General features: G+C 42.5%; 2 protein-coding genes across 7 annotated transcripts; both read left to right on the top strand.

Annotated features, from left to right (window-relative positions):
- Positions 1 to 15,980: 15,980 nt before the first annotated feature.
- Positions 15,981 to 25,960, top strand: tmf1 (TATA element modulatory factor 1). Of its 3 annotated transcripts, none has more exons than XM_029683622.2 (15): positions 15,981 to 16,723; positions 16,993 to 18,407; positions 18,751 to 18,854; positions 20,017 to 20,143; positions 20,322 to 20,567; positions 21,782 to 21,948; positions 22,335 to 22,584; positions 22,690 to 22,846; positions 22,985 to 23,177; positions 23,334 to 23,403; positions 23,491 to 23,601; positions 23,701 to 23,820; positions 24,024 to 24,176; positions 24,366 to 24,491; positions 24,798 to 25,960. In XM_029683622.2, exons 1-15 carry the CDS (start codon positions 16,591 to 16,593, stop codon positions 24,936 to 24,938), a joined length of 3,513 nt encoding a protein of 1,170 aa, XP_029539482.2. In that variant the 5' UTR covers positions 15,981 to 16,590; the 3' UTR covers positions 24,939 to 25,960. The 3 variants fall into 3 exon arrangements, with proteins under 3 accessions (XP_029539482.2, XP_029539480.2, XP_029539483.2); XM_029683620.2 differs by having other exon boundaries at positions 15,982 to 16,723; positions 20,319 to 20,567; XM_029683623.2 differs by having other exon boundaries at positions 15,983 to 16,723; positions 20,319 to 20,567; positions 23,491 to 23,583.
- A 100-nt stretch (positions 25,961 to 26,060) lies between these two features.
- On the top strand, positions 26,061 to 68,438 carry eogt (EGF domain-specific O-linked N-acetylglucosamine (GlcNAc) transferase). Of its 4 annotated transcripts, none has more exons than XM_029683624.2 (16): positions 26,061 to 26,119; positions 28,242 to 28,499; positions 30,014 to 30,114; positions 30,249 to 30,357; positions 30,461 to 30,555; positions 30,809 to 30,913; positions 31,077 to 31,183; positions 31,315 to 31,418; positions 59,420 to 59,512; positions 59,677 to 59,748; positions 62,017 to 62,103; positions 63,591 to 63,659; positions 63,882 to 63,943; positions 64,270 to 64,389; positions 65,318 to 65,420; positions 65,889 to 68,438. In XM_029683624.2, exons 2-16 carry the CDS (start codon positions 28,305 to 28,307, stop codon positions 66,033 to 66,035), a joined length of 1,569 nt encoding a protein of 522 aa, XP_029539484.2. In that variant the 5' UTR covers positions 26,061 to 26,119; positions 28,242 to 28,304; the 3' UTR covers positions 66,036 to 68,438. The 4 variants fall into 4 exon arrangements, with proteins under 4 accessions (XP_029539484.2, XP_064857982.1, XP_064857981.1 ...); XM_065001909.1 differs by lacking the exon at positions 26,061 to 26,119 and adding an exon at positions 27,577 to 28,194; XM_065001908.1 differs by lacking the exon at positions 26,061 to 26,119 and having other exon boundaries at positions 27,577 to 28,499.
- Positions 68,439 to 70,410: the final 1,972 nt, after the last annotated feature.

Genomic DNA, 70,410 nt, shown 5'->3' with positions numbered 1-70,410 from the left:
ACATTTTCCCGATGGATGCTTTCCTATCACATGTAAGGTCTTATTCAACTGGCTGTGTCCTACCCTTAATGTTGTAAATATAGCCTCCTCTCTTCTGTTCCTTCCTGCCGTTCTCCCCTCCCCAACTTTCCTCTGTATTTGAAATAAATGCCTGCCCTTAGTATCTCTATTCCACTGCTCCTGCCATTTCTCCACCATCACTGTCCATATCATGCTTTTTGCCACTACCTTGCTCATTGAAACTACCACATCAACATCCCCACTACTTAGTGCTTGTTTAGCCAGTACATCAACTGCCTCGTTCCCCTCCACTCCCACGTGAGCTGGGACCCATGTAAATATCATCTGTATACCCATTTGTTTACTCCTGCCGTGAGTTTGTAGCACCTCATAAAGCAGGTCTTGTCTGCTACGTGATATAAAGGACTGGAGACTCCTTAGCACTGCACATGAATCAGAGCAAATAACTACTCTTTTTGGCTTAACTTTCTCCACCCACTGCAAGGCCAACATCAACTCCACCGTTTAAAGAGCCAGATGATCTGTAACACGTTTCCTGACTCTCACCTCACATTCCTGCATTACACATACCGACCCAGTACGTCCTGTCCTTGGATCTTTTCAACCATCTGTGTATATGGCCATAAAATCCTGATACACAGTATCCAGACGTGTCTTAAACCAATCAGATGGATCAACACCCTCCCTATCTTCCCCTAGTCTCTTCAATACGTCTAGATCTACTACTGGAGGTGGGACTAGCCATGGTGGATTCACAGGGATAGCTAACTCCCTTCCATACAGTCATCTCCTTCGCCTGGGTATTACCCATCCACCCAAAGCTTGTGTTCCGTCTTCGCTCATGTTCCCAGCATGCCAGATACCCCATGTCCCTGTAGGCTGACCCAATAATTCATTGCCAGCTGCTGTCTCCTAATCTACAATGGCATTTTCTCCACCTCCACCATATTCTGAGTCCTTGCCCCTGTATGACATCTAGCCTTTCCAATGATGTCTGGGCTGCTGAACCATTCACTTTACTGCCACAGTCTATTACAGATCAGATCAATGCAACATATATTGTCTTCAATGAGGAAGATATTGGAAGTTGTGTCCTTTTCAGTACTCTAAATGCCCTGATCCTACTCCTCACCATTGCCCCACACTCCTCCATCCACCACGGGTCTGCTTTCCTCCTCCTCCCTGAACTCTTAGGTATCGCCTCCATAGCTGCCCACACTAAAGCTGCTCTTACCCAGTTATCAATACTATCCACTTCCCCTCACATCTAGTCATCATAACTTTGTAGCTAAAATGTACTCAAACTTTATGATGAAACGAACATGACTTACAGTACCATTTCATTTGTGATCTTGGTGACGATTTGAATAAGCAATTTCTTATTGGTCCATTCCGGTTTCTGTGCAATGCATTGTGAGTAGCTAGATTCTTCTTCTTTGGTGGAGTTTAATAAAGGTTGGCATCCAATATTAATGGCGCATTACCACCACCAACTGGACAGGGGTGAAAAGGGAAACTGGTGAAATGCCACCACCTACTGGACAGGGGTGAAAAGGGAAACTGGTGAAATGCCACCACCTACTGGACAGGGGTGAAAAGGGAAACTGGTGAAATGCCACCACCTACTGGACAGGGGTGAAAAGGGAAACTGGTGAAATGCCACAACCTACTGGACAGGCATTGAACGACAAAATAAAAAAAACCTTTGCGGGAAAGGGGGAAAAACGACATTATACAAAATACAAAAATAGATACATCAACAAACAAAACCTATTCCACTCCTTCAGTGACAAAATACATCCATACACAGGTTCAGGGACCTGTGAGGCGGAACATTGGTCGACAGGATTCCATGCAAGGCCTAGCTTTGTAATCACAAAAGACCCCAAAAACTTTTAGCTGCACTCACAATGATGCCAATTTCCTCCAACTTCTTCGCTGCTTGTGCTGTAAAGTGTATGACAATTGTAATAAAAAAAATTAAAAACCTTTTTAACACTTAATAGTGCATATCACGATCCCTCGGTTGGTGAGAAACCTACACTGGTGGTGGTGGCTCTACTACCATTGTTTCTTCACCGCCACTCGCTCCATCCACTCTTCTGATCGTCTCCAGACAGGAGACACGCTGGAAAGCCACTACTCTTGCCACCTCTGTCTCCTTCATCCTAAAAGGGCACTCCAGGATTTCGGGTGCATTTTAGCCTCCAGGAATTCGGGCAGCATTTCACCTCAGCTTGCATACAATACTGTTCCTGTCTGCTTACACTTGACACATACGACCAATTTTTTTTGCATTTGACACTGAAGGGGCTTATGCACAAAAGTTCTTACAGGGTGTCTCATGAACCCTAACTTGACATGAGAAGGAAGAGACTGCTAATCAAAGAACAATAGAATGGATTAAGTGAATTTATTTTTTCCATCCACAATATAGTCTCGTAAACCCAACCGTAGGCAAAAGTAGTGACGAGACTAGGGTCTGGTTTCAATGATGGACTATTTTGGCATAGAGGAACTATGTCACTGCCTACGTCAATGAAATACCGGGGACTCTCCCAACAAATCCCAAGGCAGACATACCAGAACCTTGCAATTCAAAACCAAAGTTTGCAGCGAAAACTTTGCAGTGGTTTAAGTTAAGGTAGTTGATGCAAACTATCCCCTTACTTAAATGCACTCATTAAAAATAACCTCCATCTTGCTAACTATTATTTTATTCAAGCAGATAGGCAGTGATGTTGTTCCTCTATGCCAAAGGATTCCATCATTGAAATCAGACCCTAGTCACTGCTTTTGCCTAGTGTCAGGTTTATGAGACTATCCAGAATATGGGTCAATTGACATGCACATCCCAATCCATCTAGGTCTTCAGTTATATCATCTGCTTCATGTTTTATTTAACAAGGCAAGTCAGTTAAGAACAAATTCTAATTTACAATGACAGCCTATGAACGGTGTGTTAACTGCCTTATTCAGAGGCAGAACCACAGATTTTTACCTTGTCAGCTCGGGGAATTGATCTAGCAACAGTTCAGTTACTGGCCCAAAGCTCTAAACACTAGGCTTCCTGCCACCCCTGAATAGGTGCCCTGCTAAGAAGGGTTAGACTAAATGTTTTGCAACAGAATCGGCATAATGAATACACCCCAGGGCATGGAAATATGCAATACACTCCTGCTGCAGACAGCTCAGGCCCCTCTCTATACTGCCACCTACTGGAGACCTTACCTCACCTACTGGCCCCTCCCTATACTCACACCTATTCTATTTTATTTAACCTGTATTTAACTTGGCAAGTCAGTTAAAAACTAATTTTTATTTACAATGACGGCCTACCAAAAAGCAAAAGGCCTCCTGCGGGGACGGGGGCCTGGGACTAAAAAAATGAAATACAATATAAATATAGGACAAAACACACATCACAACAAGAGAGACAACACAACACTACATAAAGAGAGACCTAAAGACAACAACATAGCAAGGCAGCAACACATGACAACACAGCATGGTAGCAACACAACATAACAAGATGGTAGCAACACAAAACATGGTACAAACATTATTGGGCACTGTCAACAGCACAAAGGTCAAGAAGGTAGAGAGAGCAATACGTCACACAAAGCAGCCACAACTGTCAGTAAGAGTGTCCATGATTGAATCTTTGAATGAAGAGATTGAGATAAAACTGTCCTGTTTGAGTGTTTGTTGCAGCTCGTTGCAGTCACTAGCTGCAGCTAACTGAAAAGAGGAGCGACCCAGGGATGTGTGTGCTTTGGGGCCCTTTAACAGGGGGGACCTTTGTTCCGTCCCTGAACAGGCAGTTAACCCACTGTTCCTAGGCCGTCATTGAAAATAAGAATTTGTTCTTAACCGACTTGCCTGGTTAAATAAAGGTAAAATAAAAATAAATAAAAACAGAATGTGACTGGCAGAACGGATGTTGTATGTGGAGGATGAGGGCTGCAGTAGATATCTCAGATAGGGGGAAGGTTTAAGCCTAAGAGGGTTTTATAAATAAGCATCAACCAGTGGGTCTTGCGACAGGTATACAGAGTTGAACAGTTTGCAGAGGAGTATAGAGTGCAGTGATGTGTCCTGTAAGGAGCATTGGTGTCAAATCTGATGGCCGAATGGTAAAGAACATCTAGCCGCTTGAGAGCACCCTTACCTGCTGATCTATAAATTATGTCTCCATAATCTAGCATGGGTAGTATGGTCTGAATATGATCTGAATCAGGGTTAGGTTGGCAGCTGGGGTGAAAGAGGAGCGATTACGATAGAGGAAACCATGTCTAGATTTAACTTTAGCCTACAGCTTTGATATGTGCTGAGAGAAGGAGGGTGTACTGTCTAGCCATACTCCCAAGAACTTATATGAGGTGACTACCTCAAGCTCTAAATCAGAGGTAGTAATAACATCTGTGGGAAGAGGGGCATTCTTCTAACCAAACCACATTACCTTTGTTTTGGAGGTGTTCAGAACAAGGTTTTATTTATTTATTTATTTCACCTTTATTTAACCAGGTAGGCAAGTTGAGAACAAGTTCTCATTTACAATTGCGACCTGACCAAGATAAAGCAAAGCAGTTCGACACATACAATGACACAGAGTTACACATGGAGTAAAACAGACATACAGTCAATAATACAGTATAAACAAGTCTATATACGATGTGAGCAAATGAGGTGAGATAAGGGAGGTAAAGGCAAAAAAAGGCCATGGTGGCAAAGTAAATACAATATAGCAAGTAAAACACTGGAATGGTAGATTTGCAGTGGAAGAATGTGCAAAGTAGAAATAAAAATAATGGAGTGCAAAGGAGCAAAATAAATAAATAAATAAAATAAATAAATACAGTAAGGAAAAAGGTAGTTGTTTGGGCTAAATTATAGGTGGGCTATGTACAGGTGCAGTAATCTGTGAGCTGCTCTGACAGTTGGTGCTTAAAGCTAGTGAGGGAGATAAGCGTTTCCAGTTTCAGAGATTTTTGTAGTTCGTTCCAGTCATTGGCAGCAGAGAACTGGAAGGAGAGGCGCCCAAAGAAAGAATTGGTTTTGGGGTGACTAGAGACATACCTGCTGGAGCGTGTGCTACAGGTGGGAGATGCTATGGTGACCAGTGAGCGGAGATAAGGGGGAACTTTACCTAGCAGGGTCTTGTAGATGACATGGAGCCAGTGGGTTTGGCGACGAGTATGAAGCGAGGGCCAGCCAACGAGAGCGTACAGGTCGCAATGGTGGGTAGTGTATGAGGCTTTGGTGACAAAACGGATTGCACTGTGATAGACTGCATCCAATTTGTTGAGTAGGGTATTGGAGGCTATTTTGTAAATGACATCGCCGAAGTCGAGGATTGGTAGGATGGTCAGTTTTACAAGGGTATGTTTGGCAGCATGAGTGAAGGATGCTTTGTTGCGAAATAGGAAGCCAATTCTAGATTTAACTTTGAATTGGAGATGTTTGATGTGGGTCTGGAAGGAGAGTTGACAGTCTAACCAGACACCTAGGTATTTGTAGTTGGCCACGTATTCTAAGTCAGAGTCGTCCAGAGTAGTGATGTTGGACAGGCGGGCAGGTGCAGGCAGTGAAGAAAATGCATTTAGTTTTACTTGTATTTAAGAGCAATTGGAGGCCACGGAAGGAGAGTTGTATGGCATTGAAGCTTGCCTGGAGGGTTGTTAACACAGTGTCCAAAGAAGGGCCAGAAGTATACAGAATGGTGTCGTCTGCGTAGAGGTGGATCAGAGACTCACCAGCAGCAAGAGCGACATCATTGATGTATACAGAGAAGAGAGTCGGTCCAAGAATTGAACCCTGTGGCACCCCCATAGAGACTGCCAGAGGTCCGGACAGCAGACCCTCCGATTTGACACACTGAACTCTATTTACATTGTCAATGTGGCTGGTGAAATAGGCAAAAATCTACCTGAATTTGGCAGGTGGCCAGTGTTCATTTTTGACCCTGGTACCTTGACCACCCAGCAGTCCAGACTTTAGTACAGCATACTACACCAACAACTCCAGCCCTGACCTGCTGAGGCTGATGATGAGCCAGCAGCTGATGTTGGGTTAGCAGTTGACAGGCCTGAGACCAAGCCTTCTCACCGAGGCCCACGACAGATGAGTGACCTTCCCAACACAGAACGACATCATGGCAGGTATGTATGTGAACAGTTATGGTAGAAGCTGGTTCTTTACTTTCCTTAATTCTTCTAATAACAAAAAGAGTGTTCCGTCCCCCATCCTTTTCCAAATACTGAACATGTTTACAATATATTTTCAACATAATTCACAACAGGTTTTAAATGAAGTCTTAAATTCTAATGTAATATGACGTAGTTATAATTTGAAGTTTGACTCTTATTAAGTGCTCTGTCTCCCCCTGTGACAGACACTCTGCTGCTCACCGCTACTATGTTGAACACTACAACCTCGCCCATAAGCACAGCACAGACGCCCAATAACGCAGTGTCCCCACCCTCCATGCATCCCTTCTACCCTTCTGTGGACATCGGTGCACATGTTCGTCACACGACATAGCTCTAGTTTTCTATTTATATGTCCATCTTTTCAGGGAACATGGTCAATTGTGTGTAGAGGTGGGAGTCTGCTCTCCAACACCATCAGACAGATACAATCTAACTATCCCAAGTTTCACTCCTCTAATTCTGATGGATCATGTTGAGGTGGAGATCCTGCTGGATAAAGGAGAGGAAATCGAGGACCCAGTCAGAGAGAACCAAAATCACAATAATGTTGCATGGGTGAGCTGGATGGATGGCACACACCACTAACTCAAGCTGAACTGCAATAGGTGGCTGCAGCTTAGGACCATGTTCTGTCTACAACCATCTCCACGCTGGCAGGAAAAGACACACTGCTGTGAAGGGTCCTGCCCAACCCAAATGCTTCAAATGGCACAATTACATAAGAGGCTGTCTATTTGACAGGTGTTAATCAAACAGAAACCAACAGAACACCATCACTCACAAGACATAATAAAAAAAGGTGAATAACGTTTGATTTAAACTGTTTTATCATAAAGTAATGATTAATTTTATGTGGACTACATATTTTGTTACACCTTCCAGATATGATTTTAGAAATCATGACTGCTGTCCCTAGGTTAGTATTGTCTAGCACTAACACTTGTAGCTGAATGCATTGCTAATACCACCCCTAAAATGTTGCCATTCCCATGTCGTTTCATTATGTGCATCTCATTAGTCATTTACATAAACATTTGTGTGTTACGCTGTGGTAATTGTTTCTGTGTTGACAGTTGCAATAGTCAAAATAACAAGCATTACAAATGTATTCATACATTTTCTTTCTTTAATTTGTCTAAATACCAGTTCCCACATCATACGTTTTCTACTCTGCAGGGTTCTCTCTCTATGTAATACTACTTGTTGATAAAAAGGAAATAATGATGTCAAATATATATATAATCTATCACACACACACAAAAGTATAAAGACACCCTTTCAAATTAGTGGATTTCAGCCACACCCGTTGCTGACAGGTGTATAAAATCGAGCACACAGCCATGCAATCTCCATAGACAAATATTGGCAGTAAAATGTCCTTACTGCCACCATCATAGGCTGGAAGCAACTTCAGCAGAATAACTGTTCGTCGGGAGCTTCATGAAATGGGTTTCCATGACCGAGCAGCCACACACAAGACCTCCATGCGCAATGCCAAACATCTTGAGTGGTGTAAAGCTGGTGGCAAGCTTGCTTTATCTGGATTGATGAATCACGCTTCACCATCTGGCAGTCCAACGCATGAATTTGGGTTTGCGGATGCCAGGAGAACGCTACCTGCCCAAATGCATAGTGCCAACGAAAGTTTGGTGAATAAAAAAAGGAAGACGAATAATGGTCTGGGGCTGTTTTTCGTGGTTCTGGCTAGGTCCCTAAGTTCCAGTGAAGGGAAATGTTAATGCTGCAGAATACAATTACATTCTAGACAAATCTGTGAATCCAACTTTGTGGTAACAGTTTGGGGAAGGTCCATTCCTGTAACTGTGCAGGATGTAACTCTGAGCCGGATGCTGGATGAAACTCTGAGATGGATTCTGGGATGTACAGTTGAAGTCGGAAGTTTACATACACCTTAGCCAAATACATTTAAACTCAGTTATTCACAAATTCTGACATTTAATCCAAATCCCCACATAAGAATGTGAAATGTCAGAATAATAGCAGAGACAATTATTTATTTCAGCATTATTTTATTTATTTCATCACATTCCCAGTGGGTCAGAAGTTTACATACACTCAATTAGTATTTGGTAGCCTTGCCCTTAAATTGTTTAACTTGGGTCAAACATTTCGGGTAGCCTTCCACAAGCTTCCCACAATAAGTTGGGTACATTTTGGCCCATTCCTCCTGACAGTGCTGGTGTAACGGAGTCAGGTTTGTAGGCCTCCTTGCTCGCACACACTTTTTCGGTTCTGCCCACAAATATTCTGTAGGATTGAGGTCGGGGCTTTGTGATGGCCACTCCGAAACCTTGACTATTGTCCTTAGGTCATTTTGCCACAACTTTGGATGTATGCTTGGGGTCATTGTCCATTTGGAAGACCCATTTGTGACCAAGCTTTAACTTCCTGACTGATGTCTTGAGATGTTGGTTCAATATATCCACATAATTTTCCATCCTCATGACGCCATCTATTTTGTGAAGTGCACCAGTCCCTCCTGCAGCAAAGCACCCCCACAACATGATGCTGCCACCCCCGTGCTTCAAGGTTGGGATGGTGTTCTTCGGCTTGCAAGCATCCCCCTTTTTCCTCCAAACATAATGATGGTCATTATAGCCAAACAGCTCTATTTTTGTTTCATCAGACCAGAGCAAATTTCTCCAAAAAGTACGCTCTTTGTCCCCATGTGCAGTTGAAAACCTTAGTCTGGCGTTTTTTTATGGCGGTTTTGGAGCAGTGGCTTCTTTCTTGCTGAGCGGCCTTTCAGATTATGTCGATATAGGACTTGTTTTACTGTGGATATAGATACTTTTGTACCTGTTTCCACCAGCATCTTCACAAGGTCCTTTGCTGTTGTTCTGGGTATGATTTGCACTTTTCACACCAAAGTACGTTCATCTCTAGAAGACAGAACACATCTCCTTCCTGAGCGGTATGATGGCTGGGTGGTCCCATGGTGTTTATACTTGCGTACTATTGTTTGTACAGATGAACGTGGTACCTTCAGGCATTTGGAAATAGCTCCCAATGATGAACCAGACTTGTGGAGGTCTATAATTTTTTTTCTGAGGTCTTGTAGGATTTCTTTTGATTTTTCCATAATGTCAAGCAAAGAGGCACTGAGTTTGAAGGTAGACCTTGAAATACATCCACAGGTAAACCTCCAATTGACTCAAATGATGTCAATTAGCAGAAGCTTCTAAAGCCATGACATCATTTTCTGGAATTTTCCAAGCTGTTTAAAGGCACAGTCAATTTAGTGTATGTAAAGTTCTGACCCACTGGAATTGTGATACAGTGAATTATAAGTGAAATAATCTGTCTGTAAACAATTGTTGGAAAAATGACGTGTGTCATGCACAAAGTAGATGTTCTAACAGACTTGCCAAAACTATAGTTTGTTAACAAGAAACTTGTGGAGTGGTTGAAACACTTATGCTGGAGTCATTTAAACTAGTTTATGTAAACTTCCGACTTCAACTGTAACTCTGTGCCGGATGCTGGATGTAACTCGGAGCTGGATTCTATACCGGATGTCACATATAGCATCTAGCTCAAAGTTACAGCCCCTACTGCACCCAGAATTCCACACAATAGTTTGTGGACTCTACTCCATAATTGCCAGGAGGTGAATAAACGGCATGTTGGTATGCTATTACAAAATGTATTCTAAATTAAACAATAGATCAATTCAAAAGCAAACTAGTCCTTGCTTGTTCAAGTACCCTTATGTCCTGCACAGATTTCCATTGATCACTGTAAAAAGCCAGTCTATTAGATATACAAACGATTGATTATACATTTGTGGAATAAATGAGTACAATATTGTTGAACGTATTTCTTTCATAGTCTGCTTTCTCTTGTATAATATTGAAAATATTAGATTCGTACATTTGTTTTCATTTTCAGCCAGAATGTAGTATTGTTACTGAGTTGTTTTTTTTTCTCCCACGCTGCATGTGTTGTAAAGAGAATTATCACGGCTGTGGCGTCCACAAATACAGTCTGTAACGAGGTCTCCATCCAATTGGTGACAAATTTCCTTGCGAATATTCTAAAATCGGCATAAAGAAAATATGCACATTTTCCCATCCAATTAATGTGTTGAGGATACAAATCAGTGCACGATGACGTAGTGGACACAAATGTACTTTTTGGCTTAAATGTTCATGTACCGAATAAAAATCTAAGATTCAATGGTGTTTCCATTGCATTTTAAACTATACCGATAGTTACTGTTGCATTGAATAGCAAATGTGCCTACTCTAGCCAACAACTCGTAGTGCGGGTGATGTGCTTTTAGGCTACTCTACTTCAATCTACATGATGAGATTATTTTGAATAAACGAGAATATTCTTATTTGTCAAACGGCAGTCAAGCATCAAGCCTCATGTCACCAGAGTGCATCTGTCGATATTTATTTATAATCTAGATCGCTTGTGCACTTTCACCACCATGTGAAGTTCATCATCATTTATTTAATATGTAGCCTAATAAACTGCATGGTCTCCCGAGACATAGTGGGAGGACCACACACCATATAATCGCGTGGCTCCCAATTGACTTTGGTATGATGTTATTTGTCAATATTTGTTCATAAAGGCGCTTAAACACAATTTCTTGCATAATTAATTTTATCGACACAAAAATATCCCACCATGTCGAATGAACAAATTATCTGTCTACATTTATACAATTTTACGGAAACTGTACCTGTTTCGATCACAGCTGTTATTATTTAAAAAAAAATACGATATGACTTCACTCGCATAAAACCTGTGGATGAAAACGTAGTTATTGCTGGTAATTGATTAGACACTAAAAGGAAATGTGAGCGTTTTATTTAGCTAGTTAAAATATAAATAAAGTGTTTTATGACCTGGTTTAAACAGACAGCATTACATGTGTATTCTGGAATTGAGACGCTCTGCAACCAGGTTGTGATAGGACCTTCTGTGTTTGCTTTCAATAAATAGATTTGATAACTGCTTTCCCCCTCCATTTTAGCTGCTTGTGCCACGGATGTCTTCAAAATAGCATCAATATGAGTTTTCAATGGCTGATTATCACTAGACAAGTCCATATGTACATGTAAGTGAATATGCATTTCACGACAACTTCACGACTTTCTGCTTTGTCTGAAGTGCCTACATTCCTCTGAACAACATGGTGTTTGTTTAATGACGTTGATGGTCTGTACACCACAGCGAAAGGTAGGTTCTGTTTACATCTTTCTGGTTAAGAATACTATGATGAAAGGTACCTGGTAATACATTTATCTAATTCCACTATTTATTTCAAATGTCAAGGGAACTGTTCAGCCTGCAGCCAAGTTAAGACAAGTCTATCTACACATTTGATTCTGGAAAGCCAAACTCCTCCACTGTCATATTTCATATCTGGAATTGTTAGTGATAGCTCTATGTTATATGCACTGCAACCTCACAAGCTCTCTTGCACTGGAGAAAAGAGAACAGGACCATACTTAAACAAACTTTCTTCTTTTACAGTTTTTTGTGAGTTCTTTAATGTTTTTGATTTCGTTACAGGAATTCCTTCATTGGGTTTCACACACCCAGACATAACAGGAATAAATGTTTTCCTACACAAAACATATCTGTGTGTCTACAAGTCTGTCAGAGAACTGGAGATGAAATGCATTGACTTACATATTTTCAATTAAATACACGGTAAAACTTCTAGTTTCGTTGTCATGTCAAATCCCCTGTATTCTGTTGGCAATGTAATGACAGCGACGTCTGGTGCTTGATGTTGGGGAGAACATGAGTTCTATGAGGTAAAGTGGAGTTTGAAGAGGAAAGTCTTGGGAAATGTATGACTGAGACTTCAGGCCTGAGTGGGTAAATGGTTTTCCTTGTTGCATATCCATCATGTTCAAATGTGTTCCTTACCTGCCACCCTAGACCCACTTCAGCTTACATACCGCCCCTAGAGGGGAATCGCCATCACACTGCACAATCCCATCTGGACAAGAGGAAAACCTATGTAAGAATGCTGTTCATTGACTCAGCATTTCACACCATAGTACCCTCCAATCTCATCATTAAGCTGGAGGCCTTGGGTCTCAACCCCACCCTGTGCAATTGGGTCCTGGACTTCCTAAAGGGCCACCCCCAGGTGGTGAAAGTAGGAAACTACATCTCCACTTCGCTGATCCTCAACACTGGGGCCACACAAGGGTGCGTGCTCAGCTCCCTCCTGTACTACCTGTTCACCCATGACTGCGTGGCCATGCACACCTCCAACTCAATCACCAAGTTTGCAGACGACAACAGTAGTGGGCTTGATTACCAACAACGACGAGACGGCCTACAAGGAGGAGATGAGAGCACTCAAGAGTGTGGTGTCAGGAAAACAACCTTCCACGTTAACAAAACAGAAGAGATGATCGTGGACTTCAGGAAACAGCAGAGGGAGCTCCCCCCATCCACATTGAAGGGACAGTAGTGGAGAAGGTGAACAGTTAAGTTCCTTGGCGTACACATCACAGACAAACTGAAACGGTCCACCCACACAGACAGTGTGGTGACGAAGGTGTAACAGCGCCTCAGGAGGTTGATGAAATTTGGCAAGTCACCGAAATCCCTAACAAGCTTTTATAGATGCACAATTGAGAGCATCTTGTTGCCCCCCACCGCCTGGTACAGCAACTGCACCACCCTCAACTGCAAGGCTCTCCAGAGGGGGGTGCAGTCTGCACAACGCATCACCCGGGGCAAACTACCTGCCCTCCAGGACACCTATAGCACCCAATGTCACAGGAAGGCCAAAAAGATCATCAAGGACAACAACCACCCGAGCCACTGCCTGTTCACCCCTTTACCATCCAGAAGGCGAGGTCAATACAAGTGCATCAAAGCTGGGACTGAGAGACTGAAAAACAGCTTCTATCTCAAGACCATCAGACTGTTAAACAGAAAATCAAATCAAATTTTATTTGTCACACACGCCGAATACAACAGGTGTAGATCTTACAGTGAAATGCTTACTTACAAGCCCTTAACAAGAATATCATTTTCTTAAAACTGCTTTATTGGTTAAGGGCTTGTAAGTAAGCATTTCACTGTAAGATCTACACCTGTTGTATTCGGTGTGTGTGACAAACAAAATTTGATTTGATTTTCTGTTTAGCAGTCTGATGGTCTTGAGATAGAAGCTGTTTTTTTTAGCAAGTAATTTTTAATTTAATTACTACAATTACATTTCAGTAAAAATTGATGACCTCCCAACTTATTAAACACATTATTTGGAATGAAATAACATATTGAATCAGTACTGATCAAACATCTTTTCAACCAGTTGATCTTGAAAGTGTTATTTATGTCAACAAAATCCAACACTTCCAGACCGCCTTCAGCTCTTTTGTTAGAAAGGACTGACTTTTTTAGTTTGTGAGATTTATTTTTCCAGATGAAGTCAAAAAAGGTCTTATTGATCTCTTTACAAGTAGATGGATCATTAACGATAATGAGAAGTACGCAAAACAAGACAAAACAAGACTCTGCCTTGGACAGAAGTACTCTCCAAGTGTAAATATATTTTTGGATTTCTTAATTTTAGGAGAGAAATTCAAATGTTGTCTGACTAAGTGTTTTATTGACAGATGTGTTCCTAAATATTTAACACAGTCCTTTACAGGAATATTTTCTATTTCTGTTGAATTTGACCCCTTTTTCTCCCCAATTTCGTGGTATCCAATTGTTTTTAGTAGCTACTATCTTGTCTCATCGCTACAACTCCCGTACGGGCTCGGGAGAGACGAAGGTTGAAAGTCATGCGTCCTGCGATACACAACCCAACCAAGCCGCACTGCTTCTTAACACAGTGCACATCCAACCCGGAAGCCAGCCGCACCAATGTGCCGGAGGAAACACTGTGCACCTGGAAACCTTGGTTAGCGCGCACTGCGCACAGCCCGCCACAGGAGTCACTGGTGCGCGATGAGAGAAGGATATCCCTACCGGCCAAACCCTCCCTGAATCTTTTGGAAGTATTCAAGTTTAGTAACATAGAACAATTTATATCTTTGTAAAACATGCAAATTACTTTGATAACATTTTCACCAAATCCAAAAAGTTTTAAGAGACCTAAAGAGAAATTCATGTTCAATTGTGTCAAAGGCTTTACAGAAATCCAAAAATAAGACAACCGCATCGGAGTCAATTATATCTGAATAATCTATAAGGTCCAAGACTAAACGAATGTTAGAGCTTATGTGACGGCCCTTCATAAATCCTGTTTGAGTCTCGCTTATAATGGTATCTATTCCTTTCTTTAATCTTCTGGCATAAAGCAGAGCAATCAATATTTAATAAAGTAATTGGTCTCCAATTGTCAATGAGACGCATGTCTTTATAGGGCTTCAGAATAAATTAAATAAAGCCCTGTTTCATAGTGGAGACCATTTCCCCACTTTTAATGCAATCTTGAAACATAAAAAAATCATGTCTTCTAGTAACTCCCAAAACTGTCTGTAGAATTCAACTGACAGGCCATCAGGGCCAGGCGATTTCCCCTTTTTCATTGAATTCAGAGCCTCTCTATTTCTTCAATTGCCACAGGTGAATCACAAACTGACATAATTCTGAATGTTCCACAACCATCTTCCTGAAATTGAGAGCTGTAAAGGTTTTCATAAAAGGAATTTACAAATTATGATATTTTAATGGGATCTTTGCATAAAAACTTTGTTAATTTTGAGTGTAGTTATATACTTTTTTGTAGTTTCTCTTTTCAAGTGCAAAAAAGTAACTAGTGTTTCTTTCCCCCTCTCCAATCAATTTTGCTCTTGACCTTACAAAGGCACCCTTTACCAGATCCGTGTAAAGCTGTTCTAATTCTAGTTGTAAAGACTTGAATACAGACTCTTCTTCAGAAAACTGTCAAGCTTGCTCATCATCTCTTTTTCTCTAAGGTTCTTTCAGTGCATCAGCTCTTTAGTGCGTTTAATGGCTACCACTGCCTTTATTTGAAAAATTCCCATCTACTTCCATGACCCAAGTCCAGGTATAACCCTTTGTATCCGGATTGAAATAATGCCAGGCATCCTCAACACAGAGATCCTTGTATAATGTGGTGATAATATTGCTATTTTGAGGGCTTCATTAAAATCCCCTAAAATAATTAGAAAATACTGAGTATTTGTTACTTAAATCCTGTACTTTCCTGTTAAGTTGGGTAAAAATGGTCTTATTTGGAGCACGTGAGTTATGTCCGTACACATTACAGATGATGAAAAAAGCATTGTCAAGTTGAACAGTTACTACGACCCAACTCCCATCTTGTGAAAATGTGGATTCTAGAACGTCACCTTTAAACTTGTGAATAAGTGTCAAAACACCGGCAGAATGATTTGATCCATGACTGAAATAGGAAATATCTCCCCGTTGTGATTTCCAAAATGTCAAATAATTTTCACCCGAATGAGTTTCCTGAAGGACAAAATCTGCGTTACTGCGTTTACAATATAAAAATAAAACGTTCCTTTTTGTAAGATTTCTCAAACCCCTAGCATTCAGACTAACGATATTGAGTGAATTGAAAACGAACTCCTGCATAAAAAAAAGAAAGAACACAAATTAGATAACACAAGTAGTAATGTGAAGAATAAAACAAACAGTGAACCTTGAAAGGATTACTCCGACGGAAAACTACCCTCAGCTGAGGTAGCGGTGGTTAACAGTATAACACATCTATTTACTTCCTTTTTTAGTTGGCAAGCGTTCATCAGTTGTAGTTCGAACGGTACATTTATTCGTGGCATTACATTAACTGTACTCTTGGTAGTACTCACAGTTCCAGTTTGGTTAATGTCAACAGAGTTACCCAGGAATCATTCTTCCTTCGAGAAACGCGTGTGGGCCTTTCAGACAAGAGCCTCCACTTCATCAGACTGTATCATGACGTCACGTGTGGGTGGTTGCTGCTACGTGGACTGGAAGTACCTAGCTCAGCTAGCCAGTCGCCAAAAATACCAAAACAAATCGACGGTGCAGGCAAAAGACGGTTCATGAAGCAGCATAACATTTAAACATGTCATGATTGAGGCAAGGCGTTTCATTGCACTTTATGGATTACCGAGCTTTCTCTATGGAGTATTCTTTGACGTGGATCGATGAAAGGTTTGCCTGATTGTTGTTAGCTAACGTTAGCTAGGTAGCCAAGTTAGACAACTCGCTGCTTAGTATTTCCTTTTTTGGAGAAACATAACTTAGCTATACTAGATCGAGATTGTCATAAGTCAACTATATTGTTAGCTAACCTCATTTGAAAGTGCATACTCCTAGCTAGCTAACCTGGTCACTAACGTTAGCTAGCTAGCAATAGACCGCTATGAGTTGGTTCAGTTCTACCCAACTGTCAAGCTTTGCCAAACAAGCTTTGACAACAGCTCAGAAGTCCATCGACCGAGTACTGGACATTAAAGAAGACGAATGGGGTGACACAGTGGTAATGCCTTATGACGGTAGGTAAAATAACGTTATCTAACTAGCTAGCTTAGCATGTCAGTGTACTGTTGTTTTGGGGTCAACATTATACAACCTTTTTCGTTTGAACATTACTTATGAATTGATGTGATTACCAATGGAAGCAAGACACTAGTCATATTGATAAGGAAGGTAGTCATAACGAGGTGTATAATGTACTCTACCCAATACAGCTAATATGTGATATGCTTTGGAGTTTATATGACCTTATCTTCTCGACATTAACCAACAAGGGTTTTCACGTTAGATCTACCAGGGAAGACTCCATTGAGTGGTGGATGGGGGATGACACAATGGGACTCTCCCCCGGAGGAATGCACCACGACTCTCCCCCCATCATCTGAGGCCATCACGACCCCTGTCACCCGCATGGTTGTGGATGAAACAGAGAACTTCTTCAGTGCTTTTCTGCCCTCAGGAGAGCTCCAGGGTGTCATGGACACTCAGGTCGTCTCTGTGCCGCCCACCAAGTCCCTCAGGCGACCACAGGAGAAGGATGAGGAGGACAAGGACCACGTGGACCCTCACAAGACAGGCCTGACAGAGACCAACAGACTGGAAGACCAGCAAGCTACTGAGAACCAGGCTGTCCTGACTGAGTCCTCAAGTCTATGGTCTTCCTCTGAAATTGTTCTCGTTCAGACACCAGAGCCTCCAGTCCTGGCTCAGGGTGATTCTCCTGATGACACTGACAGTCCACTAATCAGTGAGAGCTGGATAGAATCAACTGTGGATGATACAACTGCTGTTTCTGAGGATGCACGAACCGAACAACCATTTACTCCCTCAGAAACCCAACATGATTATGATGATCACATCTCTGAACCCACCGTCAACACTGAACTAGAGCCCCCCTTCAATCCATCTCCTCCCACACCCCCTAGGGAAATCTTATTGGAGGCCAAAGACCCCAAAGCGGGGGACAGGCAGAGTGACACACCCTCCCCTAAATCGGAGGACAGACAGAGCAACACCCCCTCCCCTCCTGTCAGCGCCTTCTCCTCAGGCACCTCCACCACCAGTGATATTGAGGTTTTGGACCATGAGAGTGTACAGAGTGAGAGTTCAGCCAGTTCCAGGCAGGAGATAGCAGAGGCCAAAGCAGGCCTCCACCTGATGCAGGGCTCCTTCCAGCTTCTCTCAGCCTCTGCCTGTGGGGACTTCCCCCGCTTGGAGGACTACCCCAAGCTGACCGAGAGCTGTGGATCCTCCTCAGATGCCTTTGAGCGCATCGACTCGTTCAGCATGCAGTCCCTGGACAGCCGCAGTGTCAGCGAAGTCAATTCTGATGATGAGATCCCAGGGAGCCGGACACTGGCATCTGTCACCGCAGGGCCCACGCCTTCTCCGCCTGTCAGAGTGGCAACCACTGCACAGGAACGGGAAGAGGAGGAGGAGAAGCAGCAGGAGGAGGAAGAAGAAGATGAAGAGGGGCTAACAGAAACAATGAAGGATCAGTCTCTGGATGAGAATGAGATGGAGGAGAGTGGTCGCAGTGCCACACCTGTTAACAGCGAGCAGCCTGAGGACCTAATAGAACAGGAATCAGAGGCGGACGTCACGCTGTCAGGTCCCACCCCTGACCATGAGGAACAGTTGCCCCCACCAATAACAGAAGAGAAAAGAGGGGTGTCAACATGTCAGATTCTGGAGCTTCAAAAGGTAACACACCTGTTCAGAACATGACCTTTGTGACTTGTAACAACACTTTTTAATGAACTGCTTGTGTGTGCATGAGTTGGTGTGTCCCCTTTTTTAAATACCAACGCCTGGAGAGCAGAATAGTAAAACACCTGGTTGGACAATCCTGTTCACATGCCAAAGTAAATAGTCACTGTGGATAAGATGCATTCTCCCAAACCATCATGAATTAAACAATGTGCACCTCAATTTGAACAACCCATTTGATGGAGACTGTGAGACATGATTTAAGTACTAATAATTTATTAAGGTGCCTTATCAGTGTTTTCAATGCGGTGGTTTGTGGAAAATCATTTCTTTGTAGGTAATTGATGAGCTGTCAAGCCGCCTTGAGAAGAGGGAGTTACAGCTGCTGTCAGTCAGCAAAGACAAAGCCAGGCTGGAGGAGGAGTGTGACAACCTTAAAGAGTGAGTATAAAGATCCTGACAATGTTTAAAACCCATTTCTTAAATGCATTGTAAGAGCAGAAAGAAGCAATCTCCAAACACACCTATGGAAATAGACTGAGTTTACAAAACATTAGGAAGACTTTCCTAATATTAAGTTACACCCCCTTTTGCCCTCAGAACAGCCTCGTGGGGGGGGCATGGACTCAATAAGGTGTCAAGCGTTCCACAGGGATGCTGGCCCATGTTGACTCTAATGCTTCCCACAGCTGTGTCATGTTGGCTGGACGTCCTTTGGGTGGTGGACCGTTGTTGATACACACAGGAAACTATTGAGCGTGAAAAACCCAGCAGCGTTGCAGTTCTTGACACACTCAAACCGTTGTGACTGTCACCTGCTACCATACCCTGTTCAAGGGCACTTAAATATTTTGTCTTGCCAATTCACCCTCTGAATGGCATACATACACAATCCATGTCTCAATTGTCTCAAGGTTTAAAAATCCTTATTTAACTTGTCTTCTCCTCTTCATCTACACTGATTTAAGTGGATTTAACAACTGACATCAGTAAGGGATCATAGCTTTCACCTGGTCAGTCTTTGTCATGGAAAAAGTAGGTGTTCCTAATGCTTTGTACACTCAGCATGCTCTATAGACGGGTTGGCTGACAAATTTACAAAAATGATGCACAAAGCCTGAAGCTGTGCTTTGTTATGATTCTGAACGGTCAGATAGCTAGCAATAATGACAAGAATCTGCCATGTGGGGAATCGCAGGTGTCTTGTTTCAGCTAGTTTTTATCTTGTCTTATTTTGACTGATTTTCATGTCAATGCTAATATGGCCAAAATGTACTAGCAAACTAACCAACAACTGTAATAATGTATGTGAGAGACTAGTGCTAATTGTGCAAATGTATTTGCTTTCAATTAACATTTGGAGATGAAATATAGGTTACATGTTGTCAACAATCTAAGCCAACCATGTCTGTTTTGCCCCATAGTTTCGCATGTGTCCGTTTTGTTTCTAAACAGCTAACCCATCTATACATGAATGGTAAAGTAAATAGCAAATAGTTTGTCGGCCAATTTGTCCTCTTGGTTGTGGTTGTGTCTATGGTGAAGTATAGTCTATAGATAAGGATGGTCCTTTAAGAGACTGAGAAGTCTCTGTGTGTTGCAGTGAGGTGATAGGTCTTAAGGAGGAGAGTTCCAGTGTGCAGTCTCTGAAGGAGGAGTTCACCCAGCGCATCGCAGACACAGAGAGGAAAGCCCAGCTAGCGTGCAAGGAGAGGGATATTGCCAAGAAGGTAAAACACAAACCGATATCTCTGTCTGTGTCATGTATTACTGTCCCTGGTTACTCTACCCCCATAAGAATTGATTTAAGATCATTGAGTCAAATAACTGAAAATTAGTGACCATGATAGTCACATTATGCACAAAGCCTCTCCAGCCTATTTTACTGTTATGTTTCCTCCGGAGGAGATAAAGGGGATGAGGGAAGAGCTGTCCACCAGACTGAACTCCAACGAGACTATGGAGATCATCAGAGAGAAGGAGGAGCAGATCCGCGAACTGCTGGAGGAGGGTGAGAAGCTGTCCAAGCAGCAGCTGCAGCACTCCAACATCATCAAGAAGCTGCGTGTGAAGGAGAAGGAGAGCGAGACCAAAATCACCAAACAGAACAAGAAGCTGAAAGATCAGGAGGAAGAGCTCAAACACCTACAGCAGGTCAGTGGAAATATACACTACTGTTGAAAAGTTTGGGGTCACTTAGAAATGTCCTTGTTTTTGGAAGAAAAGCACATTTTTGGCCATTTAAAATAACATCAAATTGATCAGAAATACAGTGTAGACATTGTTAATGTTGTAAATGTCTATAGCTGGAAACGGCAGATTTTTTGTATAGAATATCTACATAGGCCCGTTATCAGCAACCATCACTCCTGTGTTCCAATGACATGGTGTGTTAGCTAATCCAAGTTTATCATTTTAAAAGGCTAAATGATCATTAGAAAACCCTTTTGCAATTATGTTAGCGCAGCTGAAAATTGTTGTTCTGATTTAAAGAAGCAATAAAACTGGCCTTCTTTAGACTTGTTGAGTTCCTGGAGCATCAGCATTTGTGGGTTTAATTACAGGCTCAAAATGGCCAGAAACAAACAACTTTTGTCTGAAACTCATCAGTCTATTCTTGTTCTGAGAAATGAAGACTATTCCATGTGAGAAATTGCCAAGAAACTGAAGATATCGTACAACTCTGTGTACTACTCCCTTCACAGAACAGCGCAAACGGACTCTAACCAGAATAGAAAGAGGAGTGGGAGGACCCGGTGCTCAACTGAGCAAGAGAATATGTACATGAGTGTCTAGTTTGAGAAACAGACGCCTCACAAGTCCTCAACTGGCAGCTTCATTAAATAATACCCGCAAAACACCAGTCTCAACGTCAACAGTGAAGAGGTGACTCCGGGATGCTGGCCTTCTAGGCAGAGTGTCAAAGAAAAAGCCATATCTCAGACTGGACAATAAAAAGAGAAGATTAGATGGGCAAAAGAACACACACTGGACAGAGGAACTCTGCCTAGAAGGCCAGCATCCCGGAGTCGCCTCTTCACTGTTGATGTTGAGACTGGTGTTTTGCAGGTACTACTTAATGAAGCTGCCATTTGAGGACTTGTGAGGCGTCTGTTTACAACATGAGCAATGTTTACACTGTATTTCTGGTCAATTTGATGTTATGTTAATGGACATCAAAATGTGCTTTTTTTTCAAAAACAAGGACATTTCTAAGTGACCCCAACCTTTTGAACGGTAGTGTATATATTTTTAATTTTAAGGATTTTATTGAACAATCACATTACTTCAGTAGTCATCAGAAGTGTATCCTGATCCTGAAAGCCCATTTGGTATTTAACCCTGCCTGGCTGTATATGTGTCTGAAGGTTCTGGATGAGAAGGAGGAAGTGGAGAAGCAGCACAGGGACAACATTAAGAAGCTGAACGTGGTGGTGGAGCGCCAGGAGAAGGACATGACCAAACTCCAGAGTGACTCAGAGGAGCTCCTGGAAAACAACAGGAGCCTGCAGGCTGCCCTCGACAACTCCTACAAGTGAGGATACATTCTGTACTCCACTCTACTAGTATAACTCGCACTGGTGACATAATAACTCACTCCACCCTACTTTTCTTACTCCTGCTTCAGACGTGCAATGTGCTTGTCATTTTGAAAAGCCACAAAGACATAACGTTCTGCCGGGTAAAGACGGTCACAGAAGCACCAACTCATACAGTATATCCAAGTCAGTGTAATGTGGCGGAAGGTAGCCAGAAGTTAAGAGCGTTGGGCCAGTAATTGAAAGGTCGCTGGTTCGAATCCCCGAGCGCACTAGTGAAAAATCTATCGATTAGCAAGTCACCCGAATCGCTCCTTTAAGTCACTGTTGATAAGAGCGTCTGCTAAATGACTAAAATGTAAATGTGTGTCTGTGATCTCAGGGAACTGGCTACACTGCACAAAGCCAAGGCAAGCCATGCCAGCGAGGCCCAGGAGGCTGCTTTGAGCAGGGAGACCCAGGCCAAGGAGGAGCTGGCTCTGGCCCTGGTGAAGGCCCAGGAGGAGGCCCGCATGCAGCAGGATGCTCTGGTCAACCAGGTGGCTGATCTGCGGCTGGCTCTGCAGAGGGCTGAACAGCAGCAGGCCAGGAAAGAAGACTACCTGAGGGAGGAGATCAGTGACGTGCAGCAGGTAAGAGACACTCATGACTTCTTTGGAGTTGTCTGTAAGGGGAAGCTGTGCTTGTGTTAGGGGTCAAAGGTCACACACTGATGTGTTTGCTGGTTGTCTCCATAGAGACTGCAGGGGGCGGAGACCAGGAACCAAGAGCTGAGTCAGAGTGTTACCTCTGCAACGCGGCCGCTGCTCAGACAGATCGAGAACCTGCAGGCCTCGCTGGGGGGCCAGACGGCATCATGGGAGAAACTGGAGAAGAGCATCTCAGATCGACTAGGTTACTCTCAAAAGTTACTCTAGTTTGTAACAAGCTTTTTAAGAGTCTCCTCTGGACAACCGATTGTTCCTATTTAAAAAAATATATATATATGTTTTATATGTAATTCCTTTAACCTCCCACCCTTTAACTCAACAGTGGAAGCACAGGCCCAGCTGGCTGTTGCCGTGGAAAAGGAGCGTGCAGCAACTGAGGAGCTCATGGCTATTAAGGCCCAGCTGGTCTCACTGGAGTCCCAGAATTCCCTGCTTCGACAAGAGAAAGGGCGTCTCCACGGTCAGCTGGACGCAGAGAAGACCAGGCGGGAGAAACTGGAGGATGACAGCAGCAGGTACTGGGGGGCTTTTTTCATAGGTTTTGTGAGACTATAACTGTTGCATAGTAGTCAGTTGCCTTTACTTTCCTTAAGTTGGACCTAGCAGCTATCCATTACAAAGCTTTGGAGCCTTTCCATTAATGGCCATTTCCTGTCATCCTTATGGTGTAGGGAGCATGTGGAGCTGGAGAATCTGAGGGGAGAGCACACTCGAACACAGGAGGAGGCCAAGAAGGAGAAGGTATGTTCCCTCCCCTGCCCTACTCACCCTGCAGTAATGGCACAACACTTCTTACACAACTGTAACCTTCTCTGTTCCTCCCGCCAGCTCCTCCTGACCAATCAGCTGGAGATGGAGAAAATGAAGGTGGAGCAAGAGAAGAAGAAATGCTACCTAGCACAAGAGGCCCTGAAGGAAAAGGTAGATCTATTTATCAATGTAAGTTCTATATCAATGACCAGCCATGTGTGTCTGTACTTAAATCAATCTGTGTGGAGTGAGACTGGCCTGATGTATATGATGTTTCTCTGTCATTAGGAGCGGAAGGTATTGGTTCACTCTGTGGGTGAGCCCCCAGCCTCATCCACCCCCTCCCTGTCCCGTTCCAGCTCCATCAGTGGGGTAGACCACGCCGGCCTGCACTCCTCCTTCTCCCAGGTACTTACCACAGCCAGACTTCCATTTCTAGCCCTGTATTTGGGATGGTGACCTAGAAAGTTCTGTTTTTTTTGTTTATTACATGCAGCTAAATAAGATGAATAGGGAACATATGACAAAGGGCCAAATCCTAACTAGTTTGCATATTTGGTTCGTTTGAGGTTGGATGGTTAACAAGACAGACCTGTTTTGAATTTCGTCAGGAGGACTCTCTGGGTCACTCATTGGGGACGATGACGATGTCTATGAGTGGGACCAACCTGTATGAGGCGGCTCGGCTCAGTGGAGGCTCCAGCATCATAGAGAACCTGCAATCCCAGCTCAAACTCCGAGAGGGAGAGATAGCACAGCTACAGGTACCAGCTGCCTGTCTGACACCTTGCTTTGAGGACTGCCATTGGAAGTGTCCTACATGCATTTCTTTAAATGCCTTCTGGTTTTCAATGAAGTGATTTACAAATATACTGTTGTTGAAAAACAATGCTTGCCAGGATATTACCTCTTGCTTCTCGTCTCCCTCCCTCTCTCATCTCTTTCTGCCTTAGCTGGAGATCGCTAGTCTGGAGAGGACTCGCTCGTCCATGGCGGAGGAGATGGTCAGATTGACCAATCAGAATGAGGAGATGGAGGACAGTGTGAAGGAGATCCCCACACTGAAAGTACAACTTCAGGTGAGGAGAGGATCAGTTCACACAAGTGCCACTAAGCCAGTGAAATACAAGTGCCACTAAGCCAGTGAAATACAAGTGCCACTAAGCCATTGTAATCATATTAAGGTCAATCCTTGTTGTGATTCTTTAATTAAAAACCAAGATGTTATGTGAAAACTGACATCTCACAAGATGAGTTACTGGGCAGAGATGTGTGACCATCTAGGCACAGATAAAGGAAAGGTAAAGTCCATTAGTAAACCCTTTTGTGACTATATAGATCTAGTGTTGTCCTCTGAGCCTGTGTTGTGCGACTGACTATTGTAGGAGCTGGAGCAGAGACACAACACCATCCTCCAGATGTATGGAGAGAAGGCTGAGGAGGCAGAGGAGCTGAGACTCGACCTGGAGGACGTCAAGAACATGTTCAAAACCCAGATTGACGAACTGCTCAAGAACCAGAAGTAGACTGTTCCATCTAACATCCAGACCATACACAGATACAATAAACCGTTTTTTTGTAGAAGTGCATTTACTGTAAAGGATGGGAAAAGAAGAGTTAATGCACCTTTTTATTTCTGATTACAGAACAGTTATAGTTTTCTTTAGGTTTTCCATCACTGTCTCCAAAGGAAGGGACATTTGAAAATCTGTCATATTATTTTAACAATTAGAATCAAACTATTTAAGTGGGAAATGATGGGTAACAAATCAATATCTTAACATGTACAGATATGAAGGATAGTCACAATTAATATTCTACATTCATCATTTACTAGTTCCTTTGCATTGATTCATAACCCAACAGCCTGTTAAATAGATTGTTTTAGATGTCATTGTCCTTTATTGTGATCAACTGGCTTCCTTTTTCACTTTCTGTGTAGTGGGATGATTCAGAATGGACTATCAAGTTATATTGACAGTCTCAATCCCCTTGACCCCAGCATCCTAATTGTCATCAGTGTGTATGTTTCTGAAAACTGTACATCTTACTTTAGGATGAAAGAACAGAAAGAGTAAAGATTTTATATATTGCTTGTTTGCATTTGCTTCAGAGGTTGTCACGTGTAGACAACCAAACCTTGCCCTTGGTGTGTATCAGTGGACTAGGACATCTGTAGAATTGAAAGTGATGCTGTGTTGAGGCAAGGCAAGGGTAATCTGCAGATATCTGAGGCATTTTCTTTAATTTAAAAAGAAAGCTATTTAATCTCATGTTAACATAGATAATGGTATAAGATTGATGTTTACTCTAAAATGTTTGGTCTTTCCCTTGCTGTGTTTCTGTCCAAATTCAAACAATTAACTGTTATAACAAATGTATCAAAAAGAAAGAATATTGCACAGTGGTATGTAGTCAATAGTTTACAGGTTTCTTCACAAATCACACATGGGGCATAGACATGAAGTTAGAAACACTGTTGATTTACAAGATTCTCGGGTCTAAAATGTAGAGTCTGTAAATAAACATTTATTGGGGTGGGGATTTATTCTTGATGTGATTTTTAAAATGTATTGTTGCAGAATTGTTAGGCAAAAACAGCTCCCTACATCCTACAACTCCACCTTGTGACTAATAATATACTGCATGCCGGTGTAAGGTTTCCGGTGTTATGGCGACCTGGAGCATACACTTTTGTTTGCAGAAGGTAAGCGCCAGCTTTCATGTGTAGTTTAATTTACCGATCGACCACATAATGTTTCTATTTCCGATAAGTAGTTTTTCGAAGTTTTCTGGTTCTATACTTTCGCTGTCACCCTTTTTACTCGGATTGCAGTCAATTGTACGGTGTACCAGCAAAAGCGGTGCCACCAAGAAGGTTGCAAGCTGTCGATGTCTGCGTAGCGGGAGCACAGCGATGATGATTTGTCCAGCAATGCAAATAAATATTCTAGTCCAGACATTTTAGGGGCGTTTTGCAAAGTGAGTGTATTAATAATATCGGTGCAACTTGTTAACGAGCGGAGATATTCGTTCCCTTCCTGTAAACTACAGATAATTATATTGTAACTGGGTAACTAGTTAAAATCGGATACAATGTGTCACTGCGCCGTATAGTTTATGGTGTGGTTTACATTGTAGCATTCAACAAAACGATTGTGTTCTGGATGCGCAATGTATTACTTAGGTACAATAGACGGCCAGCGACACTCCCTAAGAGAAGTCTAGACGGTTAACTTAATAGCTTCAGAAACGGATGTCGTAGTTATGTTATCCCACATATAGCTTGTTGGTGTTATTATTCAAGGCTCTGAACTTACATATAGCCCACTAACAACTTGAGCATCTTTATGTTTTGAAGCCTTATGGCATTTTCCCACGGACTCAAAAGCATCTCAGACATTTGGCTCATTGTTCCACCAATAAAAGAAAAAGTCTCTCAGCGGGTGTGTAAAGCAGGCTAGGCAAGTGTATACTGTATTTAACGTTTTGCTTTGCTCAGCAGTTTATGGTTGTGTCAGCATATGCATCAACAAACACATTTTCCACCATTAAGTTTTTTTCTCCCCAGGGCAAGCACAGAAGCATGGGAATATAATATGATGATGTTATATGGATATTCTTCTAGTCTGACCTTTTTTGGTAGCTGTGTTCTCATGGGTCACATGTCATACAGGTCCCGCACTTGTTTTCTCAAACAATGGTAGGAAAAGGGTCACTAATGTTTCCTTCACTAGGACCTCTCCTATATGGAGTTCAGATCCGCCTCGGCAGGTTCCCACACTATGGTCTATACCCACACGCTTGTAAACTGCAGTATACATCTCTATCCTAGATTACAGTGTATCTGCCTCTATTGCACTTTCTTTCCCCATCTCTTTCTCTGTCTCTCTTTCCACAGAGTTTGGGTTGTGCTGTGAGGTAAGCCAAGGCAAATCTCCCATCTCTTTCTCTCTCTCTCTCCACAGAGTTTGGGTTGTGCTGTGAGGTAAGCCAAGGCAACTCTCCCATCTCTTTCTCTCTCTCTTTCCACAGAGTTTGGGTTGTGCTGTGAGGTAAGCCAAGGCAACTCTCCCATCTCTTTCTCTCTCTCTTTCCACAGAGTTTGGGTTGTGCTGTGAGGTAAGCCAAGGCAACTCTCCCATCTCTTTCTCTCTTTCCACAGAGTTTGGGTTGTGCTGTGAGGTAAGCCAAGGCAACTCTCCCATCTCTTTCTCTCTCTCTTTCCACAGAGTTTGGGTTGTGCTGTGAGGTAAGCCAAGGCAACTCTCCCATCTCTTTCTCTCTCTCTTTCCACAGAGTTTGGGTTGTGCTGTGAGGTAAGCCAAGGCGACTCTCCCATCTCTTTCTCTCTCTCTTTCCACAGAGTTTGGGTTGTGCTGTGAGGTAAGCCAAGGCGACTCTCCCATCTCTTTCTCTCTCTCTTTCCACAGAGTTTGGGTTGTGCTGTGAGGTAAGCCAAGGCGACTCTCCCATCTCTTTCTCTCTCTCTTTCCACAGAGTTTGGGTTGTGCTGTGAGGTAAGCCAAGGCGACTCTCCCATCTCTTTCTCTCTTTCCACATAGTTTGGGTTGTGCTGTGAGGTAAGCCAAGGCGACTCTCCCATCTCTTTCTCTCTCTTTCCACAGAGTTTGGGTTGTGCTGTGAGGTAAGCCAAGGCAACTCTCCCATCTCTTTCTCTCTCTCTTTCCACAGAGTTTGGGTTGTGCTGTGACGTAAGCCAAGGCAACTCTCCCATCTCTTTCTCTCTCTCTTTCCACAGAGTTTGGGTTGTGCTGTGAGGTAAGCCAAGGCAACTCTCCCATCTCTTTCTCTCTCTCTTTCCACAGAGTTTGGGTTGTGCTGTGAGGTAAGCCAAGGCAACTCTCCCATGTGTTTCTGTGGGACTGACTATGCTGCTGTTGGTAGCACTGGTCATGGTCTGTACTTACACTGTGGTAGCTGCCGAGGAGGCTGAGAACACCAGCCACAAACCACCACTCCACTACAGCAGCCTCGCGCTGCCACAGCACCATATCCCCTACTTCCTCCACACTAACAAGAGAGTGGCCAGGCTTTGTCGAGAGGACCCACTCTGCCCTTTTAAAGTAAGAACTGCACTTTCATTGTTTTTAATAGTACAGGGTGAGCTACTGTTTTATTATCACTGTTATTGTGTTATTATCACTGTTATTGTGTTATTATCACTGTTATTGTGTTATTATCACTGTTATTGTGTTATTATCACTGTGTTATTGTGTTATTATCACTGTTATTGTGTTATTATCACTGTGTTATTGTGTTATCACTGTGTTATTGTGTTATTATCACTGTGTTATTGTGTTATTATCACTGTGTTATTATCACTGTTTTATTATCACTGTTATTGTGTTATCACTGTTATTGTGTTATTATCACTGTTATTGTGTTATTATCACTGTGTTATTGTGTTATTATCACTATGTTATTGTGTTATTATCACTGTGTTATTGTGTTATTATCACTGTTGTTATTTCTGTTATTATCACTGTGTTATTATCACTGTGTTATTGTGTTATTATCACTGTGTTATTGTGTTATTATCACTGTGTTATTGTGTTATTATCAGTGTTATTGTGTTATTATCACTGTTATTATTTCTGTTATTATCACTGTGTTATTGTGTTATTATCACTGTTATTATTTCTGTTATTATCACTGTGTTATTGTGTTATTATCACTGTGTTGTTATCACTGTGTTATTGTGTTGTTATCACTGTGTTATTGTGTTATTATCACTGTTATTATTTCTGTTATTATCACTGTGTTATTATCACTGTGTTATTTCTGTTATTATCACTGTGTTATTGTGTTATTATCACTGTGTTATTGTGTTATCACTGTGTTATTGTGTTATCACTGTGTTATTGTGTTATTATCACTGTGTTATTGTGTTATTATCACTGTGTTATTGTGTTATCATCACTGTGTTATTGTGTTATTATCACTGTGTTATTGTGTTATTATCACTGTGTTATTGTGTTATCACTGTGTTATTGTGTTATCACTGTGTTATTGTGTTATTATCACTGTGTTATTGTGTTATTATCACTGTTATTATTTCTGTTATTATCACTGTGTTATTGTGTTATTATCACTGTTATTATTTCTGTTATTATCACTGTGTTATTGTGTTATTATCACTGTTATTATTTCTGTTATTATCACTGTGTTATTGTGTTGTTATCACTGTGTTATTGTGTTGTTATCACTGTGTTATTGTGTTGTTATCACTGTGTTATTATCACTGTGTTATTATGTTGGGTATCGTACCATGTTGGGTGTCGTCATTCAAACTGTGGAGTGGGATTAGCTCTTTTAAATTCTTGAACTGAGTTGAATTTTTGTCAAGGTGAATCTATTTTCAAAGCAGCCAGTCTTGTGGACAGAGAGTGACAAAATGTTAAGAACTTAAGTTTACGATTATTGCAAATTTAAAGCTTTGGACAGTGACCACACACATATTTTTATGTGTATCATGATGGTACAAGTAGCTGTTTAGTGTGGACTTTCATGGTCTATGCAAGTGTGTGTTAGCACATCTTTAGTGCGTCTCTCCCCCACCCTTCATGTTTTACGACAGGATGCTCTGCCGGATGTGTCGTCCTGCTGGGGGTATGAGAAGAACTGTGCCCCAGAGAACCGCTTTGGCTATCCTGTCTGCACCAAGATCGACTCTGGATGGTACAACACAATCCCCCTCTCTGCATTTCCTTTTATTCATTAGCATATTGTGCCAAGCTCCTGTCATACATGTGGATGTGCATAATGTATTTCTGCAGCTGGTTTGGCCTAACAGAGCTCTTTGTCCTCCCTAGGGCTAGCTCAGTGGAGGCAGCCCAGGAGCTGTTCTGGAAACAGGCAGACTTTGGTTATGTCATGGAGCGCCTCAGTGAGATGAAGACCCTCTGCAAGGCAACCAATCCTGTAAGACCCTGCCATCCCTCGGTGCAGCTGCACACAGAGGACTCGGGGATTCACAGGGATAAACAGAAAAGGCATTTGCTAAATGCTTACATTTTATTTCTAGGGAGATTCATCTCTGAAATGCTCCAGCCACACTCGCTTCTGCAGGGCGACCAATCTGTACCTGGACCTGAGGAACCCTCGCAGGGGTCATGAGAGGTCAGTGCACCTTGGTTGACACTTCCTGTCTAGCGACCCATCTGGTTTCCTTGTTTTCCTTTGTGGACCATGTCAGGGGAAGAATTCCCTAGCCGTGGTTTATTTTGGGTCTGTTTCTTCCATTTGCTTGTCCCTTCATCTTCATCGAACTAAAAGACAGGATAGGCAATATGGCAGACACTTTTCTTAGGCTAATGAAATAAATTATTATCAAATTAAAGAAGTGTGGGACACACCTGTGTTTTCTCTGCAGGTATAAGGAGGACTTTCTCCAGGAGGGGGAGATTGGGGGGCGTTGCAGTCTGAACAGCCGAGCGCTGGCCGCAGAAGGAGAGCACAAGAGCCCTCTGCAGTCCTGGTGAGACAACACAGAGAATCCTTATGCCCCTCCCTGAACTGTCAGATTCATATCAAGGTTTCTTCTTTCTAAATACATTTCACTTCGTAAAAAAAGTATTTGATTGATTGATGAATGACACATACATGAAACTCTCTGAAACACACTCTTTTTCCTTCCCAAGGTATGCTGAACTGCAGGCATACACAGAGCTGGACTTCAACCCCACAGATGAAGAGCATTGTGACATCATCATTGAGAAACCTACTGTATTCATGAAGCTTGACGCCGGTGGGAACAATCTTCATGCCTTTAGTACAATGTCAAATAACTTATTCTGTTTATGTACAGTGTAGAACTAGTGACACAGGAACAGATGTACTGAGATGTGATGGACAAACCTGAATGTGCCTTTTTCACAGGGGTGAACATGTACCATCATTTCTGTGACTTTGTCAACCTGTACATTTCCCAGCACATCAACAACTCCTTCAGCAGAAACATCAATATCCTCATGTGGGATACGGTAGGTACAACATTCTGCAGCCCGTATCCATTTCACTGATCTGAGAGGACTGGATAGGTGCAGGAAATCTGTTGAGGACTCCGCTGGGCCCTCCGTAGGCTAGTTGGACATTCCACCATGTTGCAAGGTGTTGTTTTGTTCAAAGCTGTATGTACTGTACAGAAAGAAGTATGGTTGTTGACCCCAGAGGGTTGTGTACAGAAAGAAGTATGGTTGTTGACCAGAGGGTTGTGTACAGAAAGAAGTATGGTTGTTGACCCCAGAGGGTTGTGTACAGAAAGAAGTATGGTTGTTGACCAGAGGGTTGTGTACAGAAAGAAGTATGGTTGTTGACCCCAGAGGGTTGTGTACAGAAAGAAGTATGGTTGTTGACCAGAGGGTTGTGTACAGAAAGAAGTATGGTTGTTGACCCCAGAGGGTTGTGTACAGAAAGAAGTATGGTTGTTGACCAGAGGGTTGTGTACAGAAAGAAGTATGGTTGTTGACCCCAGAGGGTTGTGTACAGAAAGAAGTATGGTTGTTGACCCCAGAGGGTTGTGTACAGAAAGAAGTATGGTTGTTGACCCCAGAGGGTTGTGTACAGAAAGAAGTATGGTTGTTGACCAGAGGGTTGTGTACAGAAAGAAGTATGGTTGTTGACCAGAGGGTTGTGTACAGAAAGAAGTATGGTTGTTGACCCCAGAGGGTTGTGTACAGAAAGAAGTATGGTTGTTGACCAGAGGGTTGTGTACAGAAAGAAGTATGGTTGTTGACCCCAGAGGGTTGTGTACAGAAAGAAGTATGGTTGTTGACCCCAGAGGGTTGTGTACCCCAGAAAAAGAAGTATGGTTGTTGACCCCAGAGGGTTGTGTACAGAAAGAAGTATGGTTGTTGACCCCAGAGGGTTGTGTACAGAAAGAAGTATGGTTGTTGACCCCAGAGGGTTGTGTACAGAAAGAAGTATGGTTGTTGACCAGAGGGTTGTGTACAGAAAGAAGTATGGTTGTTGACCCCAGAGGGTTGTGTACAGAAAGAAGTATGGTTGTTGACCCCAGAGGGTTGTGTACAGAAAGAAGTATGGTTGTTGACCCCAGAGGGTTGTGTACAGAAAGAAGTATGGTTGTTGACCCCAGAGGGTTGTGTACAGAAAGAAGTATGGTTGTTGACCCCAGAGGGTTGTGTACAGAAAGAAGTATGGTTGTTGACCCCAGAGGGTTGTGTACAGAAAGAAGTATGGTTGTTGACCCCAGAGGGTTGTGTACAGAAAGAAGTATGGTTGTTGACCAGAGGGTTGTACAGAAAGAAGTATGGTTGTTGACCCCAGAGGGTTGTGTACAGAAGAAGTATGGTTGTTGACCCCAGAGGGTTGTGTACAGAAAGAAGTATGGTTGTTGACCCCAGAGGGTTGTGTACAGAAAGAAGTATGGTTGTTGACCCCAGAGGGTTGTGTACAGAAAGAAGTATGGTTGTTGACCCCAGAGGGTTGTGTACAGAAAGAAGTATGGTTGTTGACCAGAGGGTTGTGTACAGAAAGAAGTATGGTTGTTGACCCCAGAGGGTTGTGTACAGAAAGAAGTATGGTTGTTGACCAGAGGGTTGTGTACAGAAAGAAGTATGGTTGTTGACCAGAGGGTTGTGTACAGAAAGAAGTATGGTTGTTGACCCCAGAGGGTTGTGTACAGAAAGAAGTATGGTTGTTGACCCCAGAGGGTTGTGTACAGAAAGAAGTATGGTTGTTGACCCCAGAGGGTTGTGTACAGAAAGAAGTATGGTTGTTGACCCCAGAGGGTTGTGTACAGAAAGAAGTATGGTTGTTGACCAGAGGGTTGTGTACAGAAAGAAGTATGGTTGTTGACCAGAGGGTTGTGTACAGAAAGAAGTATGGTTGTTGACCAGAGGGTTGTGTACAGAAAGAAGTATGGTTGTTGACCAGAGGGTTGTGTACAGAAAGAAGTATGGTTGTTGACCCCAGAGGGTTGTGTACAGAAAGAAGTATGGTTGTTGACCAGAGGGTTGTGTACAGAAAGAAGTATGGTTGTTGACCCCAGAGGGTTGTGTACAGAAAGAAGTATGGTTGTTGACCCCAGAGGGTTGTGTACAGAAAGAAGTATGGTTGTTGACCAGAGGGTTGTGTACAGAAAGAAGTATGGTTGTTGACCAGAGGGTTGTGTACAGAAAGAAGTATGGTTGTTGACCCCAGAGGGTTGTGTACAGAAAGAAGTATGGTTGTTGACCAGAGGGTTGTGTACAGAAAGAAGTATGGTTGTTGACCAGAGGGTTGTGTACAGAAAGAAGTATGGTTGTTGACCCCAGAGGGTTGTGTACAGAAAGAAGTATGGTTGTTGACCAGAGGGTTGTGTACAGAAAGAAGTATGGTTGTTGACCAGAGGGTTGTGTACAGAAAGAAGTATGGTTGTTGACCCCAGAGGGTTGTGTACAGAAAGAAGTATGGTTGTTGACCAGAGGGTTGTGTACAGAAAGAAGTATGGTTGTTGACCAGAGGGTTGTGTACAGAAAGAAGTATGGTTGTTGACCCCAGAGGGTTGTGTACAGAAAGAAGTATGGTTGTTGACCAGAGGGTTGTGTACAGAAAGAAGTATGGTTGTTGACCCCAGAGGGTTGTGTACAGAAAGAAGTATGGTTGTTGACCAGAGGGTTGTGTACAGAAAGAAGTATGGTTGTTGACCCCAGAGGGTTGTGTACAGAAAGAAGTATGGTTGTTGACCCCAGAGGGTTGTGTACAGAAAGAAGTATGGTTGTTGACCCCAGAGGGTTGTGTACAGAAAGAAGTATGGTTGTTGACCCCAGAGGGTTGTGTACAGAAAGAAGTATGGTTGTTGACCCCAGAGGGTTGTGTACAGAAAGAAGTATGGTTGTTGACCCCAGAGGGTTGTGTACAGAAAGAAGTATGGTTGTTGACCCCAGAGGGTTGTGTACAGAAAGAAGTATGGTTGTTGACCCCAGAGGGTTGTGTACAGAAAGAAGTATGGTTGTTGACCAGAGGGTTGTGTACAGAAAGAAGTATGGTTGTTGACCAGAGGGTTGTGTACAGAAAAGAAGTATGGTTGTTGACCCCAGAGGGTTGTGTACAGAAAGAAGTATGGTTGTTGACCAGAGGGTTGTGTACAGAAAGAAGTATGGTTGTTGACCAGAGGGTTGTGTACAGAAAGAAGTATGGTTGTTGACCCCAGAGGGTGTAAGAAGTGTAATATGGTTGTTGACCAGAGGGTTGTGTAAGAAGTAGTATGGTTGTTGACCAGAGGGTTGTGTACAGAAAGAAGTATGGTTGTTGACCAGAGGGTTGTGTACAGAAAGAAGTATGGTTGTTGACCCCAGAGGGTTGTGTACAGAAAGAAGTATGGTTGTTGACCAGAGGGTTGTGTACAGAAAGAAGTATGGTTGTTGACCAGAGGGTTGTGTACAGAAAGAAGTATGGTTGTTGACCCCAGAGGGTTGTGTACAGAAAGAAGTATGGTTGTTGACCAGAGGGTTGTGTACAGAAAGAAGTATGGTTGTTGACCAGAGGGTTGTGTACAGAAAGAAGTATGGTTGTTGACCAGAGGGTTGTGTACAGAAAGAAGTATGGTTGTTGACCAGAGGGTTGTGTACAGAAAGAAGTATGGTTGTTGACCCCAGAGGGTTGTGTACAGAAAGAAGTATGGTTGTTGACCAGAGGGTTGTGTACAGAAAGAAGTATGGTTGTTGACCAGAGGGTTGTGTACAGAAAGAAGTATGGTTGTTGACCAGAGGGTTGTGTACAGAAAGAAGTATGGTTGTTGACCAGAGGGTTGTGTACAGAAAGAAGTATGGTTGTTGACCAGAGGGTTGTGTACAGAAAGAAGTATGGTTGTTGACCAGAGGGTTGTGTACAGAAGAGTTAGTATGGTTGTTGACCAGAGGGTTGTGTACAGAAAGAAGTATGGTTGTTGACCAGAGGGTTGTGTACAGAAAGAAGTATGGTTGTTGACCAGAGGGTTGTGTACAGAAAGAAGTATGGTTGTTGACCAGAGGGTTGTGTACAGAAAGAATATGTTGTTGACCAGAGGGTTGTGTACAGAAAGAAGTATGGTTGTTGACCAGAGGGTTGTGTACAGAAAGAAGTATGGTTGTTGACCCCAGAGGGTTGTGAGGGTTGTTGACCAGAGGGTTGTGTAAAGAAAGAAGTATGGTTGTTGACCAGAGGGTTGTGTACAGAAAGAAGTATGGTTATTGACCCCAGAGGGTTGTGTAAAGAAAGAAGATGGTTGTTGACCAGAGGGTTGTGTACAGAAAGTTAGTATGGTTGTTGACCAGAGGGTTGTGTACAGAAGAAGTATGGTTGTTGACCAGAGGGTTGTGTACAGAAAGAAGTATGGTTGTTGACCAGAGGGTTGTGTAAAGAAAGAAGTGTTAATATAGTTGTTGACCAGAGGGTTGTGTACAGAAGTGAAGTATGGTTGTTGACCAGAGGGTTGTGTACAGAAAGAAGTGTTAGTATGGTTGTTGACCAGAGGGTTGTGTAAGAAAGAAGTATGTTGTTGACCAGAGGGTTGTGTACAGAAAGAAGTATGGTTGTTGACCAGAGGGTTGTGTACAGAAAGTGTTTATATAGTTGTTGACCAGAGGGTTGTGTACAGAAAGAAGTATGGTTGTTGACCAGAGGGTTGTGTACAGAAAGAAGTATGGTTGTTGACCAGAGGGTTGTGTAAAGAAAGAAGTATAGTTGTTGACCAGAGGGTTGTGTACAGAAAGAAGTATGGTTGTTGACCAGAGGGTTGTGTACAGAAAGAAGTATGGTTGTTGACCAGAGGGTTGTGTAAAGAAGTGTTAATGGTTGTTGACCAGAGGGTTGTGTAAATGTTAATATAGTTGTTGACCAGAGGGTTGTGTAAAGAAAGAAGTATGGTTGTTGACCAGAGGGTTGTGTAAAGAAGTATATGGTTGTTGACCAGAGGGTTGTGTAAAAGAAGTTAATATAGTTGTTGACCAGAGGGTTGTGTAAAGAAAGTGTAGTATGGTTGTTGACCAGAGGGTTGTGTACAGAAAGAAGTATGGTTGTTGACCAGAGGGTTGTGTACAGAAAGAATATAGTTGTTGACCAGAGGGTTGTGTACAGAAAGAAGTATGGTTGTTGACCAGAGGGTTGTGTACAGAAAGTTTATATAGTTGTTGACCAGAGGGTTGTGTACAGAAAGAAGTATGGTTGTTGACCAGAGGGTTGTGTACAGAAAGAAGTATGGTTGTTGACCAGAGGGTTGTGTAAAAAGAAGAAGTGTTAATATAGTTGTTGACCAGAGGGTTGTGTAAAGAAAGAAGTATGGTTGTTGACCAGAGGGTTGTGTACAGAAAGAAGTATGGTTATTGACCAGAGGGTTGTGTAAAGAAAGTTAATATGGTTGTTGACCAGAGGGTTGTGTAAAGAAGTGTTAATATAGTTGTTGACCAGAGGGTTGTGTAAAGAAGTGTTAGTATGGTTGTTGACCAGAGGGTTGTGTAAAGAAGTGTTAGTATGGTTGTTGACCAGAGGGTTGTGTAAAAAGAAGTGTTAATATAGTTGTTGACCAGAGGGTTGTGTAAAGAAGTGTTAGTATGGTTGTTGACCAGAGGGTTGTGTAAAGAAGTGTTAGTATGGTTGTTGACCAGAGGGTTGTACAGAAAAGAAGTGTTAATATGTTGTTGACCAGAGGGTTGTGTACAGAAAGAAGTATGGTTGTTGACCAGAGGGTTGTGTACAGAAGTGTTTATATAGTTGTTGACCAGAGGGTTGTGTACAGAAAGAAGTATGGTTGTTGACCAGAGGGTTGTGTACAGAAAGAAGTATGGTTGTTGACCAGAGGGTTGTGTAAAGAAGTGTAATATAGTTGTTGACCAGAGGGTTGTGTAAAGAAAGAAGTATGGTTGTTGACCAGAGGGTTGTGTACAGAAAGAAGTATGGTTATTGACCAGAGGGTTGTGTAAAGAAGTGTTAATATGGTTGTTGACCAGAGGGTTGTGTAAAGAAGTGTTAATATAGTTGTTGACCAGAGGGTTGTGTAAAAAGTGTTAGTATGGTTGTTGACCAGAGGGTTGTGTAAAGAAAGTATGGTTGTTGACCAGAGGGTTGTGTAAAGAAGTGTTAATATAGTTGTTGACCAGAGGGTTGTGTACAGAAAGAAGTATGGTTGTTGACCAGAGGGTTGTGTAAAGAAGTGTTAGTATGGTTGTTGACCAGAGGGTTGTGTAAAAAGAAGTGTTAATATAGTTGTTGACCAGAGGGTTGTGTACAGAAAGAAGTATGGTTGTTGACCAGAGGGTTGTGTACAGAAGTGTTTATATAGTTGTTGACCAGAGGGTTGTGTACAGAAAGAAGTATGGTTGTTGACCAGAGGGTTGTGTACAGAAAGAAGTATGGTTGTTGACCAGAGGGTTGTGTAAAGAAGTGTTAATATAGTTGTTGACCAGAGGGTTGTGTAAAGAAAGAAGTATGGTTGTTGACCAGAGGGTTGTGTACAGAAAGAAGTATGGTTATTGACCAGAGGGTTGTGTAAGAAAGAAGTATGGTTGTTGACCAGAGGGTTGTGTAAAGAAAGAAGTATGGTTGTTGACCCCAGAGGGTTGTGTACAGAAAGAAGTATGGTTGTTGACCAGAGGGTTGTGTAAAGAAAGAAGTATGGTTGTTGACCAGAGGGTTGTGTACAGAAAGAAGTATGGTTGTTGACCAGAGGGTTGTGTACAGAAAGAAGTATGGTTGTTGACCAGAGGGTTGTGTAAAGAAAGTGTTAATATAGTTGTTGACCAGAGGGTTGTGTACAGAAAGAAGTATGGTTGTTGACCAGAGGGTTGTGTACAGAAAGAAGTATGGTTGTTGACCAGAGGGTTGTGTACAGAAAGAAGTATGGTTGTTGACCAGAGGGTTGTGTAAAGAAAGAAGTATGGTTGTTGACCAGAGGGTTGTGTACAGAAAGAAGTATGGTTGTTGACCAGAGGGTTGTGTACAGAAAGAAGTATGGTTGTTGACCAGAGGGTTGTGTACAGAAAGAAGTATGGTTGTTGACCAGAGGGTTGTGTAAAGAAAATATGGTTGTTGACCAGAGGGTTGTGTACAGAAAGAAGTATGGTTGTTGACCAGAGGGTTGTGTAAAAGAAGTATAATATAGTTGTTGACCAGAGGGTTGTGTACATAAAGAAGTATGGTTGTTGACCAGAGGGTTGTGTACAGAAAGAAGTATGGTTGTTGACCAGAGGGTTGTGTAAAGAAAGTGTTAATATAGTTGTTGACCAGAGGGTTGTGTACAGAAAGAAGTATGGTTGTTGACCAGAGGGTTGTGTAAAGAAGTGTTAATATAGTTGTTGACCAGAGGGTTGTGTAAAGAAGTGTTAGTATGGTTGTTGACCAGAGGGTTGTGTAAAGAAGTGTTAATATAGTTGTTGACCAGAGGGTTGTGTACAGAAAGAAGTATGGTTGTTGACCAGAGGGTTGTGTACAGAAGTGTTTATATAGTTGTTGACCAGAGGGTTGTGTACAGAAAGAAGTATGGTTGTTGACCAGAGGGTTGTGTACAGAAAGAAGTATGGTTGTTGACCAGAGGGTTGTGTAAAGAAGTGTTAATATAGTTGTTGACCAGAGGGTTGTGTAAAGAAAGAAGTATGGTTGTTGACCAGAGGGTTGTGTACAGAAAGAAGTATGGTTATTGACCAGAGGGTTGTGTAAAGAAAGAAGTATGGTTGTTGACCAGAGGGTTGTGTACAGAAAGAAGTATGGTTGTTGACCAGAGGGTTGTGTAAAGAAAGTTAATATAGTTGTTGACCAGAGGGTTGTGTAAAGAAGTGTTAATATGGTTGTTGACCAGAGGGTTGTGTACAGAAAGAAGTATGGTTGTTGACCAGAGGGTTGTGTAAAGAAGTGTTAATATAGTTGTTGACCAGAGGGTTGTGTAAAGAAGTGTTAATATGGTTGTTGACCAGAGGGTTGTGTAAAGAAAGAAGTATGGTTGTTGACCAGAGGGTTGTGTAAAGAAGTGTTAATATGGTTGTTGACCAGAGGGTTGTGTAAAAAGAAGTGTTAATATGGTTGTTGACCAGAGGGTTGTGTAAAAAGTGTTAGTATGGTTGTTGACCAGAGGGTTGTGTACAGAAAGAAGTATGGTTGTTGACCAGAGGGTTGTGTACAGAAAGAAGTATGGTTGTTGACCAGAGGGTTGTGTAAAGAAGTGTTAATATAGTTGTTGACCAGAGGTTGTGTACAGAAAGAAGTATGGTTGTTGACCAGAGGGTTGTGTACAGAAAGAAGTATGGTTGTTGACCAGAGGTTGTGTAAAGAAAGAAGTATGGTTGTTGACCAGAGGGTTGTGTACAGAAGTGTTAATATAGTTGTTGACCAGAGGGTTGTGTAAAGAAGTGTTAGTATGGTTGTTGACCAGAGGGTTGTGTAAAGAAAGTTAATATAGTTGTTGACCAGAGGGTTGTGTACAGAAAGAAGTATGGTTGTTGACCAGAGGGTTGTGTACAGAAAGAAGTATGGTTGTTGACCCCAGAGGGTTGTGTACAGAAAGAAGTATGGTTGTTGACCAGAGGGTTGTGTAAAGAAGTGTTAATATAGTTGTTGACCAGAGGGTTGTGTAAAGAAGTGTTAGTATGGTTGTTGACCAGAGGGTTGTGTAAAGAAGTGTTAGTATGGTTGTTGACCAGAGGGTTGTGTAAAGAAGTGTTAATATGGTTGTTGACCAGAGGGTTGTGTACATAAAGAAGTATGGTTGTTGACCAGAGGGTTGTGTACAGAAAGAAGTATGGTTGTTGACCAGAGGGTTGTGTAAAGAAGTGTTAATATGGTTGTTGACCCCAGAGGGTTGTGTACAGAAAGAAGTATGGTTGTTGACCCCAGAGGGTTGTGTACAGAAAGAAGTATGGTTGTTGACCCCAGAGGGTTGTGTACAGAAAGAAGTATGGTTGTTGACCCCAGAGGGTTGTGTACAGAAAGAAGTATGGTTGTTGACCCCAGAGGGTTGTGTACAGAAAGAAGTATGGTTGTTGACCCCAGAGGGTTGTGTACAGAAAGAAGTATGGTTGTTGACCCCAGAGGGTTGTGTACAGAAAGAAGTATGGTTGTTGACCCCAGAGGGTTGTGTACAGAAAGAAGTATGGTTGTTGACCCCAGAGGGTTGTGTACAGAAAGAAGTATGGTTGTTGACCAGAGGGTTGTGTAAAGAAGTGTTAATATAGTTGTTGACCAGAGGGTTGTGTAAAGAAGTGTTAGTATGGTTGTTGACCAGAGGGTTGTGTAAAGAAGTGTTAATATAGTTGTTGACCAGAGGGTTGTGTAAAGAAGTGTTAGTATGGTTGTTGACCAGAGGGTTGTGTAAAGAAGTGTTAGTATGGTTGTTGACCAGAGGGTTGTGTAAAGAAGTGTTAATATAGTTGTTGACCAGAGGGTTGTGTAAAGAAAGTTAGTATGGTTGTTGACCAGAGGGTTGTGTAAAGAAGTGTTAGTATGGTTGTTGACCAGAGGGTTGTGTAAAGAAGTGTTAGTATGGTTGTTGACCAGAGGGGTTGTGTAAAGAAAGAATATGGTTGTTGACCAGAGGGTTGTGTAAAGAAGTGTTAGTATGGTTGTTGACCAGAGGGTTGTGTAAAGAAGTGTTAGTATGGTTGTTGACCAGAGGGTTGTGTAAAGAAGTGTTAATATAGTTGTTGACCAGAGGGTTGTGTACAGAAAGAAGTATGGTTGTTGACCAGAGGGTTGTGTACAGAAGTGTTTATATAGTTGTTGACCAGAGGGTTGTGTACAGAAAGAAGTATGGTTGTTGACCAGAGGGTTGTGTACAGAAAGAAGTATGGTTGTTGACCAGAGGGTTGTGTAAAGAAGTGTTAATATAGTTGTTGACCAGAGGGTTGTGTAAAGAAAGAAGTATGGTTGTTGACCAGAGGGTTGTGTACAGAAAGAAGTATGGTTATTGACCAGAGGGTTGTGTAAAGAAGTGTTAATATGGTTGTTGACCAGAGGGTTGTGTAAAGAAGTGTTAATATAGTTGTTGACCAGAGGGTTGTGTAAAGAAGTGTTAGTATGGTTGTTGACCAGAGGGTTGTGTAAAGAAGTGTTAGTATGGTTGTTGACCAGAGGGTTGTGTAAAGAAGTGTTAATATAGTTGTTGACCAGAGGGTTGTGTAAAGAAGTGTTAGTATGGTTGTTGACCAGAGGGTTGTGTAAAGAAGTGTTAGTATGGTTGTTGACCAGAGGGTTGTGTAAAGAAGTGTTAATATAGTTGTTGACCAGAGGGTTGTGTACAGAAAGAAGTATGGTTGTTGACCAGAGGGTTGTGTACAGAAGTGTTTATATAGTTGTTGACCAGAGGGTTGTGTACAGAAAGAAGTATGGTTGTTGACCAGAGGGTTGTGTACAGAAAGAAGTATGGTTGTTGACCAGAGGGTTGTGTAAAGAAGTGTTAATATAGTTGTTGACCAGAGGGTTGTGTAAAGAAAGAAGTATGGTTGTTGACCAGAGGGTTGTGTACAGAAAGAAGTATGGTTATTGACCAGAGGGTTGTGTAAAAAGAAGTAATATGGTTGTTGACCAGAGGGTTGTGTAAAGAAGTGTTAATATAGTTGTTGACCAGAGGGTTGTGTAAAGAAGTGTTAGTATGGTTGTTGACCAGAGGGTTGTGTAAAGAAGTGTTAGTATGGTTGTTGACCAGAGGGTTGTGTAAAGAAGTGTTAATATAGTTGTTGACCAGAGGGTTGTGTAAAGAAGTGTTAGTATGGTTGTTGACCAGAGGGTTGTGTAAAGAAGTGTTAGTATGGTTGTTGACCAGAGGGTTGTGTAAAGAAGTGTTAATATAGTTGTTGACCAGAGGGTTGTGTACAGAAAGAAGTATGGTTGTTGACCAGAGGGTTGTGTACAGAAGTGTTTATATAGTTGTTGACCAGAGGGTTGTGTACAGAAAGAAGTATGGTTGTTGACCAGAGGGTTGTGTACAGAAAGAAGTATGGTTGTTGACCAGAGGGTTGTGTAAAGAAAAAAGTATGGTTGTTGACCAGAGGGTTGTGTAAAGAAAGAAGTATGGTTGTTGACCAGAGGGTTGTGTACAGAAAGAAGTATGGTTATTGACCAGAGGGTTGTGTAAAGAAAGAAGTATGGTTGTTGACCAGAGGGTTGTGTAAAGAAAGAAGTATGGTTGTTGACCAGAGGGTTGTGTACAGAAAGAAGTATGGTTGTTGACCAGAGGGTTGTGTAAAGAAAGAAGTATGGTTGTTGACCAGAGGGTTGTGTACAGAAAGAAGTATGGTTGTTGACCAGAGGGTTGTGTACAGAAAGAAGTATGGTTGTTGACCAGAGGGTTGTGTAAAGAAGTGTTAATATAGTTGTTGACCAGAGGGTTGTGTAAAGAAAGAAGTATGGTTGTTGACCAGAGGGTTGTGTACAGAAAGAAGTATGGTTGTTGACCAGAGGGTTGTGTACAGAAAGAAGTATGGTTGTTGACCAGAGGGTTGTGTAAAGAAAGAAGTATGGTTGTTGACCAGAGGGTTGTGTACAGAAAGAAGTATGGTTGTTGACCAGAGGGTTGTGTACAGAAAGAAGTACGGTTGTTGACCAGAGGGTTGTGTACAGAAAGAAGTATGGTTGTTGACCAGAGGGTTGTGTAAAGAAGTGTTAATATGGTTGTTGACCAGAGGGTTGTGTACAGAAAGAAGTATGGTTGTTGACCAGAGGGTTGTGTAAAGAAGTGTTAATATAGTTGTTGACCAGAGGGTTGTGTACATAAAGAAGTATGGTTGTTGACCAGAGGGTTGTGTACAGAAAGAAGTATGGTTGTTGACCAGAGGGTTGTGTAAAGAAGTGTTAATATAGTTGTTGACCAGAGGGTTGTGTACAGAAAGAAGTATGGTTGTTGACCAGAGGGTTGTGTAAAGAAGTGTTAATATAGTTGTTGACCAGAGGGTTGTGTAAAGAAGTGTTAGTATGGTTGTTGACCAGAGGGTTGTGTAAAGAAGTGTTAATATAGTTGTTGACCAGAGGGTTGTGTACAGAAAGAAGTATGGTTGTTGACCAGAGGGTTGTGTACAGAAGTGTTTATATAGTTGTTGACCAGAGGGTTGTGTACAGAAAGAAGTATGGTTGTTGACCAGAGGGTTGTGTACAGAAAGAAGTATGGTTGTTGACCAGAGGGTTGTGTAAAGAAGTGTTAATATAGTTGTTGACCAGAGGGTTGTGTAAAGAAAGAAGTATGGTTGTTGACCAGAGGGTTGTGTACAGAAAGAAGTATGGTTATTGACCAGAGGGTTGTGTAAAGAAAGAAGTATGGTTGTTGACCAGAGGGTTGTGTACAGAAAGAAGTATGGTTGTTGACCAGAGGGTTGTGTAAAGAAGTGTTAATATAGTTGTTGACCAGAGGGTTGTGTAAAGAAGTGTTAATATGGTTGTTGACCAGAGGGTTGTGTACAGAAAGAAGTATGGTTGTTGACCAGAGGGTTGTGTAAAGAAGTGTTAATATAGTTGTTGACCAGAGGGTTGTGTAAAGAAGTGTTAATATGGTTGTTGACCAGAGGGTTGTGTAAAGAAGTGTTAGTATGGTTGTTGACCAGAGGGTTGTGTAAAGAAGTGTTAATATGGTTGTTGACCAGAGGGTTGTGTAAAGAAGTGTTAATATGGTTGTTGACCAGAGGGTTGTGTAAAGAAGTGTTAGTATGGTTGTTGACCAGAGGGTTGTGTACAGAAAGAAGTATGGTTGTTGACCAGAGGGTTGTGTACAGAAAGAAGTATGGTTGTTGACCAGAGGGTTGTGTAAAGAAGTGTTAATATAGTTGTTGACCAGAGGGTTGTGTACAGAAAGAAGTATGGTTGTTGACCAGAGGGTTGTGTACAGAAAGAAGTATGGTTGTTGACCAGAGGGTTGTGTAAAGAAAGAAGTATGGTTGTTGACCAGAGGGTTGTGTACAGAAGTGTTAATATAGTTGTTGACCAGAGGGTTGTGTAAAGAAGTGTTAGTATGGTTGTTGACCAGAGGGTTGTGTAAAGAAGTGTTAATATAGTTGTTGACCAGAGGGTTGTGTACAGAAAGAAGTATGGTTGTTGACCAGAGGGTTGTGTACAGAAAGAAGTATGGTTGTTGACCCCAGAGGGTTGTGTACAGAAAGAAGTATGGTTGTTGACCAGAGGGTTGTGTAAAGAAGTGTTAATATAGTTGTTGACCAGAGGGTTGTGTAAAGAAGTGTTAGTATGGTTGTTGACCAGAGGGTTGTGTAAAGAAGTGTTAGTATGGTTGTTGACCAGAGGGTTGTGTAAAGAAAGTTAATATGGTTGTTGACCAGAGGGTTGTGTACATAAAGAAGTATGGTTGTTGACCAGAGGGTTGTGTAAAGAAGTATGGTTGTTGACCAGAGGGTTGTGTAAAGAAGTGTTAATATGGTTGTTGACCCCAGAGGGTTGTGTACAGAAAGAAGTATGGTTGTTGACCCCAGAGGGTTGTGTACAGAAAGAAGTATGGTTGTTGACCCCAGAGGGTTGTGTACAGAAAGAAGTATGGTTGTTGACCCCAGAGGGTTGTGTACAGAAAGAAGTATGGTTGTTGACCCCAGAGGGTTGTGTACAGAAAGAAGTATGGTTGTTGACCAGAGGGTTGTGTACAGAAAGAAGTATGGTTGTTGACCCCAGAGGGTTGTGTACAGAAAGAAGTATGGTTGTTGACCAGAGGGTTGTGTACAGAAAGAAGTATGGTTGTTGACCCCAGAGGGTTGTGTACAGAAAGAAGTATGGTTGTTGACCAGAGGGTTGTGTAAAGAAGTGTTAATATAGTTGTTGACCAGAGGGTTGTGTAAAGAAGTGTTAGTATGGTTGTTGACCAGAGGGTTGTGTAAAGAAGTGTTAGTATGGTTGTTGACCAGAGGGTTGTGTAAAGAAGTGTTAATATGGTTGTTGACCAGAGGGTTGTGTACATAAAGAAGTATGGTTGTTGACCAGAGGGTTGTGTACAGAAAGAAGTATGGTTGTTGACCAGAGGGTTGTGTAAAGAAGTGTTAATATAGTTGTTGACCAGAGGGTTGTGTACAGAAAGAAGTATGGTTGTTGACCAGAGGGTTGTGTAAAGAAGTGTTAATATAGTTGTTGACCAGAGGGTTGTGTAAAGAAGTGTTAGTATGGTTGTTGACCAGAGGGTTGTGTAAAGAAGTGTTAATATAGTTGTTGACCAGAGGGTTGTGTACAGAAAGAAGTATGGTTGTTGACCAGAGGGTTGTGTACAGAAGTGTTTATATAGTTGTTGACCAGAGGGTTGTGTACAGAAAGAAGTATGGTTGTTGACCAGAGGGTTGTGTACAGAAAGAAGTATGGTTGTTGACCAGAGGGTTGTGTAAAGAAGTGTTAATATAGTTGTTGACCAGAGGGTTGTGTAAAGAAAGAAGTATGGTTGTTGACCAGAGGGTTGTGTACAGAAAGAAGTATGGTTATTGACCAGAGGGTTGTGTAAAGAAAGAAGTATGGTTGTTGACCAGAGGGTTGTGTACAGAAAGAAGTATGGTTGTTGACCAGAGGGTTGTGTAAAGAAGTGTTAATATAGTTGTTGACCAGAGGGTTGTGTAAAGAAGTGTTAATATGGTTGTTGACCAGAGGGTTGTGTACAGAAAGAAGTATGGTTGTTGACCAGAGGGTTGTGTAAAGAAGTGTTAATATAGTTGTTGACCAGAGGGTTGTGTAAAGAAGTGTTAATATGGTTGTTGACCAGAGGGTTGTGTAAAGAAGTGTTAGTATGGTTGTTGACCAGAGGGTTGTGTAAAGAAGTGTTAATATGGTTGTTGACCAGAGGGTTGTGTAAAGAAGTGTTAATATGGTTGTTGACCAGAGGGTTGTGTAAAGAAGTGTTAGTATGGTTGTTGACCAGAGGGTTGTGTACAGAAAGAAGTATGGTTGTTGACCAGAGGGTTGTGTACAGAAAGAAGTATGGTTGTTGACCAGAGGGTTGTGTAAAGAAGTGTTAATATAGTTGTTGACCAGAGGGTTGTGTACAGAAAGAAGTATGGTTGTTGACCAGAGGGTTGTGTACAGAAAGAAGTATGGTTGTTGACCAGAGGGTTGTGTAAAGAAAGAAGTATGGTTGTTGACCAGAGGGTTGTGTACAGAAGTGTTAATATAGTTGTTGACCAGAGGGTTGTGTAAAGAAGTGTTAGTATGGTTGTTGACCAGAGGGTTGTGTAAAGAAGTGTTAATATAGTTGTTGACCAGAGGGTTGTGTACAGAAAGAAGTATGGTTGTTGACCAGAGGGTTGTGTACAGAAAGAAGTATGGTTGTTGACCCCAGAGGGTTGTGTACAGAAAGAAGTATGGTTGTTGACCAGAGGGTTGTGTAAAGAAGTGTTAATATAGTTGTTGACCAGAGGGTTGTGTAAAGAAGTGTTAGTATGGTTGTTGACCAGAGGGTTGTGTAAAGAAGTGTTAGTATGGTTGTTGACCAGAGGGTTGTGTAAAGAAGTTTAATATGGTTGTTGACCAGAGGGTTGTGTACATAAAGAAGTATGGTTGTTGACCAGAGGGTTGTGTACAGAAAGAAGTATGGTTGTTGACCAGAGGGTTGTGTAAAGAAGTGTTAATATGGTTGTTGACCCCAGAGGGTTGTGTACAGAAAGAAGTATGGTTGTTGACCCCAGAGGGTTGTGTACAGAAAGAAGTATGGTTGTTGACCCCAGAGGGTTGTGTACAGAAAGAAGTATGGTTGTTGACCCCAGAGGGTTGTGTACAGAAAGAAGTATGGTTGTTGACCCCAGAGGGTTGTGTACAGAAAGAAGTATGGTTGTTGACCAGAGGGTTGTGTACAGAAAGAAGTATGGTTGTTGACCCCAGAGGGTTGTGTACAGAAAGAAGTATGGTTGTTGACCAGAGGGTTGTGTACAGAAAGAAGTATGGTTGTTGACCCCAGAGGGTTGTGTACAGAAAGAAGTATGGTTGTTGACCAGAGGGTTGTGTAAAGAAGTGTTAATATAGTTGTTGACCAGAGGGTTGTGTAAAGAAGTGTTAGTATGGTTGTTGACCAGAGGGTTGTGTAAAGAAGTGTTAGTATGGTTGTTGACCAGAGGGTTGTGTAAAGAAGTGTTAATATGGTTGTTGACCAGAGGGTTGTGTACATAAAGAAGTATGGTTGTTGACCAGAGGGTTGTGTACAGAAAGAAGTATGGTTGTTGACCAGAGGGTTGTGTAAAGAAGTGTTAATATAGTTGTTGACCAGAGGGTTGTGTACAGAAAGAAGTATGGTTGTTGACCAGAGGGTTGTGTAAAGAAGTGTTAATATAGTTGTTGACCAGAGGGTTGTGTAAAGAAGTGTTAGTATGGTTGTTGACCAGAGGGTTGTGTAAAGAAGTGTTAATATAGTTGTTGACCAGAGGGTTGTGTACAGAAAGAAGTATGGTTGTTGACCAGAGGGTTGTGTACAGAAGTGTTTATATAGTTGTTGACCAGAGGGTTGTGTACAGAAAGAAGTATGGTTGTTGACCAGAGGGTTGTGTACAGAAAGAAGTATGGTTGTTGACCAGAGGGTTGTGTAAAGAAGTGTTAATATAGTTGTTGACCAGAGGGTTGTGTAAAGAAAGAAGTATGGTTGTTGACCAGAGGGTTGTGTACAGAAAGAAGTATGGTTATTGACCAGAGGGTTGTGTAAAGAAAGAAGTATGGTTGTTGACCAGAGGGTTGTGTACAGAAAGAAGTATGGTTGTTGACCAGAGGGTTGTGTAAAGAAGTGTTAATATAGTTGTTGACCAGAGGGTTGTGTAAAGAAGTGTTAATATGGTTGTTGACCAGAGGGTTGTGTACAGAAAGAAGTATGGTTGTTGACCAGAGGGTTGTGTAAAGAAGTGTTAATATAGTTGCTGACCAGAGAGGGTTGTGTAAAGAAGTGTTAATATGGTTGTTGACCAGAGGGTTGTGTAAAGAAGTGTTAGTATGGTTGTTGACCAGAGGGTTGTGTAAAGAAGTGTTAATATGGTTGTTGACCAGAGGGTTGTGTAAAGAAGTGTTAATATGGTTGTTGACCAGAGGGTTGTGTAAAGAAGTGTTAGTATGGTTGTTGACCAGAGGGTTGTGTACAGAAAGAAGTATGGTTGTTGACCAGAGGGTTGTGTACAGAAAGAAGTATGGTTGTTGACCAGAGGGTTGTGTAAAGAAGTGTTAATATAGTTGTTGACCAGAGGGTTGTGTACAGAAAGAAGTATGGTTGTTGACCAGAGGGTTGTGTACAGAAAGAAGTATGGTTGTTGACCAGAGGGTTGTGTAAAGAAAGAAGTATGGTTGTTGACCAGAGGGTTGTGTACAGAAGTGTTAATATAGTTGTTGACCAGAGGGTTGTGTAAAGAAGTGTTAGTATGGTTGTTGACCAGAGGGTTGTGTAAAGAAGTGTTAATATAGTTGTTGACCAGAGGGTTGTGTACAGAAAGAAGTATGGTTGTTGACCAGAGGGTTGTGTACAGAAAGAAGTATGGTTGTTGACCCCAGAGGGTTGTGTACAGAAAGAAGTATGGTTGTTGACCAGAGGGTTGTGTAAAGAAGTGTTAATATAGTTGTTGACCAGAGGGTTGTGTAAAGAAGTGTTAGTATGGTTGTTGACCAGAGGGTTGTGTAAAGAAGTGTTAGTATGGTTGTTGACCAGAGGGTTGTGTAAAGAAGTGTTAATATGGTTGTTGACCAGAGGGTTGTGTACATAAAGAAGTATGGTTGTTGACCAGAGGGTTGTGTACAGAAAGAAGTATGGTTGTTGACCAGAGGGTTGTGTAAAGAAGTGTTAATATGGTTGTTGACCCCAGAGGGTTGTGTACAGAAAGAAGTATGGTTGTTGACCCCAGAGGGTTGTGTACAGAAAGAAGTATGGTTGTTGACCCCAGAGGGTTGTGTACAGAAAGAAGTATGGTTGTTGACCCCAGAGGGTTGTGTACAGAAAGAAGTATGGTTGTTGACCCCAGAGGGTTGTGTACAGAAAGAAGTATGGTTGTTGACCAGAGGGTTGTGTACAGAAAGAAGTATGGTTGTTGACCCCAGAGGGTTGTGTACAGAAAGAAGTATGGTTGTTGACCAGAGGGTTGTGTACAGAAAGAAGTATGGTTGTTGACCCCAGAGGGTTGTGTACAGAAAGAAGTATGGTTGTTGACCAGAGGGTTGTGTAAAGAAGTGTTAATATAGTTGTTGACCAGAGGGTTGTGTAAAGAAGTGTTAGTATGGTTGTTGACCAGAGGGTTGTGTAAAGAAGTGTTAGTATGGTTGTTGACCAGAGGGTTGTGTAAAGAAGTGTTAATATGGTTGTTGACCAGAGGGTTGTGTACATAAAGAAGTATGGTTGTTGACCAGAGGGTTGTGTACAGAAAGAAGTATGGTTGTTGACCAGAGGGTTGTGTAAAGAAGTGTTAATATAGTTGTTGACCAGAGGGTTGTGTACAGAAAGAAGTATGGTTGTTGACCAGAGGGTTGTGTAAAGAAGTGTTAATATAGTTGTTGACCAGAGGGTTGTGTAAAGAAGTGTTAGTATGGTTGTTGACCAGAGGGTTGTGTAAAGAAGTGTTAATATAGTTGTTGACCAGAGGGTTGTGTACAGAAAGAAGTATGGTTGTTGACCAGAGGGTTGTGTACAGAAGTGTTTATATAGTTGTTGACCAGAGGGTTGTGTACAGAAAGAAGTATGGTTGTTGACCAGAGGGTTGTGTACAGAAAGAAGTATGGTTGTTGACCAGAGGGTTGTGTAAAGAAGTGTTAATATAGTTGTTGACCAGAGGGTTGTGTAAAGAAAGAAGTATGGTTGTTGACCAGAGGGTTGTGTACAGAAAGAAGTATGGTTATTGACCAGAGGGTTGTGTAAAGAAAGAAGTATGGTTGTTGACCAGAGGGTTGTGTACAGAAAGAAGTATGGTTGTTGACCAGAGGGTTGTGTAAAGAAGTGTTAATATAGTTGTTGACCAGAGGGTTGTGTAAAGAAGTGTTAATATGGTTGTTGACCAGAGGGTTGTGTACAGAAAGAAGTATGGTTGTTGACCAGAGGGTTGTGTAAAGAAGTGTTAATATAGTTGTTGACCAGAGGGTTGTGTAAAGAAGTGTTAATATGGTTGTTGACCAGAGGGTTGTGTAAAGAAGTGTTAGTATGGTTGTTGACCAGAGGGTTGTGTAAAGAAGTGTTAATATGGTTGTTGACCAGAGGGTTGTGTAAAGAAGTGTTAATATGGTTGTTGACCAGAGGGTTGTGTAAAGAAGTGTTAGTATGGTTGTTGACCAGAGGGTTGTGTACAGAAAGAAGTATGGTTGTTGACCAGAGGGTTGTGTACAGAAAGAAGTATGGTTGTTGACCAGAGGGTTGTGTAAAGAAGTGTTAATATAGTTGTTGACCAGAGGGTTGTGTACAGAAAGAAGTATGGTTGTTGACCAGAGGGTTGTGTACAGAAAGAAGTATGGTTGTTGACCAGAGGGTTGTGTAAAGAAAGAAGTATGGTTGTTGACCAGAGGGTTGTGTACAGAAGTGTTATATAGTTGTTGACCAGAGGGTTGTGTAAAGAAGTGTTAGTATGGTTGTTGACCAGAGGGTTGTGTAAAGAAGTGTTAATATAGTTGTTGACCAGAGGGTTGTGTACAGAAAGAAGTATGGTTGTTGACCAGAGGGTTGTGTACAGAAAGAAGTATGGTTGTTGACCCCAGAGGGTTGTGTACAGAAAGAAGTATGGTTGTTGACCAGAGGGTTGTGTAAAGAAGTGTTAATATAGTTGTTGACCAGAGGGTTGTGTAAAGAAGTGTTAGTATGGTTGTTGACCAGAGGGTTGTGTAAAGAAGTGTTAGTATGGTTGTTGACCAGAGGGTTGTGTAAAGAAGTGTTAATATGGTTGTTGACCAGAGGGTTGTGTACATAAAGAAGTATGGTTGTTGACCAGAGGGTTGTGTACAGAAAGAAGTATGGTTGTTGACCAGAGGGTTGTGTAAAGAAGTGTTAATATAGTTGTTGACCAGAGGGTTGTGTACAGAAAGAAGTATGGTTGTTGACCAGAGGGTTGTGTAAAGAAGTGTTAATATAGTTGTTGACCAGAGGGTTGTGTAAAGAAGTGTTAGTATGGTTGTTGACCAGAGGGTTGTGTAAAGAAGTGTTAATATAGTTGTTGACCAGAGGGTTGTGTACAGAAAGAAGTATGGTTGTTGACCAGAGGGTTGTGTACAGAAGTGTTTATATAGTTGTTGACCAGAGGGTTGTGTACAGAAAGAAGTATGGTTGTTGACCAGAGGGTTGTGTACAGAAAGAAGTATGGTTGTTGACCAGAGGGTTGTGTAAAGAAGTGTTAATATAGTTGTTGACCAGAGGGTTGTGTAAAGAAAGAAGTATGGTTGTTGACCAGAGGGTTGTGTACAGAAAGAAGTATGGTTATTGACCAGAGGGTTGTGTAAAGAAAGAAGTATGGTTGTTGACCAGAGGGTTGTGTACAGAAAGAAGTATGGTTGTTGACCAGAGGGTTGTGTAAAGAAGTGTTAATATAGTTGTTGACCAGAGGGTTGTGTAAAGAAGTGTTAATATGGTTGTTGACCAGAGGGTTGTGTACAGAAAGAAGTATGGTTGTTGACCAGAGGGTTGTGTAAAGAAGTGTTAATATAGTTGTTGACCAGAGGGTTGTGTAAAGAAGTGTTAATATGGTTGTTGACCAGAGGGTTGTGTAAAGAAGTGTTAGTATGGTTGTTGACCAGAGGGTTGTGTAAAGAAGTGTTAATATGGTTGTTGACCAGAGGGTTGTGTAAAGAAGTGTTAATATGGTTGTTGACCAGAGGGTTGTGTAAAGAAGTGTTAGTATGGTTGTTGACCAGAGGGTTGTGTACAGAAAGAAGTATGGTTGTTGACCAGAGGGTTGTGTACAGAAAGAAGTATGGTTGTTGACCAGAGGGTTGTGTAAAGAAGTGTTAATATAGTTGTTGACCAGAGGGTTGTGTACAGAAAGAAGTATGGTTGTTGACCAGAGGGTTGTGTACAGAAAGAAGTATGGTTGTTGACCAGAGGGTTGTGTAAAGAAAGAAGTATGGTTGTTGACCAGAGGGTTGTGTACAGAAGTGTTAATATAGTTGTTGACCAGAGGGTTGTGTAAAGAAGTGTTAGTATGGTTGTTGACCAGAGGGTTGTGTAAAGAAGTGTTAATATAGTTGTTGACCAGAGGGTTGTGTACAGAAAGAAGTATGGTTGTTGACCAGAGGGTTGTGTACAGAAAGAAGTATGGTTGTTGACCAGAGGGTTGTGTAAAGAAGTGTTAATATAGTTGTTGACCAGAGGGTTGTGTACAGAAAGAAGTATGGTTGTTGACCAGAGGGTTGTGTAAAGAAGTGTTAATATAGTTGTTGACCAGAGGGTTGTGTACAGAAAGAAGTATGGTTGTTGACCAGAGGGTTGTGTACAGAAGTGTTTATATAGTTGTTGACCAGAGGGTTGTGTACAGAAAGAAGTATGGTTGTTGACCAGAGGGTTGTGTACAGAAAGAAGTATGGTTGTTGACCAGAGGGTTGTGTAAAGAAGTGTTAATATAGTTGTTGACCAGAGGGTTGTGTAAAGAAGTGTTAATATGGTTGTTGACCAGAGGGTTGTGTACAGAAAGAAGTATGGTTGTTGACCAGAGGGTTGTGTAAAGAAGTGTTAATATAGTTGTTGACCAGAGGGTTGTGTAAAGAAGTGTTAATATGGTTGTTGACCAGAGGGTTGTGTAAAGAAGTGTTAGTATGGTTGTTGACCAGAGGGTTGTGTAAAGAAGTGTTAATATGGTTGTTGACCAGAGGGTTGTGTAAAGAAGTGTTAATATGGTTGTTGACCAGAGGGTTGTGTACAGAAAGAAGTATGGTTGTTGACCAGAGGGTTGTGTACAGAAAGAAGTATGGTTGTTGACCAGAGGGTTGTGTAAAGAAGTGTTAATATAGTTGTTGACCAGAGGGTTGTGTACAGAAAGAAGTATGGTTGTTGACCAGAGGGTTGTGTACAGAAAGAAGTATGGTTGTTGACCAGAGGGTTGTGTAAAGAAGTGTTAATATAGTTGTTGACCAGAGGGTTGTGTAAAGAAAGAAGTATGGTTGTTGACCAGAGGGTTGTGTACAGAAAGAAGTATGGTTGTTGACCAGAGGGTTGTGTAAAGAAAGAAGTATGGTTGTTGACCAGAGGGTTGTGTACAGAAAGAAGTATGGTTGTTGACCAGAGGGTTGTGTACAGAAAGAAGTACGGTTGTTGACCAGAGGGTTGTGTACAGAAAGAAGTATGGTTGTTGACCAGAGGGTTGTGTACAGAAAGAAGTATGGTTGTTGACCAGAGGGTTGTGTAAAGAAGTGTTAATATAGTTGTTGACCAGAGGGTTGTGTAAAGAAAGAAGTATGGTTGTTGACCAGAGGGTTGTGTACAGAAAGAAGTATGGTTGTTGACCAGAGGGTTGTGTAAAGAAAGAAGTATGGTTGTTGACCAGAGGGTTGTGTACAGAAAGAAGTATGGTTGTTGACCAGAGGGTTGTGTACAGAAAGAAGTATGGTTGTTGACCAGAGGGTTGTGTAAAGAAGTGTTAATATAGTTGTTGACCAGAGGGTTGTGTAAAGAAAGAAGTATGGTTGTTGACCAGAGGGTTGTGTACAGAAAGAAGTATGGTTGTTGACCAGAGGGTTGTGTAAAGAAAGAAGTATGGTTGTTGACCAGAGGGTTGTGTACAGAAAGAAGTATGGTTGTTGACCAGAGGGTTGTGTACAGAAAGAAGTATGGTTGTTGACCAGAGGGTTGTGTACAGAAAGAAGTATGGTTGTTGACCAGAGGGTTGTGTACAGAAAGAAGTATGGTTGTTGACCAGAGGGTTGTGTAAAGAAGTGTTAATATAGTTGTTGACCAGAGGGTTGTGTAAAGAAAGAAGTATGGTTGTTGACCAGAGGGTTGTGTACAGAAAGAAGTATGGTTGTTGACCAGAGGGTTGTGTAAAGAAAGAAGTATGGTTGTTGACCAGAGGGTTGTGTACAGAAAGAAGTATGGTTGTTGACCAGAGGGTTGTGTACAGAAAGAAGTGTTGTTGACCAGAGGGTTGTTGACAGAAAGAAGTATGGTTGTTGACCAGAGGGTTGTGTAAAGAAGTGTTAATATGGTTGTTGACCAGAGGGTTGTGTACAGAAAGAAGTATGGTTGTTGACCAGAGGGTTGTGTAAAGAAGTGTTAATATAGTTGTTGACCAGAGGGTTGTGTACAGAAAGAAGTATGGTTAATTGACCAGAGGGTTGTGTAAAGAAAGAAGTGTTACCAGAGGGTTGTGTTGTTGACCAGAGGGTTGTGTAAAGTATGGTTGTTGAGAGGGTTGTTAAGAAAGAAGTATGGTTGTTGACCAGAGGGTTGTGTAAAGAAGTGTTAATATAGTTGTTGACCAGAGGGTTGTGTAAAGAAGTGTTAGTATGGTTGTTGACCAGAGGGTTGTGTACAGAAAGAAGTATGGTTGTTGACCAGAGGGTTGTGTAAAGAAGTGTTAATATGGTTGTTGACCAGAGGGTTGTGTAAAGAAGTGTTAATATGGTTGTTGACCAGAGGGTTGTGTGACAGAAAGAAGTATGGTTGTTGACCAGAGGGTTGTGTAAAGAAGTGTTAATATGGTTGTTGACCAGAGGGTTGTGTAAAGAAAGAAGGTATGGTTGTTGAAAGAAGTATGGTTGTTGACCAGAGGGTTGTGTACAGAAAGAAGTATGGTTGTTGACCAGAGGGTTGTGTAAAGAAAGAAATATGGTTGTTGACCAGAGGGTTGTGTAAAGAAAGTTAAGTATGGTTGTTGACCAGAGGGTTGTGTAAAGAAAGAAGTATGGTTGTTGACCAGAGGGTTGTGTAAGAAAGAAGTATGGTTGTTGAAGAGGGTTGTGTATGGTTGTTGACCAGAGGGTTGTGTACAGAAAGAAGTATGGTTGTTGACCAGAGGGTTGTGTAAAGAAAGAAGTATGGTTGTTGACCAGAGGGTTGTGTAAAGAAAGTTAATATAGTTGTTGACCAGAGGGTTGTGTACAGAAAGAAGTATGGTTGTTGACCAGAGGGTTGTGTAAAGAAAGAAGTATGGTTGTTGACCAGAGGGTTGTGTAAAGAAGTGTTAATATAGTTGTTGACCAGAGGGTTGTGTAAAGAAGTGTTAGTATGGTTGTTGACCAGAGGGTTGTGTAAAGAAAGTTAATATAGTTGTTGACCAGAGGGTTGTGTACAGAAAGAAGTATGGTTGTTGACCAGAGGGTTGTGTACAGAAAGAAGTATGGTTGTTGACCAGAGGGTTGTGTAAAGAAGTGTTAATATGGTTGTTGACCAGAGGGTTGTGTACAGAAAGAAGTATGGTTGTTGACCAGAGGGTTGTGTAAAGAAGTGTTAATATAGTTGTTGACCAGAGGGTTGTGTACAGAAAGAAGTATGGTTGTTGACCAGAGGGTTGTGTACAGAAGTGTTTATATAGTTGTTGACCAGAGGGTTGTGTACAGAAAGAAGTATGGTTGTTGACCAGAGGGTTGTGTACAGAAAGAAGTATGGTTGTTGACCAGAGGGTTGTGTAAAGAAGTGTTAATATAGTTGTTGACCAGAGGGTTGTGTAAAGAAGTGTTAATATGGTTGTTGACCAGAGGGTTGTGTACAGAAAGAAGTATGGTTGTTGACCAGAGGGTTGTGTAAAGAAGTGTTAATATAGTTGTTGACCAGAGGGTTGTGTAAAGAAGTGTTAATATGGTTGTTGACCAGAGGGTTGTGTAAAGAAGTGTTAGTATGGTTGTTGACCAGAGGGTTGTGTAAAGAAGTGTTAATATGGTTGTTGACCAGAGGGTTGTGTAAAGAAGTGTTAATATGGTTGTTGACCAGAGGGTTGTGTACAGAAAGAAGTATGGTTGTTGACCAGAGGGTTGTGTACAGAAAGAAGTATGGTTGTTGACCAGAGGGTTGTGTAAAGAAGTGTTAATATAGTTGTTGACCAGAGGGTTGTGTACAGAAAGAAGTATGGTTGTTGACCAGAGGGTTGTGTACAGAAAGAAGTATGGTTGTTGACCAGAGGGTTGTGTAAAGAAGTGTTAATATAGTTGTTGACCAGAGGGTTGTGTAAAGAAAGAAGTATGGTTGTTGACCAGAGGGTTGTGTACAGAAAGAAGTATGGTTGTTGACCAGAGGGTTGTGTAAAGAAAGAAGTATGGTTGTTGACCAGAGGGTTGTGTACAGAAAGAAGTATGGTTGTTGACCAGAGGGTTGTGTACAGAAAGAAGTATGGTTGTTGACCAGAGGGTTGTGTACAGAAAGAAGTATGGTTGTTGACCAGAGGGTTGTGTACAGAAAGAAGTATGGTTGTTGACCAGAGGGTTGTGTAAAGAAGTGTTAATATAGTTGTTGACCAGAGGGTTGTGTAAAGAAAGAAGTATGGTTGTTGACCAGAGGGTTGTGTACAGAAAGAAGTATGGTTGTTGACCAGAGGGTTGTGTAAAGAAAGAAGTATGGTTGTTGACCAGAGGGTTGTGTACAGAAAGAAGTATGGTTGTTGACCAGAGGGTTGTGTACAGAAAGAAGTATGGTTGTTGACCAGAGGGTTGTGTAAAGAAGTGTTAATATAGTTGTTGACCAGAGGGTTGTGTAAAGAAAGAAGTATGGTTGTTGACCAGAGGGTTGTGTACAGAAAGAAGTATGGTTGTTGACCAGAGGGTTGTGTAAAGAAAGAAGTATGGTTGTTGACCAGAGGGTTGTGTACAGAAAGAAGTATGGTTGTTGACCAGAGGGTTGTGTACAGAAAGAAGTACGGTTGTTGACCAGAGGGTTGTGTACAGAAAGAAGTATGGTTGTTGACCAGAGGGTTGTGTACAGAAAGAAGTATGGTTGTTGACCAGAGGGTTGTGTAAAGAAGTGTTAATATAGTTGTTGACCAGAGGGTTGTGTAAAGAAAGAAGTATGGTTGTTGACCAGAGGGTTGTGTACAGAAAGAAGTATGGTTGTTGACCAGAGGGTTGTGTAAAGAAAGAAGTATGGTTGTTGACCAGAGGGTTGTGTACAGAAAGAAGTATGGTTGTTGACCAGAGGGTTGTGTACAGAAAGAAGTACGGTTGTTGACCAGAGGGTTGTGTACAGAAAGAAGTATGGTTGTTGACCAGAGGGTTGTGTAAAGAAGTGTTAATATGGTTGTTGACCAGAGGGTTGTGTACAGAAAGAAGTATGGTTGTTGACCAGAGGGTTGTGTAAAGAAGTGTTAATATAGTTGTTGACCAGAGGGTTGTGTACAGAAAGAAGTATGGTTGTTGACCAGAGGGTTGTGTAAAGAAGTGTTAATATAGTTGTTGACCAGAGGGTTGTGTACAGAAAGAAGTATGGTTGTTGACCAGAGGGTTGTGTAAAGAAGTGTTAATATAGTTGTTGACCAGAGGGTTGTGTAAAGAAGTGTTAATATGGTTGTTGACCAGAGGGTTGTGTAAAGAAGTGTTAGTATGGTTGTTGACCAGAGGGTTGTGTAAAGAAGTGTTAATATGGTTGTTGACCAGAGGGTTGTGTACAGAAAGAAGTATGGTTATTGACCAGAGGGTTGTGTAAAGAAAGAAGTATGGTTGTTGACCAGAGGGTTGTGTACAGAAAGAAGTATGGTTGTTGACCAGAGGGTTGTGTAAAGAAAGAAGTATGGTTGTTGACCAGAGGGTTGTGTACAGAAAGAAGTATGGTTGTTGACCAGAGGGTTGTGTACAGAAAGAAGTACGGTTGTTGACCAGAGGGTTGTGTACAGAAAGAAGTATGGTTGTTGACCAGAGGGTTGTGTAAAGAAGTGTTAATATGGTTGATGACCAGAGGGTTGTGTAAAGAAGTGTTAATATGGTTGATGACCAGAGGGTTGTGTAAAGAAGTGTTAATATGGTTGATGACCAGAGGGTTGTGTAAAGAAGTGTTAATATAGTTGTTGACCAGAGGGTTGTGTAAAGAAGTGTTAGTATGGTTGTTGACCAGAGGGTTGTGTAAAGAAGTGTTCGTATGGTTGGTGACCAGAGGGTTGTGTAAAGAAGTGTTGATATGGTTGTTGACCAGAGGGTTGTGTAAAGAAGTGTTAGTATGGTTGTTGACCAGAGGGTTGTGTAAAGAAGTGTTAGTATGGTTGTTGACCAGAGGGTTGTGTAAAGAAGTGTTAATATGGTTGTTGACCAGAGGGTTGTGTAAAGAAGTGTTAATATGGTTGTTGACCAGAGGGTTGTGTAAAGAAGTGTTAATATAGTTGTTGACCAGAGGGTTGTGTAAAGAAGTGTTAGTATGGTTGTTGACCAGAGGGTTGTGTAAAGAAGTGTTAATATGGTTGTTGACCAGAGGGTTGTGTAAAGAAGTGTTAATATGGTTGTTGACCAGAGGGTTGTGTAAAGAAGTGTTAATATGGTTGTTGACCAGAGGGTTGTGTAAAGAAGTGTTAATATGGTTGTTGACCAGAGGGTTGTGTAAAGAAGTGTTAATATGGTTGTTGACCAGAGGGTTGTGTAAAGAAGTGTTAATATGGTTGTTGACCAGAGGGTTGTGTAAAGAAGTGTTAATATGGTTGTTGACCAGAGGGTTGTGTAAAGAAGTGTTAGTATGGTTGTTGACCAGAGGGTTGTGTAAAGAAGTGTTAGTATGGTTGTTGACCAGAGGGTTGTGTTATGAAGTGTTAATATAGTTGTTGACCAGAGGGTTGTGTAAAGAAGTGTTAGTATTGTTGTTGACCAGAGGGTTGTGTAAAGAAGTGTTAGTGTGGTTGTTGACCAGAGGGTTGTGTATGGCGGTGCTATGTTTTACATGTGACTACTTGCGTGCGGAGGGGGTCAACAGGAAGTAGTAGGTGAAAAACAGAATGATTTATGGGAAACCTTATCCTGTCCATTGTTCCCCCCTCTGGCTGTGGAAGTGAAGGATGAGGGTAGAGAAAATGACAGCGAGAAGGAAAGGAAGGGCCTTTCATCTGACAAACAAACACAAGTTGTAAGGTAAACTGGTGACTGACTGCTGGGAAAGGTTCTAATGAAACATACACCATAATACCAACCACTGTTTCCTAATGGTCTCCATGTAATCTGGAATTGAGTTTAGCCAGTTTGATGAAGCAACTGAATTTCGAAGTCTGCTTTCTTATGTATGTTTCTTCCTTTTCAGAGTTTTAGTGGATATGGGGATCTGTTCAGTGAGACATGGAAGGCTTTCTCTGACTATGACATCATCCATCTGAAAACATTTGACACTAAAAGGGTAAAATAATCAAAGCTCGGTTGTGTGTGTGCGTGCATGTGCGTGTGCGTGTCTGTGTGTGTGTGTGTGTGTCTGTGTGTGTGTGTCTGTGTGTGTGTGTGTGTGCTCGCGCATTCGAGTGTGGTCGTACATGGTTGTTTAACGTGTCCATTACCTTGAAACAGGTGTGCTTCAAAGATTCCGTGTTCTCCCTGCTCCCCAGGATGAGATATGGGCTGTTCTATAACACACCTTTGGTACGTATTCTGTCTGTATCTCCTATGTAGTAAAAATATAGAGATAGAATTGCGCCGCCTTTGAGGAAATCTGAATCCCTTGAACTTCTTGGGATGTCCCTGCCTTTCTGACTCCATGCGTTTGCCTATTTTTATCACGCAGACTTTATCTCCGTGCTTTTTTTTGTTCATGCTTCTCGCCTCCTCATTCCGTTTTCCTACATCTTCTGATATCCAGTTTGGTAATAACATGCAATTTAGGTCAAATATTTATGTTTTGTATTCATCGTGTCCAGCTCTTATGTAATTTAAATGATAATTTCAAGGAGATTTGTGTACACATGGTAACATGTAAATACGTACAGTATCAGTCAAAAGTTTGAACACACCTACTCATTCCAGGGTTTTTCTTTATTTTTACTATTTTCTACATTGTAGAATAATAGTGAAGACATAAAAACTATGAAATAACACATATGGAATCATGCAGTAACCAAAAATGTGTTAAAATATATTTTATATTTGAGTTTCTTCAAAGTAGCCACCCTTTGCATTGATGACAGCTTTGCATACTTTTGGTATTCTCTCAACCAGCTTAATGGGGTAGTCACCTGGTATGCATTTCAATTAACAGGCGTGCCTTGTTAAAAGTTCATTTGTGGATTTTTTTCCCTTAATGCGTTTGAGCCAATCAGTTGTGTTGTGACAAGGTAGGGGTGGTATACAGAAGATAGCCCTATTTGGTCAAAGACCAAGTCCATATTATGTAAAAAAAAAACAGCTTAAATAGCAAAGAAAAACAACAGTCCATCATCACTTTAAGACATGAAGGTCAGTCAATTTGGAACATTTAAAAAAACATGTTGAAAGTTTCTTCAAGTGCAGTCGCAAAAACCATCAAGCGCTGTGATGAAACTGGCTCTCATGAGGACCGCCACAGGAAAGGAAGACCCAGAGTTACCTTTGCTGCAGAGGATAAGTTCATTAAAGTTACCAGCTTCAGAAATTGCAGTCTAAATAAATGCTTCACAGAGTTCAAGTAACAGACACATCTCAACATAAATTGTTCAGAGGAGACTGCGTGAATTAGGCCTTCATGGTCAAATTGCTGTAAAGGAAACCACTACTAAAGGTCAGTAATAAGAAGAAGGGACTTGCTTGGGCCAAGAAACACGATCAATGGACATGTCTTTTTGTCCAAATTGGAGATTTTTGGTTCCAACCGCCATGTCTTTGTGAGAGGCAGAGTAGGTGAATGGATGATCTCTGCATGTGTGGTTCCCACCGTGAAGCATGGAGGAGGAGGTGTGATGGTGTGGGGATGCTTTGCTGGTGACATTGTCTTTGATTTATTTAGAATTCACGGCACACTTAACCAGCATGGCTACCACAGCATTCTGCAGCGATACACCATCCCATCTGGTTTGGGTTTAGTGGAACTATAATTTATTTTTCAACCGGACAATGACCCAACACAACTCCAGGCTGTTTAAGGGCTATTTGAGCATGAAGGAGAGTGATGGAGTGCTGCATATGACCTCCACAATCACCGACCTCAACCCAATTGAGATGGTTTGGGATGAGTTTGTCCGCAGAGTGAAAGATAAGCAGACAACATGTGCTCAGCATATGTGGGAACTCCTTCAAGTCTGATGGAAAAGCATTCCAGGTGAAGCTGGTTGAGAGAATGCCCCGAGTGTGCAAGCTGTCATCAAGGCAAAGGGTGGCTACTTTGAAGAATTTAACACTATTTTGGTTACTACATGATTCCAGATGTGTTATTTCATAGTTTTGATGTCTTCACGATTATTCTACAATGTAGAAAATAGTACAAATTAAGAAAAACCCTTGAATGAATAAGTGTGTCCAAACCTTTGACTGGTACTGTAGGTTTAGGGGGCAGCCTTGAGGTGTGAAATATTGATCATGTTAAAATTCAGCTGTTTAAATGTATGACTGATGTGCTCTGGCATGTAGGAGTGAATAACAGACCTGTGCTCTGGCCTGTAGGAGTGAATAACAGATCTGTGCTCTGGCCTGTAGGAGTGAATAACAGATCTGCGCTCTGCATGAATTTTAAATGTGTCTTTTCATGTGTATGGAATTATGTTTGGATTTGGCAGATATCTATCAAATTACACATGTCACTGTGTGTGTGTTCTCTCTGTGCATGTGTGTGTGTGTGTGTGTGTGTGTGTGTGTGTGTGTGTGTGTGTGTGTGTGTGTATGTGCGTGTGAGGGACACATACAAATGGATTGGATGTTTTCTTCTTGGCATGTTAATGGCAGATATCTGACTGCTACAGTGAAGGGATGTTCAGGGCCTTCTCCCAGCATGTTCTATATCGACTCAGCGTTCCACAGGTTGGACCCATGGTAAGGAATACTGACCACACACACACACCCACATACGACTACGCAGACACACACTGAAACACACACACATACACACACCCACATATGACTATGCAGACACACTGAAACACACACACCCACATACGACTACGCAGACACACACTGAAACACACACACACACCCACATACGACTACACACACACACACACACTGAAACACACACACACCCACACATAGCACGGGTCACTTTGTTGGCGCACACACACCTTTTATTCACTGGTCTGTAACTCCCCGATACAGGCTTCACTGGTCTGTAACTCCCCGATACAGGCTTCACTGGTCTGTAACTCCCCGATACAGGCTTCACTGGTCTGGAACTCCCCGATACAGGCTTCACTGGTCTGGAACTCCCCGATACAGGCTTCACTGGTCTGGAACTCCCCGATACAGGCTTCACTGGTCTGGAACTCCCCGATACAGGCTTCACTGGTCTGGAACTCCCCGATACAGGCTTCACTGGTCTTTACGACAACAGACTGAATGCATTTGACTGTATCTTTATGACCCTGACGTTTGCGAGGATGCAGCTCATTGTGTATTCTCGGCTGATGCTAAGAATATGTTAACAGGCTTCCTGTGAGATGACGGTGCTTGCGATAGCGTCTCCCAGCTGAATGAGAGGTGTGCCTGGCCCTGACCCCCCTCTCAGCCCCTTTCAGCCCCTCCTTTTATTCCTCGGATTAATGGCTAAGGGAGACACCAGACCATTGTGCTCTTCTCAGCATCATATCAGCTCTCCTTATGCACACACTGCTGTTTCATCTCCTCCATCTAATATGTTTTATAGTTTGGTAAAGGCATGTTTTTAGCACTATGCGGTGTTGGTGTACTCCCTCTGGGGTTCTCCTGGCAGTCTTTGTGGTTTGTGGCTGATCACTTTCACAGTTTCTCTGTTTTTAGCATCAGGAGTTGTCTTCCTCAGGCTATTTTCACCTCAGCAGCCACTAGGAGATGGTAATCCTGTATAACAAGCTTGCTCTCAACCTTGTTAGCTCAGCCCGCTCGGCTGTAGCTCTATCGTGAACATAATATTTGTAAAAAATAAATTATCAATACTTTTTTTTAACGTTCTGTAGAAAACTCCCACTTCCCCTTACCTTATTTGTTGTGGCAGTTTTCTACAAGTACATAAAGTCTAAATGAAGGTCCTTGAAAAGCTATGGATGGGCTTAATATGTCAGATTATGAGATCAGCATAATATTTACAGATGTTGCAATTGCTCTTACTGCACCATATAAAATATACATGTCATATTTATAATAATAAGATATGCCATTTACCAGATGCTTTTATACAAAGGATCTCAAAGTCATGCCTGCACACACTTACTTATGGGTGGCCCCCGGAATTAAACCCAGAATGCTGGCATTGCAGGGGCCATGTTCCACTTTACCAACTGTGCCACACAGTAAGTATCATCTCACCACCCCTATGTTCTTGGTTTCAGGAGGGGAGGATTCGGGTGACGTTGTTGGCACGCAGCACAGACTACCGTAAGATATTGAACCAGCAGGAGGTGAGTCCAGGCTGAGGCAGCACTGCAAACTCTCTGCTCCCTCCCTCCCTCCCTCCCTCCCTCCCTCCCTCCCTCCATTGCCTCCTCCAGCTCTTAACTGGCCATTTAAAATTGTATTTGCTATAAACTGGCAGCGTAAAATGCCTATGATTTATGCAGCCAGTCTCTGTGTTTGTTTGAGCTCTCATTGATTGGAGAATGAATCTCACTGCGTTCATACAGCTCACAAACGCCCTGAAGACTGTGCCTCTACTTGAGGTCAGAGTGGTGGATTACAAATACAAGTGAGTGAACAGTTTGTGTTCTTTAGACGTAGTTTAGGGAAGTAAGGTTGGATTATATAGTAATGCTGGAGAACACAATGCAGCAGCACAAAGGGAATTGTGTAACAGCTGGATTTTATTGTCTGACACACCGCTTTTAGAGTGGAGTAAATATTGAATGTACAGTATAGTATGTTGGACTGAAGTCTGTCGGGGTATTGGGTTAAGTAGTAAGTTCAATTTAAATATAAGTTTTTGATGTGAGTGCTGCATGTGCTTGGTGGGTGACCTCTGGTCTGGTCTTGTCTGGTCTGGTCTGGTCTTATCTTGTCTTGTCTTGTCTGTAGGGACGTTCCGTTCCTGGAGCAGCTCAGCATTACCCACAACTCTGACATCTTCATCGGGATTCACGGGGCAGGACTTACTCATCTGCTCTTCCTTCCTGATTGGGCCGTCATCTTTGAGCTGTGAGTGACAATTGTCAGTCTGTCTCTGTGGGTCTACAACAGGTTTACTGTGTCTTTGTGTTTCTGGGTATGTCTGTCTCACTGGATCCTTGTCTCTGTCTGTCCTTCCATGCTCTGTGGATGGCAGTACGGGTCTACAGGCAGTGATGGAAAAAATACCCACTCGTCATAATGGAGTAAAAGTAAAGATGCCTTAATAGAAAATGACTCAAGTAAAAGTGAAAGTCACCCACTAAAATACTGCTTGTCTAAAAGTATTTGGTTTGAAATATGCTCTAGTGTCAAAAGTAAATGTAATTACGCAAACATACTTAAGTGTAAAAGTATAAATAATTTCAAATTCCTTATATTAGCACAATTGTTTTATTATTTTTTATTTACGAATAGCCAGGGGCACAATCCAACACAGAGACATAATTTACAAACAAAGCATTTGTGTTTAGTAAGTCTGCCAGATCAGAAGCAGTAGGGATGACCAGGGATGTTCTCTTGATAAGTGCGTGAATTGGACCATTTTCCTGTCCTGCTAAGCATTCAACAAGTACTTTTAGGTGTCAGGAAAAATGTATGGAGTAAAAAGTACATTATTTTCATTAGTAATGTATTGAATTAAAAGTAAAAGTTGTAAAAAATATGAATAGTAAAATACAGATACCCCCAAAAAACTACTTAAGTAGTACTTTAAGGCATTTATGCTTAAGCATAACAGGGCAGAGTGATATCTGGGCTGGATATGGTATCGTGTATCTATGTGTGTGATGGGTGGGTCTGGCAGAATGCTGTGCTCTGTTAGCCCTTAGCCGCAAGGCATGGCGGTGAAATACGGCCTAATTTAAACAGGCATTCATCAGGCAGCACGAGGAGGCGGACGCCACAGAGAGAGGAGAGAGAGAGCAGGAGATGAAGTGTCTCCATCTGTTCTCCACAGATATAACTGTCAGGATGAGAGCTGCTATCGAGATCTGGCTCGGCTACGGGGGATTCGATATGTGACTTGGCAGAAAAGGGACAAAGTGCTCCCAGAAGATAAGGTGGGAAACTCCAACACCACTCTTGCCACCACCTCCACTTAACTCACCGCCCCAGATTCCCAGAGACACCTGACTAATGCTCACCTGTAGCTTCAGCATTTATCACCACACTCATCTGTCATTTTGTTTTTAGTACACACACTCACGCTGCCTCACACACACACTCTTGCTGCCTCACACACACACTCTTGCTGCCTCACACACACACTCACGCTGCCTCACACACACACTCACGCTGCCTCACACACACACACACACACACACTCACGCTGCCTCACACACACACACACACACACACTCACGCTGCCTCACACACACACTCACGCTGCCTCACACACACACACACACACACACACATACACACACACATACACACACACACACACTCACAAATCACAGACCTGGAGTGCAGTGTTCATAAAGACTTTCTCTCACTTTTCCATCATCACCCCCCCTCACCACACACAGGGTCACCATCCCACCCTGGGGGATCATCCTAAGTTCACCAACTACTCCTTTGACGTGGAGGAGTTCATGCGTCTGGTGCTGGAAGCAGCAGACTACGTCCTGCACCACCCCAAGTGGCAGCCCCCACCCAGCCATGATGAACTGTAAGCCTGCACCACCCCAAGTGGCAGCCCCCACCCAGCCATGATGAACTGTAAGCCTGCACCACCCCAAGTGGCAGCCCCCACCCAGCCATGATGAACTGTAAGCCTGCACCACCCCAAGTGGCAGCCCCCACCCAGCCATGATGAACTGTAAGCCTGCACCAACCCAAGTGGCAGCCCCCACCCAGCCATGATGAACTGTAAGCCTGCGCCACCCCAAGTGGCAGCCCCCACCCAGCCACGATGAACTGTAAGTCTGCACCACACCAAGTGGCAGCCCCCGCCCAGCCATGATGACCTGTAAGCCTGCACCACCCCAAGTGGCAGCCCCCACCCAGCCATGATGAACTGTAAGCCTGCAGCCCCTACCCAGCCATGATGAACTGTAAGCCTGCAGCACCCCAAGTGGCAGCCCCCACCCAGCCATGATGAACTGTAAGCCTGCAGCCCCCACCCAGCCACGATGAACTGTAAGCCTGCAGCACCCCAAGTGGCAGCCCCCACCCAGCCATGATGAACTGTAAGCCTGCAGCCCCCACCCAGCCATGATGAACTGTAAGCCTGCACCACCCCAAGTGGCAGCCCCCACCCAGCCACGATGAACTGTAAGCCTGCAGCACCCCAAGTGGCAGCCCCCACCCAGCCATGATGAACTGTAAGCCTGCAGCCCCCACCCAGCCATGATGAACTGTAAGCCTGCACCACCCCAAGTGGCAGCCCCCACCCAGCCACGATGAACTGTAAGCCTGCACCACCCCAAGTGGCAGCCCCGCCCAGCCATGATGAACTGTAAGCCTGCACCACCCCAAGTGGCAGCCCCCGCCCAGCCATGATGAACTGTAAAGCCAGCAGCCCCACCCAGCCATGATGAACTGTAAGCCTGCATCACCCCAAGTGGCAGCCCCCACCCAGCCATGATGAACTGTAAGCCTGCAGCCCCCACCCAGCCATGATGAACTGTAAGCCTGCAGCCCCCACCCAGCCATGATGAACTGTAAGCCTGCATCACCCCAAGTGGCAGCCCCCACCCAGCCATGATGAACTGTAAGCCTGCAGCCCCCACCCAGCCATGATGAACTGTAAGCCTGCAGCCCCCACCCAGCCATGATGAACTGTAAGCCTGCAGCCCCCACCCAGCCATGATGAACTGTAAGCCTGCATCACCCCAAGTGGCAGCCCCCACCCAGCCATGATGAACTGTAAGCCTGCAGCCCCCACCCAGCCATGATGAACTGTAAGCCTGCAGCCCCCACCCAGCCATGATGAACTGTAAGCCTGCATCACCCCAAGTGGCAGCCCCCACCCAGCCATGATGAACTGTAAGCCTGCAGCCCCCACCCAGCCATGATGAACTGTAAGCCTGCAGCCCCCACCCAGCCATGATGAACTGTAAGCCTGCAGCCCCCACCCAGCCATGATGAACTGTAAGCCTGCAGCCCCCACCCAGCCATGATGAACTGTAAGCCTGCAGCCCCCACCCAGCCATGATGAACTGTAAGCCTGCAGCCCCCACCCAGTCATGATGAACTGTAAGCCTGCATCACCCCAAGTGGCAGCCCCCACCCAGCCATGATGAACTGTAAGCCTGCAGCCCCCACCCAGCCATGATGAACTGTAAGCCTGCAGCCCCCACCCAGCCATGATGAACTGTAAGCCTGCAGCCCCCACCCAGCCATGATGAACTGTAAGCCTGCAGCCCCCACCCAGCCATGATGAACTGTAAGCCTGCAGCACGAGGACAGTTTGGTGAAGTCAAACACACAACTAAAACACAGTCGTCTTATAAATCTAAAAGTATTTTTAATTATAGTTCTTGTATATTATGAAGGTTAAATTTAAGTTTACAGCATCACTTTTCAGCTATTTATTATTTCATTTTTTCTGCAGTGAGTCTATAACACAGCCCAAGGTGCATCTCAGTAGCGATAATAAAGAGAAATCAAATGGCCGTGGCAAACTTCGAGTACCTGCTACCATTTTCCTTGTTAGAGAACAGTATATGTGCTATACATACACTCCTTACAACAAATGACTATTTCTATTACAAGCTGCCACTGGTGGTTGCCGTAATGATCATTTGTTTACTTTCTAAAACAATGGGTTTATTTTCTGCATTTTCTGATTAAAGTGGTGTGTTATAGACAGACAGGGATGGAACTTTCAACATGTTGTAAATGTGCCCATTTTATCAACCCCGCAGAATTGTCTTTGCAACTATTTTGTCGTCACTACATATAGTAAACTTCCAGGAAGGGAAAACACAAGTGATATAATCAATCTAAAGCTGGATGTTTTATTTATAAGTGAAAGGGAGTCAGACCTTTTGGTCAATGTTTTGGAAAGTGTTGTAAGTCATGTTATATTTCAAAGCCATGGAAATGTTTTGAAATAAACATTTTCAAAAGTGTTGACATCTCTCTTTTTTTGGCAATTTAAGCAGCAATGATTTTATTAATCACTATTCAAATTAATATTTTGATAGTAACTGTGTACAGTATCTCCTGAACTTTTCAAACAGAATTGCTGATCTCAGACAGTTATTTGCTGAGGGTTTCATTATTTTAGTTTACAGGGGGCTGGGAGGAATGGCTCCCCACAAAAGGGCACTTGTTCAGATATATTTGTCATCACCATAAATCTGGCTGACCTCAAAACCACCACGGCTGCGCTGTCGGTGACACCTATTTGCCATGACACCTGTGTACCACTAGATGGCAGTAGAACACCACACATGAGTCAATTTAGATTACTTTTTTTTTCCAGGATCACAGAGGAGAGAATTGCACGATGTGTGGAACTGCATTGATTGGTGTGAGAGTGATTCTATTGTATAAGTATGTCGAAATCCTCTGAAATCTAGGTCAGGTTTTATTGAGTTGATCATATAATTATAGATATGCTAGCTCTTAAATCTGAAGACGCATCAGGCCGAATAGCTCATGTTCTAGAGTTGTGAACTGTTGTACCCCATACAAAACACTGCCACCACAAATCTCTCTATCTGACCTGCTCTTGTCAATGTTATGGTTGAACTTTCCCATTATTGACAGACACCAGTGCTGTCTGGGATGAACACTATTTCTAGGTCGGCTCAGTTTACAGCCAGTGACCAGCATAAAGAAAAGAATCACCTCTACGCAGGGGATCAAAAGCAGAGAAACCAAGATGTCTGCTGCTCATTAACCTTCAGCAGGTTGAACATCGATGCCAAGCCCAATGTTCCCTTCTCTCCACTTTTTACTTTTAACAACGGAATAAGACATCATCACAATTTGTATTTTTGGAAAGAAATGAGAACATGGGAAAACTAAGTACAAAGAGTTATTGTCACTTGACTCATAAAGTAAAATATTGTGAGTGTGTGTGTGAGAGAGAGATAGCTCTGCCCCTTGGAAACCCGATGTAGTCCATTGGCCACCTGTGCGCGGTGTGTGTGTGTGTGAGAGAGAGATAGCTCTGCCCCTTGGAAACCCGATGTAGTCCATTGGCCACCTGTGCGCGGTGTGTGTGTGCGTGTGAGAGAGATAGCTCTGCCCCTTGGAAACCCGATGTAGTCCATTGGCCACCTGTGCGCGGTGTGTGTGTGCGTGAGAGAGAGATAGCTCTGCCCCTTGGAAACCCGATGTAGTCCATTGGCCACCTGTGCGCGGTGTGTGTGTGCGTGAGAGAGAGATAGCTCTGCCCCTTGGAAACCCGATGTAGTCCATTGGCCACCTGTGCGCGGTGTGTGTGTGCTTGAGAGAGAGATAGCTCTGCCCCTTGGAAACCCGATGTAGTCCATTGGCCACCTGTGCGCGGTGTGTGTGTGCGTGCCTCCTGTGTAATTAGGAAAAAGCATGTGCTAATTGAGTTATGGTCTTAGGGCGCGGTAGAATCCACCTCATCACTCATTATCTATGAGTGTCAGCCATTAGTGCTTATGACAGCGACGTTTGAGTATTTGTTTCAGGTGTCCCACGTGGTGCTTTATAAACAGTTCTGCGTGGGTGGGCGTATTTCGTCATGTTAGAAGCAATGTTGTGAGTCCACTGGAGGTGTTGAATTACTGCCTCTGTTGCTCGTAATGCAAGCAGAGGGAGTGCTCCTTCAAAGACAGCCTATGTCTTCTTCATGGGGAAGTGTGCTGTGCGTAAAGTTATTACCGCACATCTCAGCCTGTGATTCAGACTAGATTAGGGAGAATTATTATATATATATATTTTTTAGGATTGTGCTCTCACTGTCAATATAGGCCTAAGGACAACTACCGAGTGGGGTTATTTTAACCCCAGAGGGATATTGTTTTAAATTATATTCTTAATAAATTGAAATCATTGTTAAGTGTTTCTGTATCAATATGGACTAAAATGTTGTCATTTGGGTTCATTTTGATCCCAGCC

This window comes from Oncorhynchus nerka, linkage group LG15 (assembly GCF_034236695.1).
Source record: "Oncorhynchus nerka isolate Pitt River linkage group LG15, Oner_Uvic_2.0, whole genome shotgun sequence".
Classification (NCBI taxonomy): domain Eukaryota; kingdom Metazoa; phylum Chordata; class Actinopteri; order Salmoniformes; family Salmonidae; genus Oncorhynchus; species Oncorhynchus nerka.
This window is presented reverse-complemented; position numbering and strand designations above follow the sequence as displayed.

Excerpts from the sequence above, each read along its gene's own strand:
- tmf1 (XM_029683620.2), top strand. The coding sequence starts at position 16,591 with ATGAGTTGGTTCAGTTCTACCCAACTGTCAAGCTTTGCCAAACAAGCT. Across the intron at positions 24,177-24,365 it reads GAGAGATAGCACAGCTACAG|CTGGAGATCGCTAGTCTGGA; the intron begins GTACCAGCTGCC and ends TTTCTGCCTTAG. Across the intron at positions 24,492-24,797 it reads CACTGAAAGTACAACTTCAG|GAGCTGGAGCAGAGACACAA; the intron begins GTGAGGAGAGGA and ends TGACTATTGTAG.
- eogt (XM_029683624.2), top strand. The coding sequence starts at position 28,305 with ATGCTGCTGTTGGTAGCACTGGTCATGGTCTGTACTTACACTGTGGTA. Across the intron at positions 28,500-30,013 it reads ACCCACTCTGCCCTTTTAAA|GATGCTCTGCCGGATGTGTC; the intron begins GTAAGAACTGCA and ends GTTTTACGACAG. Across the intron at positions 59,749-62,016 it reads TGTTCTATAACACACCTTTG|ATATCTGACTGCTACAGTGA; the intron begins GTACGTATTCTG and ends TGTTAATGGCAG.